Source organism: Hyla sarda, chromosome 1, assembly GCF_029499605.1.
Source record: "Hyla sarda isolate aHylSar1 chromosome 1, aHylSar1.hap1, whole genome shotgun sequence".
Taxonomy (NCBI): domain Eukaryota; kingdom Metazoa; phylum Chordata; class Amphibia; order Anura; family Hylidae; genus Hyla; species Hyla sarda.
In genome coordinates this window covers 108,985,288-109,057,376 of record NC_079189.1, presented here as the reverse complement: position 1 = coordinate 109,057,376, position 72,089 = coordinate 108,985,288, and the positions used below count along the sequence as shown (strand labels likewise).

The following is a 72,089-nucleotide window of genomic DNA, read 5'->3' as shown; positions in this document are numbered from 1 at the left end:
GAGGCTCCCTGCTTGGGAAACACTGACATAGACAGTGATTACAGCTCCCAGCAGATCTTTCTTACATTTATATGTAAGGACTTGTTTTATCTATATTAATTATCTACTTATTTTTCTTTAATCCTCACTTTTTCCTATTTTTGGATGACATTTTGGTGGCTTTAGAACCAATTACCAGGTTTCCATAGAGTTCTGGTCTCAACATACAATGGTTTCAACATACAATGGTCGTCCTCATAGGCGTGCGCACGGGGTGTGCCGGGTGTGCCCAGGCACACCCTAATCAAGCCCAGGGGGGCATCTGAGGCCACCACTGAGCAGCCCGCAGAGGACCCCCCCCCCCCGTCACATTCGGGACATCCCTGTGTCCCGAAAGATCTTTTCGGGACACAAGGATGTCCCGGTTACCTTTCTACAGCGGCCCCCGTGTTAACTTTAAAAACACAGGGGCCGCCGGGAAGTAGCGCACGCAGGGACGTCATTGACGTCCCGTGCGTGCGCCCATAGCAACGGAGGAGCGGAGATTCAAGGAAGAGGATGCACACGCCGGCCAGAATGGTAAGTGACCAACACCAGCTGGCAGCACGTCTTCTTCAGTGTTCCGACCACCGCTCCTCCAGTCCCGGGACCTACTGCTATGGTCTATAGGCCATAGCAGTAGATCGTGACCCCGGACCGGAGGACCTGTGGTCGGAACACTGAAGTGGGGCAGTACACAGACATACAGCCTCCAGCCATACACTGTATATGGCTGAAGGCTGTATGTCTGTGGGGAAACTGTACTGCACCTAATGTGGGGAACTATACTGCACCTAATGTGGGGAACTATACTGTACCTAATGTGGGGAACTATACAGCACCTAATGTGGGGAACTATACTGCACCTAATGTGGGGAACTATACTGCCTGATGTGGGGGAACTATACTGCACCTAATGTGGGGAGAACTATACTGCACCTAATGTGGGGAACTATACTCCACCTAATGTGGGGAGCTATACTGCACCTAATGTGGGGAACTATACTGCACCTAATGTGGGGAACTATACTGCCTGATGTGGGGAGAACTATACTGCACCTAATGTGGGGAACTATACTCCACCTAATGTGGGGAGCTATACTGCACCTAATGTGGGGGAACTATACTGCACCTAATGTGGGGGAACTATACTGCACCTAATGTGGGGGAACTATACTGCACCTAATGTGGGGGAAACTATACTGCACCTAATGTGGGGGAAACTATACTGCACCTAATGTGGGGGAACTATACTGCACCTAATGTGGGGAGCTATACTGCACCTAATGTGGGGGAACTATGCTGCACCTGATGTGGGGGAACTATACTGCACCTAATGTGGGGGAACTATACTGCACCTAATGTGGGGGAGCTATACTGCGCCTAATGTGGGGGAACTATACTGCACCTAATGTGGGGGAACTATACTGCACCTAATGTGGGGGAACTATACTGCACCTAATGTGGGGAACTATACTGCACCTAATGTGGGGGAAACTATACTGCACCTAATGTGGGGGAAACTATACTGCACCTAATGTGGCGGAAACTATACTGCACCTAATGTGGCGGAAACTATACTGCACCTAATGTGGGGGAAACTATACTGCACCTAATGTGGGGGAAACTATACTGCACCTAATGTTGGGGAAACTATACTGCACCTAATGTGGGGGAACTATACTGCACCTAATGTGGGGGAACTATACTGCACCTAATGTGGGGGAACTATACTGCACCTAATGTGGGGAACTATACTGCACCTAATGTGGGGGAAACTATACTGCACCTAATGTGGGGGAAACTATACTGCACCTAATGTGGCGGAAACTATACTGCACCTAATGTGGGAAACTATACTGCACCTAATGTGGGGGAAACTATACTGCACCTAATGTGGGGGAAACTATACTGCACCTAATGTGGGGGAAACTATACTGCACCTAATGTGGGGGAACTATACTGCACCTAATGTGGGGGAACTATACTGCACCTAATGTGGGGGAACTATACTGCACCTAATGTGGGGAACTATACTGCACCTAATGTGGGGGAAACTATACTGCACCTAATGTGGGGGAAACTATACTGCACCTAATGTGGGGGAAACTATACTGCACCTAATGTGGGGGAAACTATACTGCAACTCATGTGGGAAACTATACTGCACCTAATGTGGGGGAAACTATACTGCACCTAATGTGGGGGAAACTATACTGCACCTAATGTGGGGAACTATACTGCACCTAATGTGGGGAGCTATACTGCACCTAATGTGGGGGAACTATACTGCACCTAATGTGGGGGAAACTATACTGCACCTAATGTGGGGGAACTATACTGCACCTAATGTGGGGAGCTATACTGCACCTAATGTGGGGGAACTATACTGCACCAAATGTGGGGGAACTATATTGCACCAAATGTGGGGGAACTATACTGCACCTAATGTGGGGAAACTATACTGCACCTAATGTGGGGGAACTGTAGTGCACCTAATGTTGAAAGATATACTGCACCTAATGTGGTGGAACTATACTGCACCTAATGTGGGGAACTATACTGCACCTAATGTGGGGGAACTGTACTGCACCTAATGTGGGGAACTATACTGCACCTAATGTGGGGGAACTATACTGCACCTAATGTGGGGGAACTGTACTGCACCTAATGTGGAAAGATATACTGCACCTAATGTGGGGGAACTATACTGCACCTAATGTGGGGGAACTATACTTCACCTAATGTGGGGGGACTGTACTGCACCTAATGTGGGGAAACTATACTGCACCTAATGTGGGGAAACTATACTGCACCTAATGTGGGGAAACTATACTGCACCTAATGTAGGGGATCTGTACTGCACATAATGTGGGGAACTATACTACACCTAATGTGGGGGAACTGTACTGCACTTAATGTAGGGGAACTGTACTGGTGCAGTACAGTTCCCCCACATTAGGTGCAGTACAGTTCCCCCACATTAGGTGCAGTACAGTTCCCCCTCATTAGGTGCAGTACAGTTCCCCCACATTAGGTGCAGTACAGTTCCCCCACATTAGGTCCAGTACAGTTCCCCCTCATTAGGTGCAGTACAGTTCCCCCACATTAGGTGCAGTACAGTTCCCCCACATTAGGGGCAGTACAGTTCCCCCACATTAGGGGCAGTACAGTTCCCCCACATTAGGTGCAGTACAGTTCCCCCACATTAGGTGGCACCTAATGTGGGGGAACTGTACTGCCAACCTAATGTGGGGGAACTGTACTGCCAACCTAATGTGGGGGAACTGTACTGCCAACCTAATGTGGGGGAACTGTACTGCCAACCTAATGTGGGGGAACTGTACTGCCAACCTAAAGGGCGGGGACTTATACTGCACACCTAATGTGGTGGGACTTATACTGCACCTAATGTGGGGGAACTATACTGCACCTAATGTGGCGGGACTTATACTGCACCTAATGTGGGGGAACTATACTAACTGTGTGTATGTGTGCGTATATATATATACATATATATATATATATATATATGCACGCGCAAGGCGTGAGTTTGTGCTTTAGGGTGCACACCCTAATGCAATAGGCATGCGCACGCCTATGGTCGTCCCGGAACCAATTAATATTGTAACTTGAGGGACCACTGTATTTGGTGCTAATGAATAAAGATATCCATGTGCAAAAGTGACTAGAAACACTTTATATGAAACCAGAAAGTGGATAAAGAACCTAAACTTAATAGAATCTTTACTCCTAGATAACGTAAGGAATTGAGTAAAGCTTAGTGATAATATTTATATCACTGCAAATTATCAAAGAGTCCAATAAAAAAAGAAATCAATTCTAATGCAACAAAGAAGATCACAGAGAGACGTTTAAAGAGAGAAAATTCTATAAAAATGAAGAATAGATCAGGCCCCTCTTCTAGTAATCGTTCCCTTTACCTTACCCCTACGGCAAAACAGGAGGCCCCAAAATTGTGCTGGTTGACAGTGTCCATAAGTGAGGATGGGGCACCCTGAACCTCCACTCTATGGCCCCTTAGCAGCAGAGGCTGTCACTACAAAATGTCTAATGAAAATCCACATCCACTTAGTCCAATAAGGAACGGTAACTAACAACATCTTTAAAGGAGTTAAACATTTTTACCTGGTAAATCGGTGCAGGTCAGACATAAAAATTCACTGTCTTTTAGGGGGCAATGGATCACTCTATTATTAACACCATTATTTTCATTCCTTAATGTCCCTATCCTTCTTTAGATTACCCAGCATGCTATTAATATTATGGGTACATGCCGTGACAAAAAGCTGTTCACTCTGAAGCAGATAACATTAAAATGTCCTTTAAATGTCCCTATGTGAATCATGGGGGTCTCCATGAAGCAACATGTCTCCCATGCCCCTTTGTGCCCTCTGCTCTGGGCACAGCAGCCAATTACAAACATCCCCCAAAATCCCCCCCCTGGGGGAGATCCAGTGTCTTTATAAAAAGGAGTTAGCCTGTCACTGGTCCTATTTTTGCTGGCAGTGCACACAGGGAGCTGCCTGAAGAAGGATTGACATTATCGTGTAAGGCAGCAGGTGCTTGAGCTCTACTACTTTCAAGATGAGTGACCAAGCGATTAGCTTTCTGAAGGACTTTTTAGCTGGCGGGATTGCTGCAGCTATATCTAAGACTGCTGTGGCCCCAATCGAAAGAGTGAAGCTGTTGCTGCAGGTAATAACCGTAATATTATTACTAGTAGTAAAAGTAACGGTAGTAGTAGTAGTCTTAGCAGTAGCTTTAACATCAGGTCTATTTATACTCTGTAAATTATATTCACTTCAGATTCTTTACTGCTGGGGTAATAGTGCATGGATCAGTAACATTTGCTAAATATTTAAAGCTTTATTTTGAATTTTTATAAAATATGTTTTAATTGCTATACAGTATCCTATGTGGGGTCAGTAATTGTTTGCACTCTCTTAGACTCCAGCTTCCAGCAATAGTAGGGTACATGTAGCTCAGAAGGTCACAAGATGCCCAAACCACATTGTAGAGTCAGAATACACGTGAGCCAGGAGGGGCAGTGGCTTCGTTTGGGGGGAGGGCACTACGTGACATATCCCAGGCAAAGCTCGGAGTGACTAAATATGGAAAGTGTCTCCTGCTCTGCCCATTGACTGTTTTTAGAACTGGTCTGTCACATGGTTGACCTGAAACACATGCCAAGCCAGGCTCACAGATGCAGACGTCGGAGGCACGGCCATGAAATTCAGCGTTTTCTATCAATTGTTTAATACAACCAATGGCTGGATTAGTAATAGTGATGGCATATGCAATAGCCGTAGTATGTGTAACAGTATGGATTTAAAATGTCAGTGCATCATACATTATAATTATCAACACCGATTCATTTCAATAATAAAATGTGTAAACTAAGTAAATAAAACTTTAATAACACCTACAACGTTTTTTTGTTTTCTATCACATTTAAAGGGGTTATCCAGGAAAAAACTTTTTTTTATATATCAACTGGCTCCATAAAGTTAAACAGATTTGTAAATTACCTCTATTAAGAAATCTTAATCCTTTCAGTGCTTATGAGCTGCTGAAGTTGAGTTGTTCTTTTCTGTCTAAGTGCTCTTTGATGACACCTGTCTCGGGAACCGCCCAGTTTTGAAGCAAATCCCCATAGCAAACCTATTCTACTCTGTGCAGTTCCCGAGACAAGCAGAGATGTCAGCAGAGAGCACTGTTGCCAGACAGAAAACAACAACTCAACTTCAGCAGCTGATTATTATTGAAAGAATTAAGATTTTTTAATAGAAGTCATTTACAAATCTGTTTAACTTTCTGGAGCCTGTTGATATATTAAAAAAAAAAAAAAAAAGTTTTTCCCTGGATAACGCCTTTAATACACTCTATCAGTAAATCTAGACTGTAATAAACAACAGAAAGTTGTAACTATAATTTGATATCAATAGCAGTGACCCCAGACACATTCATTAGCTACCTAGATTCGTTATCTGTTGTACATGATGTTGTATACTTGCCTGCAAAATGAAAGAAGAGATCTGATTGGTTGATATGGGCAACTGGGCAACTTTTCCTCTGCACAGGTTTTGATAAATCTCCCCCTCTGTTCTTATGCTTTGCTTACCTGGGGGTACATTTATGTCATATTTTTTTTTGTACAGGGCTTATGGCTAATGGCCCTTTAGACTTGTGCCCAATGCAAGTGCCAATCTAGTTTATCTGTACTTGTTTAAAAGGTTTGTTTCATCAGAAAATGACCTATTGCTTAAATCTATTTTTGTTTAATATATTTTTTGAAAGAATATTTAGTGATATTTTACCAATTTTTTTCATTTTACTATCCATATTTTTTAAATAAGCCTTAAATCTTGCAGTTTTCCTTTTGGCCACTAGACCTAAAGAAAACAGAGATTTCCTGTTCTGTATGAAATCACTTTTCACTTTTAAAGGGGTACTCCACTGGAAAGCATTTTCAACTGGTGCCAGAAAGTTAAACAGATTTGTAAATGACTTCTATTAAAAAAAATATTAACCCATCCAGTACTAATCAGCTGCTGTATGCTCCAGAGGAAGTTCTTTTTATTTTTTATTTTTTTTTTCTGTCTGACCACAGTGCTCTCTGCTGACACCTCTTTCCATATCAGGAACTGTCCAGAGCAGGATAGGTTTGCTATGAGGATTTGCTCTTACTCTGGACAGTTCCTAAAGTGGACAGAGGTGTCAGCAGAAAGCACTGTGGTCAGGCAGAAAGGAAATTCAAAAAGAACTTCCTCTGGCTCATACAACAGCTAATAAGTACTGGAAGGATTACGATTTTTAAATAGAAGTAATTTACAAATCTGTTTAACTTTCTTGCACCAGTTAATAAAAAAAAAAAAGTTTTCCAGTGGAGTACCCCTTTAAGCTTTGCCCTCCTGTATATAGTTACAGTTAAAGGTGACACTAGTGCAGTGGTCTTCAACCTGTGGACGTCGAGATGTTGCAAAACTACAACTCCCAGCATGCCCGGACAGCCGTTGGCTGTCCGGGCATGCTGAGAGTTGTAGTTTTGCAACATCTGGAGGTCCACAGGTTGAAGACCACTGCACTAGTGTATAGACACCATTCCCAATAGATAATGCTTAGAGCTCAACCTAGCTCCCCCCCCCCCCTTATATTGACCTCTGCAAAGGTCACACAACATTCCCAGACACCTCTCACCTTCTAATGAAAAGGGTCTGGGTCAGTCTATTGCACCTATGTCCATAAGGCTTGCTGTAAAGCATTTCATCCCCAAAATAATGTACAAGAAACAAACAAGATTAGAAAGAAGATGGTTTAGTATCTAGGTCAAATCAGTAAAAAAAATGGGGCTTAATCATCCTGCAGACCGGACTGCATGAACAATTACTGGATCGCTCGTGCAGCTTTTCACTTACCTTATTGTCAGTGTCACATCCCCTATTTACACAGGGGGTGTACGGCTAACTAATTATGTTTTTTTGGCCTGCATAAATGATACTATCTATCTTTCTATCTAGATACAATCTATCTATCTATCTATCTATCTATCTATCTATCTGGATTCAATCTATATATCTAGATACTATCTATCTAAATATCTATCTGTTTGTTTGTCTATCTATCTAATATTTCTAACCACTCTTATATCTATCTATTCTTTCCAACCACCTATCTATCTACCTACCTGTCTATTTGCTTTGTACAGGGTTTGGACTTTTTTTTGGTAACAATAATACAAAACGATGACATCACTTTCTGTTGGCATGTTTCACAACTCATAGCCATACAGTGATTTACTTTTCTTTTATAAACACCTGGCCAATGACATCAGTCATCAATGGATATCATTTCTTTGGACACAGCCCATAATATTTTTATTTGTCACTTTCTGGCTCACAACATATTACTAGAATGTTTTTGATATCCGAGCGATCCATGCATATGTACAATGAAAACAAAGCGGTACTGGTGACATTTGAATCAAACATTTGGTATCGCCTCGTGTGTAAATATTTGAACTATTAAAATATCATTTTAATGATACCGTATGGTGAACAGCGTGAACGTAAAAAAAAAAAAAAAAAGTCCAAAATTGCTGCTTTTTATTATAACATTTTATTCCCCCAAAAATTAATTTAAAAAATTGCATTAAAAGTTGTTTAAAAGCAAAATATGGTATCAATAAAAAGCACAGATCTTATAAAGAAAAAGTTATAGGTCTTCAAAATAGAGGGATTTTAACCCCTTAAGGACTCAGCCCATTTGGGCCTTAAAGAGCACCTATCATCAACTAAACTTTCCCTAATCCCCCTCCCCATCTGTCCCTGACTCTAACTATCTCTATCCCTGTATTTATTTTTGTTTAAAACCCCCTGTAAATACCTTTTTCATAGCATCTTTGGTAGCTCAGTGTTGAGCAGTATACAAGGGCAGGAAGTGGGCATGGCCCGGCAGGCGCAACGTAATCCGAAGCCTGGCCGGGCCAGCATCCGTCCTTCTTCCTGTATGCTGCGCTCCCTTTCTGGAGAGCGCATACATGTGAAGCACAGGGGAGGGCCGGTGTGAGGTGGATTTTTGCACACCCGTCAATTCTTGTGTCCGCTCCTCCCCCAGCTCTCCTAAGATTTCCGAAGCTAGAGCTGGGGGAGGGCAGAGCAAGGGGAGAGAGGAGGTACACGCCCCCTCTCTTATCTCCCCGAGCTCCGGAGGATGCAGATCTCCACGGGGAGAAGTACACGCCCCCTCCCTGAGCTCCCCGAGCTGAGGCCGCAGGTCTCCATGGACAGTCAGAGCAGGGGAGAGAGGAGCTCGGCTAGAGCAGGTCTAGAAGCCAGAACTCTGTTCCTCAACTCCCCTGCCTGAGCTCTGACTGTTTACTGTACACGGGATGGGGATTCATACACTGCAGGGACTGGGAATAAATCTCTGCCTGGGGATGATTTCTATGTGAGGAGGAGGGGGGGTCCCTGTTGTGTGTATGTATGCTGGGAGTTTTAGTTCCTGTTAGATGTGTGTGTGTATGCTGGGAGTTGTAGTCCCTGTTATGTGTGTGTGTGTGTGTGTGTGTATGCTGGGAGTTTTAGTCCCTTTTAGGTGTGTGTGTATGTTGGGAGTTGTAGTCCCTGTTAGGTGTGTGTGTGTGTGTGTGTATTTGCTGGCTGTTGTAGTCCCTGTTAGGTGCCTGTCTCTATATAATAGGAGTTGTAGTCCCTGTTAGGTGTGTGTGTATGCTGGGAGTTGTAGTCCCTGTTACGTGTGTGTGTGTGTATGCTGGGAGTTGTAGTTCCTGTTAGGTGTGTGTATGTATGCTGGGAGTTGTAGTCCCTGTTAGGTGTGTGTATGCTGGGAGTTGTAGTCCCTGTTAGGTGTGTGTCTACATATGATGGGAGTTGTAGTCCCTGTTAGGTGTGTGTGTATGCTGGGAGTTGTAGTCCCTGTTAGGTGTGTGTCCATATATATGATGAGAGTTGTAGTCCCTGTTAGGTGTGTGTGTATGCTGGGAGTTGTAGTCCCTGTTAGGTGTGTGTGTATGCTGGGAGTTGTAGTCCCTGTTAGGTGTGTGTGTGTGTGTGCTGGGAGTTGTAGTCCCTGTTAGGTGTGTGTATGTGTGTGTGTGTATGTATGCTGGGAGTTGTAGTCCCTGTTAGGTGTGTGTATGCTGGGAGTTGTAGTCCCTGTTAGGTGTGTGTATGTATGCTGGGAGTTGTAGTCCCTGTTAGGTGTGTGTATGCTGTGAGTTGTAGTCCCTGTTAGGTAGGCGTGTGTATGGATGCTGGGAGTTGTAGTCCCTGTTAGGTGTGTGTGTATGCTGGGAGTTGTAGTACCTGTTATATGTGTGTATGCTGGGAGTTGTAGTCCCCGTTAGGTGTGTGTGTATGTCGGGAGTTGTAGTACCTGTTAGGTGTGTGTATGTATGCTGGGAGTTGTAGTCCCTGTTAGGTGTGTGTATGCTGGGAGTTGTAGTCCCTGTTAGGTGTGTGTATGCTGGGAGTTGTAGTCCCTGTTAGGTATGTGTGTATGCTGGGAGTTGTAGTCCCTGTTAGGTGTGTGTATGCTGGGAGTTGTAGTCCCTGATAGGTAGGTGTGTGTATGGATGCTGAGAGTTGTAGTCCCTGTTAGGTGTGTGTGTGTGTATGCTGGGAGTTGTAGTCCCTGTTATATATGTGTATGCTGGGAGTTGTAGTCCCTGTTAGATGTGTGCGTGTATGCCGGGAGTTGTAGTACCTGTTAGGTATATGTGTATGCTGGGAGTTGTAGTCCCTGTTAGGTGTGTGTGTGTGTGTATGCTGGGAGTTGTAGTCCCTGTTAGATGTGTGTGTGTATGCTGGGAGTTGTAGTCCCTGTTAGGTGTGTGTGTGTATGCTGGGTGTTGTAGTTCCTGTTAGGTGTGTGTGTATGCTGGGAGTTGTAGTCCCTGTTATGTGTGTGTATGCTGGGAGTTGTAGTCCCTGTTAGGTGTGTGTATGCTGGGAGTTGTAGTCCCTGTTAGGTGTGTGTGTGTGTGTGTGTGTGTGTATGTATGCTGGGAGTTGTAGTCCCTGTTAGGTGTGTGTATGCTGGGAGTTGTAGTCCCTGTTAGGTGTGTGTATGTATGCTGGGAGTTGTAGTCCCTGTTAGGTGTGTGTATGCTGGGAGTTGTAGTCCCTGTTAGGTGTGTGTGTATGCTGGGAGTTGTAGTCCCTGTTAGGTGTGTGTATATGCTGGGAGTTGTAGTCCCTGTTAGGTGTGTGTATGCTGGGAGTTGTAGTTCCTGATATGTAGGTGTGTGTATGGATGCTGAGAGTTGTAGTCCCTGTTAGGTGTGTGTGTGTATGCTGGGAGTTGTAGTCCCTGTTATATATGTGTATGCTGGGAGTTGTAGTCCCTGTTAGGTGTGTGCGTGTATGCCGGGAGTTGTAGTACATGTTAGGTATATGTGTATGCTGGGAGTTGTAGTCCCTGTTAGGTGTGTGTGTATGCTGGGAGTTGTAGTCCCTGTTAGATGTGTGTGTATGCTGGGAGTTGTAGTCCCTGTTAGGTGTGTGTGTATGCTGGGAGTTGTAGTCCCTGTTAGGTGTGTGTATGCTGGGAGTTGTAGTCCCTGTTATGTGTGTGTATGCTGGGAGTTGTAGTCCCTGTTAGGTGTGTGTATGCTGGGAGTTGTAGTCCCTGTTAGGTGTGTGCATGCTGGGAGTTGTAGTCCCTGTTAGGTGTGTGTATGTGTGTGTGTATGCTGGGAGTTGTAGTCCCTGTTATCTGTGTGTATGCTGGGAGTTGTAGTCCCTGTTAAGTGTGTGTGTGTGTGTGTGTGTGTATACTGAGAGTTGTAGTGCCTGTTAGGTGTGTATGCTGGGAGTTGTAGTCTCTGTTAGGTGTGTGTGTCTGTATGCTGGGAGTTGTAGTCCCTGTTAGGTGTGTATGCTAGTGTTTCCCAACCAGGGCAAGCTGGGAGTTGTAGATTTGCAACAACTGGAGGCCCCCTAGTTGGGAAACACTGGTGTATGCCTTGTATCGGTGTGGTGAACTGCAACTCTGGGGATATACCACAGACTGAAGACTCCTGAATGACACATGCTGGGAGTTGTAGTCCCTTGTGTGTGTATGCCAGTGTTTCCCAACCAGGGCTGAGTTATATTAGTGTGCTGTGTATAACGCAGGTTTCCTCGAGCTGCAAGGGGTGGGGGCGCGAACTGCTCGGGCTGGTTTCCGCTTTTTCATGGGGTGTTCATTAGCCCCATAAAGGGGACATAGAAATGCACGGGGATCATACAGGGAAGCAGAGATGCACAGGGTTCATACAGGGAAGCAGAGATGCTTCCCTGTATGGACCCCGTGCATCTCTGCTTCCCTGTAAGGACCCCGTGCATCTCTGCTTCCCTGTATGATCCCCGTGCATCTCTGCTTCCCTGTATGAACCCCGTACATTTCTACGTCCCGGTATGAACGCTGACATAGAAATGTACAGGGTTCATACAGTGATATTCATGTCCTGTACAAACCCCATACATTTCTATGTCCTTTTTATGGGGCTAATGAACACCCCATGAAAAAGCGGAAACCAGCCCGTGCAGTTCGTCCTCCCCCTTGCAGCCTGAGTAAACCTGCGTTATACACAGCACACTAATATATATATACAGCGTTATACACAGCACACATATATATATACAGCGTTATACACAGTACACTAATATAACTCAGAACTGGTTGGGATACACTGGGATACACACACAAAAGGGAATACAACTCCCAGCATGTGTCATTTAGGAGTCTTCAGTCTGTGGTATATCACCAGCAGCTGCCTCTGTAGTCTCCTGGGAGTTGTAGTTCACCACACCTCTACAGGGCATACACCAGTGTTTCCCAACCAGGGTGTCTCCAGGTGTTGCAAAACTACAATTCCCAGCATGCCCTGGTTGGGAAACACTAGCATACACACACCTAAAAGGGACTACAACTTCCAGCATACACACCTAACAGGGACTACAACTCCCAGCATACACACACACACACTAAACAGGGACTACAACTCCCAGCATATGCACACACACACCTAACAGGGACTACAACTACCAGCATACACACACACCTAACAGGGACTACAACTCCCAGCATACACACACCTAACAGGGACTACAACTCCCAGCATACACACACCTAACAGGGACTAAAACTCCCAGCATACACACACCTAACAGGGACTACAACTCCCAGCATACACACACCTAAGAGGGACTAGAACTCCCAGCATACACACACACCTAACAGGGACTACAACGCCCAGCATACACACACCTAACAGGGACTACAACGCCCAGCATACGCACACACCTAACAGGGACTACAACTCCCATCATATATAGACACACACACCTAACAGGGACTACAACTCCCAGCATACATACACACACACACCTAACAGGGACTACAACTGCCAGCACACACACACTCATCTAACAGGGACTACAACTCCCAGCATATACACACACACACCTAATAGGGACTAAAACTCCCAGCATACACACACACACACCTAAAAGGGACTAAAACTCCCAGCATACACACACACACACACATAACAGGGACTAGAACTCCCAGCACACACACACACACCTAACAGGGACTAGAACTCCCAGCATACACACACACACCTAACATGGACTAACACACCCAGCATACACACACACACACACCTAACAGGGACTACAACTCCCATCATATATAGACACACACCTAACAGGAACTACAACTCCCAGCATACACACACACACCTAACAGGGACTACAGCTCCCAGCATACACACACTCCTAACAGGGACTACAACTCCCATCATATATAGACACACACCTAACAGGGACTACAACTCCCAGCATACACACACCTAACATGGACTACAAGTCCCAGCATACACACACCTAACAGGGACTACAACTCCCATCATATATAGACACACATCTAACAGGAACTACAACTCCCAGCATACACACACACCTAACAGGGACTACAGCTCCCAGCATACACACACCCCTAACAGGGACTACAACTCCCATCATATATAGACACACACCTAACAGGGACTACAACTCCCAGCATACACACACCTAAAAGGGACTACAACTATCAGCATACACACACACACCTAACAGGGACTACAACTGCCAGCATACACACACACTCACCTAACAGGGACTACAACTCCCAGCATACACACACACCTAACAGGGACTACAACTCCCAACATACACACACACACACCTATCAAGGACTACAACTCCCATCATATATAGACACACACCTAACAGGGACTACAACTCCCAGTATACACACACTTAACATGGACTACAACTCCCAGCATACACACTCACACACACACACACCAAACAGGGACTACAACTCCCAGCATACACACACTCACCTAATAGGGACTACAACTCCCAACATACACACACCTAAAAGGGACTAAAACTCCCAGCATACACACACATAACAGGGACTACAACTCCCAGCTTACACACACACATCTAACAGTGACTACAACTCCCAGCATACATACACACCAGGGACCCCCCTCCTCACATAGAAATCATCCCCAGGCAGAGATTTATTCCAAGTCCCTGCAGTGTATGAATCCCCAGCCCGTGTACAATAAACAGTCAGAGCTCAGGCAGGGGAGATGAGGAACAGAGCTCTGGCTTCTAGACCTGCTCTACCCGAGCTCCCCTCTCCCCTGCTCTGACTGTCCATGGAAATCTGCGGCCTCAGCTCGGGGAGCTCAGGGAGGGGGCGTGTACTCCCTGTGGAGATCTGCATCCTCTGGAGCTCGGGGAGATAAGGGAGGGGGCGTGTACCTCCTCTCTCCCCTTGCTCTGCCAACCCCCAGCTCTAGCCCTGCTGCTTCTATCTTGCAGAGCCACGGGTTTGAATTTTTCACCTCACAACGGCAGAGTCAGGAGCGCGCCCTGCAGGGATGTGCGCACAGCGCTCGCTCCCTCTGTCTGATTGACAGGCGGGGAGCTGCGTGAGTATGTGATTTCGGACTCAGCTGCCAGGCCGGCGTGAGTCCGAAATCACTAAAAAAGGGACTCCTAGGGAGACCACTAGTGGACAAAAGTATAAACACAAAAAACACATAAAAGTATACATTTTTTTTAATAGAACTCAATTAGAAAATCAATCTATACATATTAAACTATAAAATAAAAAACAATTTTTTTGATGAGAGGTACTCTTTAAGGACTTTTTCGTTTTTTCCTCCTCCCCTTCAAAAAATCATAACTCTTTTATATTTTCATCCACAGACTAGTATGAGGGTTTGTTTTTTGCGCGACCAGTTGTCCGTTGTAATGCCATCACTCACTTTACCATAAAATGTATGGCGCAACCAAAAAAATGCTATTTGTGTGGGGAAATTAAAAAGAAAACCGCAATTTTGCTAATTTTGGAAGGTTTTGTTTGCACGCCGTAAAATTTATGGTAAAAATGACATGTGTTTTTTATTTTCTGGGTCAATACAATTAAAATGCTATCCATGATTATACACTTTTCTATTACTGTTGCGCTTAAAAAAAATCGCAAACCTTTTAACCAAATGAGTACGTTTAAAATCCCCCTATTTTGAAGACCTATAACTTTTAAATTTTTCCGTATAAGCGGCGGTATGAGGGCTAATTTTTTGCGCCGGGATCTTTACTTTTTATTAATACCATATTTGCTTATACAAAACCTTTATTACATTTTTTTTTTTACGTTCATGCCGTTCACCGTACGGGATCATTTACATTTTATTTTAATAGTTCGGACATTTACACATGCGGCAATACCAAATATGTATATAAAATAATTTTTTTTACACTTTTTGGGGGTAAAATAGGGAGAATGGGACAATTTACGTTTTTATTGGGGGAGGGGGTTTTTCACATTTTTTTAACTTTTTTTTACTTTAATTTTTACACTCTTATAGTCCCCATAGGGGACTATTTATAGCAACCATTCGATTGCTAATCCTGTTCAGTGCTATGTATAGGACACAGCACTGATCAGCATTATCGGTCATCTTCTGTTCTGGTCTGCGGGAAGGCAGATCAGAGCAGAAGTCTCCCGGAAGGCAGCGGAGCCAGGTGAGGGGACCTCCGTCTGCTGTGCAGGATGATCGGATCGCCGCGGCAGCGCTGCGGGTGATCCGATCATCCTGTTAAGTGACCGCGATGCTGCAGATGCCGTGATCTGTATTGATCGCGGGTGTCCGCCATTATCCTGGCTGCGATCCACAGCTGGGACCTGCCCACATGATGCCGGCATCGCTCCGATGCCCGCGGTTATGCTCAGGACGTAAATGTACGTCCTGGTGCGTTAAGTACCACATCACCAGGACGTACATTTATGTCCTGCGTCGTTAAGGGGTTAAAAGTACTAATTTGGTTAAAAAGTTTGCGATTTTGTTTAAGTGCAACATTAATGGAAAAGTATGCTATCATGGGTATCATTTTAATTGTATTGACCCAAATAATAAAGAACACGTCATTTTTACCATAAATTTTACGGCGTGAAAATGAAACCTTCCAAAATTTGTAAAAATTGTGTTTTTCTTTTTAATTTCCCCACACAAATAGCATTTTTTTGTTGTGCCATACATTTTATGGTAACGTGAGTGATGGCATTAAAATGGACAACTGGTTGCACAAAAAACAAGCCCTCATACTAGTCTGTTAATGAAAATATAAAATAGTTGTGATTTTTTGAAGGCGAGGAGGAAAAACCAAAATGTCCTTAAAGGTGTACTCCGGTGGATAACTTTTTTTTTTTTTTTAAATGAACTGGTGCCAGAAAGTTAAACAGATTTGTAAACTACTTCTATTAAAAAATCTTAATCCTATTAGTACATTTTAGCAGCTGTATACTACAGAGGAAATTCTTTACTTTTTGAATTTCTTTTTTGTGTTGTCCACAGTTCTCTCTGCTGACACCTCTGCCCGTGGCAGGAACTGTCCAGAACAGCATAGGTTTGCTTTGGGGATTTTCTCCTGCTCTGGACAGTTCCTGATACGGGCATCAGGTGTCAGCAGAGAGCACTGTGGACAACACAAAAAAGAAATTAAAAAAATATAGATTTTCCTCTGTAGCAAACAGCTGCTAAAAAGTACTGAAAGGATAAAGATTTTTTTAATAGAAGTAATTTACAAATCTATTTAACTTTCTGGCACCAGTTCATTTAAAAAAAAATGAAAAAAATTCCACCGGAGTACCCCTTTAAGGCCCAAATGGGCTGAGTCCTTAATGGGTTAAAAGGGTACTCTTCTGCTCAGTGTTTGAAACAAACTGTTCTGAACGCTGGAGCCGGCGCTGGGAGCTCGTGATATCATAACCCGTCTCCTCATGACATCACGTCCCGCCCCCTCAATGCAAGTCTATGGGAGGGGGGCGTGTCAGCCGTCACGCCCCCTCCCATAGACTTGCATTGAGGGGGCGTGGCTATGACATCACTAGCTCCCGGCGCCGGCTCTAGTATGTTCCCAACGCTGAGCAGCGGAGTACCCCTTTAACTCTGAACATTCGGAAAACAAAAACCTTTCATATGCTGAGATTATTGCAACACCATTCACTGTACCCAATCCATAAGCACCTGGAATATCTGAACAATTTATGATGTACATTAGTATGTTGAGGCACTATATTTACTATGACTATATTTACTTTATAATATAACGATATCTTTTAAATGTAAAAGGGAAGACCTGAAGAAGTGCAGGTATATGCTATTGTACAGCAATGTGCAATAAAGATGATAAAAAACTAAATATATCAGGGTATGAAAAGCTGAATCCTAAAGGCAAAGATGCATGTAGATGTAAATCGCTCATGTTGTAAATAAGATTAGCATGCAATGTACTGACATCTTTCAGTTAGACTACTGGTAGCATAGCACAGATGATTTGCTCGCTAGTCTACATGAATATTTACCTTCTTTTACGTCTCTCTTTAGGTCCAGCATGCCAGCAAGCAGATTTCAGTTGACATGCAATACAAGGGAATTATGGACTGCGTGGTCCGAATTCCCAAAGAACAAGGCTTCATTTCCTTCTGGAGAGGCAATCTTGCTAATGTCATCCGTTATTTCCCAACCCAAGCTCTTAATTTTGCCTTTAAGGACAAGTACAAGCAGATCTTTCTGGGGGGTGTAGACAGGCACACTCAGTTCTGGAGGTTTTTCGTTGGTAACCTGGCATCTGGAGGAGCTGCTGGTGCCACTTCCCTGTGCTTTGTGTACCCTCTGGATTTCGCCAGAACCCGTCTAGCTGCTGATGTCGGTAAAGGCCCAGCCCAGAGAGAGTTTGGTGGCCTTGCAGATTGCATTGCCAAAATCTGGAAGTCAGACGGTGCTAAAGGTCTCTACCAGGGATTCAATGTTTCTGTCCAGGGTATCATCATTTACAGAGCTGCCTACTTTGGTGTCTATGATACCGCTAAGGGTAAGAGAAATCCAATGATGGTGTTAAATCCAGATACTTTACTAACAAATGTCATGCAATTGATCTATTATTTTATAATTACGCAAACCCAATTTAAACCAACTCTCCCCAAACATTTGCTTTGATGTTACACAAAACAATTATTATCATTTTTATTATTGTTTCACAATCCACCATTCCGGTAAATTGCAGGTTAAGTAAGAGCTTTACCTCTAACACGGATAACACGTTGCTTAACTGTTACTGCCATAACTCGCTCAATTACATATGGCCCCGACCAAAGTTCCTCCTGCCTATCAGGATTTACATGGCATAGTTTTCCTTGAAATGTTTTGGGTATAGATCATATAATAAATCAGTTAGATCTGGCAAAAAAAAGGTGTTTTATTCTAAAAAATAATCCCAAAAAATTTCCATGGGTGGTATAGTTTGAATGCAAGCAATTGCCATTATTTTATGCTAAACTACTTTGTGATTTCCCAACAGGCATGATGCCAGATCCCAAGAATGTGCACATTTTCGTAAGCTGGATGATTGCTCAGAGTGTCACTGCCGTAGCTGGTCTTGTCTCCTATCCCTTCGACACTGTCCGACGTCGTATGATGATGCAGTCTGGTAGGAAAGGAGGTAAGAGATGAAAAGGTCAAAATAAGAATTGTTTCATCTTGGAATATATTTCCCAAAATTGGGACCTTGATGCTTTAAGACTGGAGGCAATTTTTACATTTCTCCTGTTTGCATGGTCTAGTTGGGCTGGTTTAAGGGGTTTTGCCACCATGAACACTTATCCGCTATCTAAAAAATAGGGGACATGTGTATGATCATGGTGGGGGTAATCCCCCCTTTCTCCTGGATTTTGAGAATGGGACTCCAAAAGCTCCTGTTGGAATCAAGTGGCAGTCCAGTATGTGCATGGCAGCTACATTCGCTGTCTATGGGACTGCTGAAGAAAGAGGACTACAGTGCTTGGCTATATTTGACGATGAATAGAGTAGCAGTGTGCATACTTGATCACGGCTGTTCCAAAGTCCCGTTATCGATATCATTGAGGGTCCTTGTTGTCAGACCGCCCACAATCGTGCACATCTCTTATATGTTCATGGTGGAAAAGAATGCAATAATCAGCACTAACATTCATATTGAATCATTTGGCCTAGCTGCTGGTTTGTTAAAAACCTGATGCACAGTTTAAATCTATATATAATGTCAAAAAAACACTCTGCTTGGCCTTGGACACCGACTGTGGTTTACCCTACGTGCCTTTGTCAGACATGTTCTTTAGAAACTTAGAGCTTAATAAGTTGTCACTGGTTTGGATGTGGTCAGAGAAGGAAATATAAAAGCAAAGAAAAGACAAATGCACTCACCACTTCGTATGCTTCTTCTTTATTTTAGTGTTTCATATGGAATAACATAGACATGGGTGCAGGGGGACAACAGCGACGAGATGTTCAATGGGTTACTGAACCGTTTCGCACAAACTTGTGCTTCTTTAGGCCCCTAAGGGGCCTAAAGAAGCACAAGTTTGTGCGAAACGGTTCCGTAGCCCATTGAACACTGAAAGGGTTCCGTAGCCCATTAAACATTGAACACTGAAACGGCTCCGTAGCCCATTGAACATGGCGTCGCTATCGTCCCCCTGCACCCATGTCTATGTTATTCCATATGGAACGCTAAAATAAAGAAGAGGCATACACAGTGGTGAGTGCACTTGTCTTTTCTTTGCTACCGATTATACAATGACCTGTACCTGATACAAGTCGAGCACCACCGATATCGATGCACAGACAGGCTGCATGATTGTGTCTAACGGGATCGGTGTCATTAGTGAGTGAAGCAGCAGTGCCAGGTCATTTGTTTCTTTTTAGACATTGAAATATAAACGCGGTTATCTCATATTAGAAAGAAAGACTCGCCTTCCTACATGAGAAACAATAGTACTCTAAAAGCCCATGGCAGAGTTTGGTACACCAACTTAGCCACATTTAAGTAAATGGGCTAAGCTGCAATGGCAGTATCCAAACCATCAGCAAGAATGGCGCTGTTTCTCAAAAAAAAAAAAAAAAAAATTACTACTTACAGAATTGTACAACGTAGAAATTGACTTCCTGTGCATTATACTCATAACCTACTGGACTCTTTCCAAGTTTGCTCTTTTTCTAATATTTTTTATGTTTTAATTCCCAAACAGCTGATATCATGTACAAGGGAACAATTGACTGCTGGAAGAAGATTTCCAAAGATGAAGGACCTAAAGCCTTCTTCAAGGGTGCCTGGTCCAACGTTCTGAGAGGCATGGGTGGTGCATTTGTCCTCGTATTGTATGACGAAATCAAGAAATATGCATAACCTAATAAATATGACATGTTAATCCTTTCTATATAGTTCATAAAGACTCATAATGCATCTGATTTCAGGGGACAAAAATCCTATTTCCTAGGGAAATTAACAGAGCGTAAAGGGCAGGTATGCAACAAGAACACATAGCGTATTCTTAGCCTGTGCACTTTAGGATGCATATTGTGTACACGTTAAGAATTGGTACAATCTCATCTCTTGTAAGTTGTTGCATTTCGTATGCTTGTAGTTGGATCCATGGAAACCTATGAAACACATGTAAAGGAATGAAGTTATGTAATTTATAAATAAAATATGTCTTACACAGTGTGTTATAGTTCTTATTTATAAGGACAATAATAGCATCTCATTGGTTAATGACAAAAAACATAACTGTGCTATTTATCGGCATCGCCCATGGCCCAGGTCTGTACAAAGTGCCATCAACATCTAATATAATGAAGAGAATGCTTCATGAGATATAGTGTGCCATCTGTTTTACAATAGATTTTTGCATATATTATGTGGGTGAGGAGACAGAAACCTCTAACTGTTTGCTACATGCGGCAACCAAAAGAAGAACAACATATACCACCTCTGTGACGCCAGGAGAGGATGACATACAGGATTTTACTATAACATGGATGCTTTAGTTGCATAGAGATTGTATCATGACATCACGACTCCGCCCCCGTGTGACATCACAACCCCCCCCCCCCCCCGCCCCCGCTATGCAAGTCTATGGGAGGGGGCGTGATGGCCGTCACGCTCCCTCCCATAGACTTGCACAGCGGGGGGTGACATCACACGGGGGCAGAATTGTTATGTAACGATACTCCGGCCCTGTGGTTGCCACCCGGTAGTTTGTGAGCTGGCACCGCGGCGTGCACCTCAAACAGGTGGGTGGCGAATACAAGATTGCGGGGGTCCCCAGTGGTGTGACCCCCGCGGTGAGACATCTTATCCCCTATCCTTTGGATAGGGGGATAAGATGTCTCAGGGCCGGAGTACCCCTTTGAGGTTAAGACTGAAAGATCAGAAAGTCTCCTAATCCAGAGTTTTTAAAATTTTCGTTCGAGAACATCATGTGTATGTTCGTAAATGCCTCATGGGGTATAACTTCTTAAAGAGGACCTTTGGCCTTTTCAAAAAAGGTAGCTGTCATGATCCCTGTGGATCCAAAGCTTTTAAGCTTAGGGTGTTTACTTTTTACCTCCAACACACACCTAATTCTCTAACTATGAATACAGTCATTTTCAGCCAATTTAGGGTCTAGATTGTGAACTAGGCAGTCACTATGACTCAGTTGTTAACGGGAAGATTGCTTAGGTTCAAACCCCATTGTCTACTTATTGGTTATGACTGCCCCTTAACAGTCTATGGATTGTCAAGGGGGTGGCCATACATTCATACATTCTAAAGAATGTATGAACAAGAATCGTGAAAAGAAAATATTTTTGTAGAGGCCACAGGCCCTCGTATAGCAGTTTTAGAAAGCTGAACAATCCTAGTTGGAACTATGTAATTATTTTGAGTAATTTAAAGCACAATTTAACAGTAATCTTAAAGTGGGGCTCCTTGAGGTGGCCTGGTACATACATATGTAATTTCAAATATATTGAAAACCCAGCTGTTTCTGTTATGTCATTAGGCTCTGTAGTTCAGTATAATACCTATTTGTACTAGAGCATTTGCATCCATGTACAATACTGTGCAAAGAGATTACCCTTCATTTATATCTTTTCTAGAAAAACTGCATTTGAGTATATGAATTCTTCAACTTTAGGGAAAAAAAGCAGAAAATCCATAAAAAAAATTTTTTTTCCACTTACAGTATTTATTGTACGGAATAAATAATATTAACTTGTATTAAGCCATTTCCATACACCGCAGTTCCAAATATATTTATTGTGGTTTTGCTTATCTCTATTTATTTAAAAAATGGGAAAAGGGATGGTTTAAATTTTTATTGAGGGGATTTAAAAAAAATTTTGTTTCCATTGATTTGTGATGGCTTGATTGTTTGTTGATATAGTACACTGCATTATTACTGTATTGCAATGTACGGTCATATCTTCGATCTAGTTCAGCCCAACTATGACATATGCCACATAACCTAAATGACTGGCATGCATCAGAGGTAACTCAGCTCAGCTCCTATGTCTGCTCTATATCAATCCGAATGCCAATCTGCCATTCTTTTTAGGAAACTGAAAAATTGGACATAAATTTGTAAGAGAATTCCCAGCAGATATCAGAGGTAAAATATGCCTTAATAAGTGCCTCATGTCCTTTGATTAAAATTGGTGCAAATATCCCCATTATCCTTCTCACTATCCTTCTCTAAATCCAATACACTGGGTTATGGTGCATGTGAACAGCATTAAAACGGGGGGTCACTTACAGTGGGGATCAAAAGTTTGGGCACCCCAGGTAAAAATTTGTATTAATGTGCATAAAGAAGCAAGATCAGACATTTTATCTCCTATCCTTTGGACAGGGGATAAGATGTCTGTGGATGGAGTACCCCTTTAAGCTTATATCACAGAGAACAAAAAGGTCCAGGCCATGCAGATCCAACATGCCTTATCCTTTTCTCCCCCAAAATATTTGTCAGGGGAGAGTTGGGAGGCACTCATACACATAAGACAGTTGGATAGTAGTCCCCCGGAATTAATCGGGTTCATCTGGCTTTGTATGGGGGTCTATAGTGTAGCTTCTCTCTTCCCCAGGTACATGGACAGATCCCTATTATGGTGCGCCAGATGCCTCCTCTCTGCGTGAGGTGGACACAGTAAACCACAGGTGGTGCTATACTAACATTATTTCTGGAATATCTGGTGAAGTTGCCATATTTTTAAATAAGTGTAAAAACAAATAAATATTTAGAGCTTAGATTTAGCCATAAACAACAATCTTTCTGGGATAATTCTTTAATATGATACTTAGTCATGGAGGGATTTGACTAAACAGCAGCCTGATTCGAATAAATCAGGAATGAAACAGGAAATGTTTTTTTTTGCCCACCATAGGATTTAATGGACACTATATGTAAGCTGGAGTTATGGGCTGTAGCTTTGATCTCATAGAGGGACATTTATCAATGTTTGCTTATGTATCTTTTTTTTAGTAATTTTTTCCTTACTTTTTTTTTGCTTATGTCTGACTTATTTATCAACTGGTTTCAGCCTGTTGATAATTTTCTTTCACATAAGCAATTTTTCCTTTTTTACTTTGGTAGTAGCTTTTTCTGCTCCATGTTTGAGCTGGAGTAAATTTAGTCAATTTTTAACCCTGTTGCCCATTTTAAAATTATTACTACGTAGTAAATTTTGGGAAAACTTGCTTTTCTCGCTTTCGCGTCAAAATGTCGCACGAAAAATCGCATAGTCGCAGTTGCGACAATTATAGTAAAGAAAACCTGACTAAACCCGTTGATAAATGTCCATAATAGAGCACAGTGAAAAAAAAATTCTTAAAACATTAGTTATATAACCCCTTAGGGACATCAGTTTATTTTTTTCATTTTTGCTTTTTTTTCGCCTCCCCTTCTAAAAATCAGTAAAATCTGTAAAAATGGCACATTATCTTTATTCTATAGGTCCATATGTGATTACAATGATACCCAAATTATATAGGTTTTGTTTTACTTTACTTTATATATCTATACCGGGAAGGGTGAGGGCTCATTTTTGCGACGTGATATCTATTTTTTATTGGTACCATTCTTGTTTTGATGGGACTTTTTGACAGCTTTTTATAATAAAAACATTTTAGGGTTTACAGAGTGACCAAAAATAGGCAATTCAGAATTTTTTTTTTACATATACGCCATTGAACGTGCGGTTAGAGTTACATTATATTTTTATACACTGCTCAAAAAAAAAAAAAAAAAAAAAAAAAAAAGGGGAACACAACACAATGTAACTCCAAGTCAATGACACTTCTGTGAAATCACACTGTCCACTCAGGAAGTAACACTGATTGACAATCAATTTCACATGCTGTTGTGCAAATGGAACAGACAACAGGTGAAAATTATAGGCAATTAGCAAGACACCCCCAATAAAGGAGTGGTTCTGCAGGTGGTGACCACAGACCACTTCTCAGTCCCTATGCTTCCTGGCTGATGTTTGGTCACTTTTGAATGCTGGCGGTGCTTTCACTCTAGTGGTAGCATCAGACGGAGTCTACAACCCACACAAGTGGCTCAGGCAGTGCAGCTCATCCAAGATGGCACATCAATGCGAGCTGTGGTAAGGTTTGCTGTGTCTGTCAGCGTAGTGTCCAGAGCATTGAGGTGCTACCAGGAGACAGGCTAGTACAAGAGGAGATGTGGAGTAGGTCGTAGGAGCAACAACCCAGCAGCAGGACTGCTACCTCCGCCTTTGTGCAAGGAGGAAAAGTAGGAGCACTGCCAGAACCCTGCAAAATGACCTCCAGCAGGCCACAAATGTGCATGTGTCCACTCAAATGGTCAGAAACAGACTCCTTGAGGGTGGTATGAGGGCCCGACATCCACAGGTGGGGGTTGTGCTTACAACCCAACACCATGCAGGACGTTTGACATTTGCCAGAGAACATTAAGATTGGCAAATTCTCCACTGGTGCCCTGTGCTCTTCACAGATGAAAGCAGGTTCACACTGAGCACATGTGACAGAGTCTGGAGATGCCTTGGAGAACATTCTGCTGCCTGCAACATCCTCCAGCATGACCGGTTTGGCGGTGGGTCAGTAATGATGTGGGGTGGCATTTCTTTGGGGGGCTGCATAGCCCTCCATGTGCTTGCCAGAGGTAGCCTGACTGCCATTAGGTACTGAGATCCTCAGACATCTTGTGAGACCATATGCTGGTGCCGTTGGCTGTTCCTCCTAATGCAAGACAATGCTAGACCTCATGTGGCTGGAGTGTGTCCGCAGTTCCTGCAAGAGAAAGGCATTGATGTTATATACTGGCCCGCCCGTTCCCCAGACCTGAATCTGATTGAGCACATCTGGGACATCATGTCTCGCTTCATCCACCAACGCCACGTTGCACCACAGACTGTCCAGGAGTTGGCGGATGCTTCAGTCCAGGTCTGGGAGGACATCCCTCAGGAGACCATCCGCCACCTCATCAGGAGCATGCCCAGGTGTTGTAGGGAGGTCATCCGGGCATGTGGAGGCCACATACACTACTGAGCCTTATTTTGATTTGTTTTAAGGACATTACATCAATGTTGGATCAGCCTGTAGTGCGGTTTACCACTTTGATTTTGAGTGTGACTCCATATCCAGACCTCCATGGGTTGATAAATTTGATTTCCATTGATAATTTTTGTGTGATTTTGTTGTCAGCACATTCAACTGTGTAAAGATGACAGTATTTCATACAATTAGTTCATTCATTCAGATCTAGGATGTGTTATCTTAGTGTTCCCTTTTTTTTTTTTGAGCAGTGTAGTTCAGACATACCACATGTTTATTTTGTTAACATTTATTTTGCATATACTGTTCAATGCTATGCCATAGTATAGCATTGATCAGTGTCATCATTGCTTCATTGCTCCAGCCTGACTGACTGGAGCTTTGGATTACCCGCCATCCTCTCAGCTGATCGGGACACCACTGTTTCACGACTAAGTAGCTGGGAAGTGTTTTAACATTTTAGATGCCGCAATCAACTTTGATTGCGGTGTCTAAGGGGTTAATGCTGGGCATCACCGGGAAAGGGGAAGTTCGGCATTAGCCACAGGTCCCACCCCGCTATGACCCACACTCAGCTCCTGAGCATGCGTCATAGAAGGGAAGTGGGACAAGAGTGTACAGGTATGCTTTTCATCCTTAAAAAAAAATTTAAATGTTTCGATTAGTTGGGGCTTCAGTGATGAGAGCCCACCAAACATTAGATATAGCCAGGAGAAGCATGCAGCTACATGCTTATCCCCCCCGAAACTGCCACACTATTGAGATCCTGAACAACGAAATCTTTTGATGTGTCTGTGTGAAAAAATTTTTTAATGACTGTTACACATAAAATAACTCTCTCAAGGGCATATAATTTAACCACACTTTCCTAACATTAGTAATATTGTAATGATACCATTTTATAAATTATTCTCCTGTTATGCTTCTCAGTAAATGACAGTTTTAAACATTATTTTAATGGTTCTGAAATCTATTAAATTCACGTCAAAGGGCTTTGATTTAAAACCTTTTTAAAAGTAACTTTTAGGATTGTCATTTCAGAACACAACATATCTGTAACACCACAATGGTGGACACACTGTGCCACTTGTCGGTTTGGATTTGCGCCAAAGTTCCCCTGGTTTTCATCCCTTTTCCTCTTCAGAATACGGAAGTTGGACTTCTGTAAGAGTGGTCCCAGCTTTGTGGTGCTGCCAGATAACAAGCATCAATCCCTAGATCACCTATATGGCTTGCTATGGGGAAGAGGGGCTGCACAAACAATTAATGGATCATTTGTGCTGCACTTTATGTAATTAGCCATCAGCCGCACATAGTGTTTGCTATTCGTCAGCTGATTGCCGGCCCCATGACACAGGGTGGTATCAGCCTATTCAGCCAATAATTGCACTGTGTAATAGGGTCCCATGGGTGGCCAAAGCATTCAGAAAGCATTACTATTGCACAAAAGTATATAATATTATATAATTTTACAGATCTTCATGTAATGATATACAATTTTCAAACACCAGAATACCCCTTTAACTAAATCATTATACATGAAACTGACAGCAACCCACATACCCTGATTACAAAGATATTTACCGTTTTCTATTATGTTGCACCGTTTCTAATTATTTAACTATGACTTTGGTGCACTAGGGGCGTCCACTAGCCCCTTGGTGCAATGCTACATGGCCTCAAATACATTTTCATAACATTCACAAGCCCCAGATGAATCCTTAGTGCACGAAATGTTGGGTGGTCCTGTGCTTGGCTGCATAAGTCTTTATTACAACACTTGTATTGTTGTATAGGCTCTATAACCAGCATTTACCCCACCACTTTACTTTATCACGCTTATGATATTAACTTACAGCAAAATGTATGCAGTTATGCACTTTATCTACCATATATATATAAGCCCACACTATTTTATCTGTTCTGTTGTGGAGTAATCTCTTCTGACTATATTAAATTGCTCTTATTTTTACAAGTTTTTAAATGTAATTTTAAATTAATTTTTTTTGCATTTATGTACTGTTGGATCTACATGCTGTTTTTCTGTTGCTTAATGATGTATTATGCAAAGGATTATTTATGTTTGGGATTTGGTGTATGCTGATATTCCTAATATTCCTCTGTGGCACGAGCAGTTTCTCAGGAACCACTCACAGAAGAGAAAAAAGGTAAAGACATTTGTGTTCAGCGTCACCTACACTGTTAGGCAGTATCAACAGGTAAGAGCGGGTGACGATGGTGTTTCCCTTTAAAGGGGTACTCCGGTGGAAAACTTTCTTTTTTTTTAAATCAACTGGTGCCAGAAAGTTAAAGAGATTTGTAAATTACTTCAATTTAAAAAAATCTTAATCCTTCCAGTACTTATTAGCTGTTGAATACTACAGAGGAAATTCTTTTCTTTTTGGAACACAGTGCTCTCTGCTGACAACTCTGTCCATTTTAGAAACATAGCAAACATATGCTGCTCTGGACAGTTCCTAAAATGGACAGAGATGTCAGCAGAGAGCACTGTGCTCGTGATGTCAGCAGAGAGGACTGTGTTCCAAAAAGAAAAGAATTTCCTCTGTAGTATTCAGCGGCTAATAAGTAATGGAAGGTTTAAGATTTCTTAATAGAAGTAATTTACAAGTCTGTTTAACTTTCTGGCACCAGTTGATAAAAAAAACATTTAAAAAAATAAAGTACCGGGGTGCCGGAGTGCCCCTTTTTCGGAGTACTATGTTCTATGAGTATTCATCAGTTATTAAACATCAGTTTTCTGTGTAAAACAGATGTATAATAACGGTTGAAATAACGGTGCTAACGGCTGAATAAATATTCATTCGTTAAGCCCCATTATAACATCCCTCATGTATGGCCGAACACCTCTGCCTACAGACTCCCACAGCCGGGACTACTACTACTCCAATCATGGAACAGACTTCTATCCATGATGGGAGTAGTAGTTCCCTGGCTGCGTGAGTCTGCCGGTGGCTGGGGAGGCGAGTCTGTCCCATGTTGGGGGTTGTAGTACAGAGGCTGAGGAATTGATCGCACCGGGTCTCACTTCTGAGACCCAATGCGATTAGAAGTTATTAAACAGGGGAGTGGGTGGCATGCTGTGCTCCCCTGCAATGTATTTACTTTCATTTTTAAATTCCCCGCCAGGAGCCCTGAATGGCTGGTACTGAGGAGCCATTCAGGGATCCCAGCGGGGTTTTCAAATAGAAGCGCTGCAGTGGGGAAAGATATATAGAATCACTGGGGGGGCACATTTATATATGTTCCCCCCACAGCGCTATCATAAGCCCCTGGCAGCGCTATGAATAAAAAGTATTGTACAGCAGCGCATCTGCCCGTCTGATGTGCTGCTGAAAGAATACTTGTCATTCATAGCGCTGCAGTGGCATCTGTATATAGATGCGCTGCAGGGGTCAGACATTTCTATATCGTCTGGCCCCCACAGCGCTTCTATTATCAAATGCCTTGGCAGCGCTATGTATGAAAAGTATTCTACAGCCAGCAGTGCATCTGGCCAGATGCGCTGCTGTAGAATACTTTTCATACTGTTTTTCTGCTAAGGGACCAGGACAGCTGAATCGTGTAATGGAAAGAATGAATGGGGCCATGTATCGTGAGATTGTGAGTGAAAACCTCCTTCCATCAGCAAGGGCATTGAAGATGAAACATGGCTAGGTCCTTTAGGCAATGATCCCAAACACACCACCCAGGCAATGAAGTAGTGGCTTCGTAAGAAGCATTTCAAGGTCCTGGAGTGGCCAAGGCAGTCTGCATATCTCAATCCCATAGAAAACCTTTGGAGGGAGTTGAAAGTCTGTGTTGCCCAGCGACAGCCGCAAATCCTCACTGCTCTAGAGGAGATCTGCATGGAGGAATGGGCCAAAATACCAGCAAGTGTGTGAAAACCTTGTGAAGACTTACAGAAAATGTTTGACCTCTGTCATTGCCAACAAAGGGTATATAACGAAGTATTGTTATTGACCAAATACTTATTTTCCACCATAATTTGCAAATAAATTCCTTAGAAATCAGACAGTGATTTTATGGATTTTTTTTCTCATTCTGTCTGTCATAGTTGAGGTATACCTATAATGAAAATTACAGACGTCTCATGTTTTTAAGTGAGAGAACTTGCACAATTGGTGGCTGACTAAATACTTTTTGCCCCACTGTATGTAAAAGTATCATTCCTGTAGGTGCAGGATAAATTTTGTTATGTACCTCCAGTTTGGGAAATGTAGCATATTTTTATTAGTGAACTGCACAAAGGGCAAAATGGAGAATTACCCTCAAAAAATGATCAGCTATACAAAAATACTTTCATTACACTCATAAAACAGTTTACCAAGTCATTAATGGAGTCTTCAATTTGAACACATTTATACAAATATAAAAATTGGGTAGAAACCAACACAAAAGCAAAAAAACAATTGTTACTAAAAACCGTTCCACGACTGCAGCCATGTAACAAAAGCATATCAATACAGCCAATCGGGTAGACAAGAAGCGATGATAGCAACAGTTCTATAGATGCACAATATACATAAATTATACAGCAACAAATTATATAATAGGAGGTCAATATATCACTCGAACTTTATCAGCACTACATCTTCCTAGACCCTATGACTATACATTTATATCCATGTGGGTTGATTTAAACACAGGACAAATTATTACAGGGGTACTTCATTATACATAGCTTTCACAAGTACTGTATACTATTGACTTGTTATCTGTATATTAACGGAATTTCTCCCAATAAAAGCAACACTAAGCAGTGATAATGCAGGGAAGCCTGGCTGCAGCCTATCGTAGTATCCAGGGTGCTGCCAATTGCGTTGCTTGAATAGATGGACAGGGTGAAGTAAAACATGTAAAAGGCTCAGAGACCACCAGAACCATCTTTACTGACAAACGATCTGTCTTTAATTTTCAACTATCGCTACCACCATCCACAGGGATCACTAAGACTGGGTTTATGAACATGAAATCTATGTAGTTTTTCAACAGCTGGAAGCACACTGATTGGGATAGACTGGTATAGGCTAAGTGCAGGCCACCTATTAGCAGTATGATTTTTAACCAGAGCCAAAACTTTGGCTCATTAAGCCATTCAGGTTTAACTAAAGCCACATCTCCTTTACCAAGGCTACTTCGCTTCCGTTGGATACCCAACCAAACTTCTGGAGGTACGTAAACAGCATAGCTTGTGGGGCTGTGCCATTTGGTAACTCCATTAAAATGAATGGGAAATATGCAAATTGTGTAACTCAACAACATCCAGCAGCCACAAACAGGCTGGATGGGGCTGGGGAGCCCTCAATTTTTTTTTATATCCTGAGGATACCATAAATGTCCCAGGGGGAATACACCTTTATCATTTTATGAACCGGTTCAAATATTTAACCTGATGTTTTATGGTAATGTTTTGTTATAGGGTCAGACATCAGCAGTTACATTAACGGCATAGCTTGCAGGGCTACGCTGTTTGTGTAACTCCCATTAAAGTCAATAGAAGTTGCACTAAAGTAAATGCATACAGTATCTCAACTTCTCCGACTGCTATCGGCCACAAACAGGCCGGAGGGGACCAGGGAGCTCTCAGTTTCATGATAAGTGTGGGTTTCAGAGGGAGCCATCTCTAGGGGACATTTATGACATATCCTGTGGCTATACCATAAATGGCCCAGACAGAGCTACACCTTTAACATTTCATCAAGTTTACATTTGACCTGATGTTTTATTTATTTTTTATAGTGTTGGCCCTGGATTTTCCAAATACAGAGCTCTGAATTACTTGAGTTAAAAATAAGTACTTCAGTTACTAAGTTTAATAAAGGGCAAAGCAAATCAACATCAAAGTATTCTGGCAGCATAGATTCATAGGAGGATAAAACACTGGCAAAGTCTGATCTCTGAATTTTTTGAATGAAAAGGCTCTAAAAGGATCAGACCACTTTGGCAAAGTTTAACGATTTCTCTTACTGGATCAGTCGGTAATTCTAAATAATGTTGTGAAATACAATGTGCATTTTTATTTATCAATATATAACATTAAGCATTTTGGGGGAATTTATCAAGTCCACCATTTCACACATTGCTTTTAAGAAAAGTGCCTTGGTGCACTCAATGAATCTGGAATCATCTATCATAGCTTGATAAAGGTCCCACTTTATGTTCAAAAACATAGCTGCCTGTCATATAGTGAAGGATTGCCAAATGATATAGACTCAATTAAAAAGCTTAAAACACATATAAAGGATACTCTGGACACAACATACTTCAAGATGTTTAAGGGTGAAAGCAATGTACCTGCAAACTATTGTTATTATGCATGCGGCTCTAATAAGTCACGTACGCTTTCCTATCTGCTGGACATATATATCATGGAGGAGGAGATGCCCAGCTCAGGGATACACAGCGTTTTATCAAGTCATTAAATGCTTTAATGCAAAAAGCTGTTTAGAGGGGCCGTGGCATGTATTTAATATTAGTTTCCTAGTTTAGGCTTTGTATATAGAGGATAAATTATGCTTTTCGGTTTGTTTTTTTATTCATTAAAGGGGTACTCCGCTGCTCAGTGTTTGGAACAAACTGTTCTGAACGCTGGAGCCAGCATCGGGAGCTTGTGACGTCATAGCACCGCCCATAATGCAAGTCTATGGGAGGGGGTATGAAATCAGTCACGCCCCCTCCCATAGACTTGCATTGAGGGGGTGACATCATGAAGGGCGGGGCTATGACGCCACAAGCTCCTGGTGTCGGCTCAAGCTTTCGGAACAGTTTGTTCCAAATGCTAAGCAGCGGAGTACCCCTTTAAAGGGGTATACCAGGCAAAAAAAAATTTTTATATATCAACTGGCTCCGGAAAGTTAAACACATTTGTAAATTACTTCTGTTAAAAAATCTTAATCCTTCCAATAGTTATTAGCTTCTGAAGTTTTCTGTCTAACTTCTCAATGATGATGTCACGTCCCGGGAGCTGTGCATGATGGGAAAATATCCCCATAGGAACTGCACAGCTCCTGGGACGTGAGTCACCAGAAAGCAGTTAGATAGAAAACAGCAACTCAACTTCAGAAGCTAAAAACTATTGGAAGGATTAAGATTTTTTAATATAAATAATTTACAAATCTGTTTAACTTTCCGGAGCCAGTTGATATATAAAAAAAAAGTTTTGGCCTGGAATACCCCTTCAAGGCTACATTCACACGTGCATATTTTTGCTGCAGGTCTACTGCCATTTTTCTTCCTATAGCAACCAATCAGATTGCTTCTTTCCTTTTTCACAGGCCTCTTTAAAAATGAAAGAAGCGATCTGATTGGTTGCTATGGGCAACTTAGCAACTTTTCCTCTGGACAGGGTTTTGATAAATCTCCCCCATTGACTTTAATGGGCAGCAAAATCTACTGAAGCATTTCTGCAACAGAAAATATGCACGTGTGAACACACCCTAAAAGGTGTTGTCCAAAGCCAAAAGATAATGGCAGACAAATAAAAAATAAAAAGGATATTCACCTGTCCAAAGCTACCAATGCAGTCCTGATGGTCCTAGGTACAGGCTGAACTGCAATTCCTGCTTTCATTTCGAAGTACAGGAAGTCCCTGTCGATCACTGATCATAGCAAATATCAGCCATGGCCAGGGCCCAAGTCCTGCAGGAAAGCATAGGAACTGAGTTCCTGCACTTTTTCCACAGCAGGAACACTGTTCCCATTAGCAGGAGTCCTGCAGGACCAACCCTTGGGTGGAAATCTTCGGTGAGTTCCCTCACTTTTTTCCCCTGGACTTGACCCTTGGCCAGTGATTGGCTGAGAGAAAGCAGGAAGTGCTGCTTTATTCGGACTGGGGACCATTGGGATAGTTGTGGGCAGATGAGGACTGGTGAGTAATAATTATTTTATATGTTAATCCAAAGGCCAAACATCACAATTGTGTGGCATCAGACAACCTTTATAAACACTTCCCTTCTTAGAGACACACATTTCCTTTCTGTATAGATAGCACAGCAAGGTGTGTGCTTTATACCAGCTGTAATAAATAGGAGTTTACTGCCAGAGAAATTTGTGTGTATAGTGTATTTTACCTTATTTAGGCTTCCAGCAGTACAATACAACTGTCAGTAACTCATTCACCCTCTAATAACAATAAGATGATGCTCCTCCTCCTCCTGTATATACATCAACAGTGAAATAACAGTTTATGGTGACTTCTTTAGTGGCCAGCGTGGAAACTCCAGATATCAACACCATTTATTTTTTGTAAATATATACAGTATATAATAAAAACCTGAAATAGTATGTCATTTTCTGTCAAATTATTCCCTTTGAATGCTGCCAGTTGTGCTCCTCCTGCTCATGTTGCCAATCACTGGGTGTGAGCGGGGGAGTAGGACTCAAAGGCTCTCCGTGTACAGGCAGAAATAAGTTCGATTTTTATATGAAATTATAAAATTAAATCAGATGTATAAAATGATGTCCAAGAGTTTAGCATCTCCCCCTCTACACAGGACTTAAAAGGGTTTTACATTTATAGTGTTACAAAGTGAACAAATCCTCCATTTTAGCTGTGGGTTTCTTCCTGTAAGCTGTGACACCAGGTCACAGAAAGCAAAAACTGTTACTCCCTCCCAACCCCCCCTCAGCATGGGACAAAACCAATGAAGTAAGGAGGGGAGCTGGTATTCCTGCACATTAGATTTACGATTACTGTGACTGAGAACAACTTCCTGATGCCTTATCTGAAGAGTCATAAATGTAATAAGCAGTAATACTTATGCCCCTTTTCACATTGCCGGTCTTGACCGGTGCTGACAGAAGGGTAAGGGGTCTCTGCTCTCTGTGACGTGACAGCTTACAGGAAGAACAGCTGAAATGGATGATCTGTTCTCTTTGGATAATAACACTATGAAATGTGGCACAATCATATTTCAGAAGTGATACATTCAACCTTACATACTGCATGTCAAAATATTTAAGATTTTCTAGGCAAACAAGTCATGTTTTAAAAGAAGCAATGAAGAAGCATGTACAAATAGGTCATAATACAATATAAAATAGTTAAAATCAGGGAACTTTACAATATCAAGAATAATATAAAACAGCTTGAATGTAGCAGATGTATGGCCAATAGAGCAATGTAATCTTCAATACAACAGGCAAACACCACACCACCTGCCCTCTCCTAAGTGCATTCTTGAATAATATACTCATTTTATCAAAATATATGTATAAAAACAATATAAATAAAACTTACATTAGGGATGTCCCGATACAGATACTAGTATCGGTACCGACACTAGCCATTTGCATTTGAATGCCCCGATACCAAATTGTATACCTGCTGCCGCTCCACTGCCCCGTCCTCCCATGGCGTTCCATGGAGAAGCATGTGACACACACACACGTCACTCCACCTCCTCCACTGCGCCCAGCGTAATGCTACGGGGGAAGCAGAGTGACATATATGTCACATGCTCCTCCATAGGACGCCATGATGCGGACGGGAGAACGGGGCTTCAGAGCAGCAGCACCCTGCTGTCTACAGGGGGGGCCTGAGGTCTACAGGGGGGGCTGCTACTAATATCTACAGGGGTCAAATTCCTTGTATTGCGCAATGGAGAAGAGAGAAATCTTGGCTCATACTACAGCAGCTGCCTCCATTGCACACAACAAGGAGCCCACATATCAGTACGGTAAGCAGCGCCAGAAAATAGGGGCACCCTGGTGTCATATTTCCTTTAAAATAAAAAAGTACTCATAATTGGTGTCGGCGAGTACTAGAATTAAAGTATCTGTACTTGTACTTGGTCTTAAAAAAATGGTATCGGGACATCCCTACCTTACATCACATCATATTGGTCACTCAAAGACAAGGAATGTCACCATAGCAGCAGGAAACTTGCAATACAAAATAATTTAATTGATGTAACATATTAAACAAAATTCCTGGTAAAGTCGTCACATCCAAGCTGCTCGGACATTGCTCGGCTTCGTGGGTCTAAGTAGAGCAGCACTGCTTCCCATGCGACTGCTTCTACTGCTGGCGCTAGACACCCGAGAGACACCACCTGAAAGAAAAGATACAAATATTGTGGTAAAAATAAAAGTAAATAGAAGGTTAAGGTGGCCATACGCATTAAACGAATGTTGGGTGAACCTAGTGAATTTGGAAAGACCAGCCAACCATCACTGGGCATATTAGATTTTAACATTGCCTGATCCTTTTCACATATGGGAGATAAAACAATCCCAAAAGGAGTCTTGTGATGCCTTATTCCCTGCACCCTATTAAGACATGCCAGTGTACATGTGAATTTGGGGGGGTGTTTGGACAACTGTTAGGACAACTGTTACCTAAGGAGTATGACTACCTATAGACAACATCCCAATAAAAAGCTGATCACAATGTTCCCCTGGCTGTTATGACTATCAGCATTCAGCTATAATCTTTGAGGGATACTGGCAACAAGTGCTCAGTATCCCAGCAGTGTCATAACAGGCGAAAATGACACAAAGACTCAAGGAAGTACTTGCCAGATGAAGCATGGCTGAGGCGGCTGACAGAAGCTTTTCCAGGTCTTGGAGAGGTTGCTGTCGAGCTCAGGTATCCTGCTTGACGTTGGTAGTCCATCATCTGCTCAGAACGTGTCATACCAACTGTGGGCTTTACCGACTCTAATCTCTTCAGCAGGGCCTGCAAGCCAAAAACCTCTGTGTTACTAAACATCACAAATAAGTATACATTTTCTGAAATAGAAAACCACAAGTGCTTTGAATTATGAAATATACTAGAACTTGGATGTAATAAGCAGATAAGATTTCCAATCCATTCTACATGATTACGACCACTGCTGAACCTCCATGTTACATGTCAATCAACTCGGAATGACTTATAACTTATTAGTTTCTATTTTCTGGTAGTAATTTTTTTATACATTGTTAAAAGTGCTGCCATCTTGCCTGAGCATTTTTTAACAGCATTTAGGGGTAGCTTTACAGCAGGACCCATGGACAAAGGACAGCAATAAACAAGACCTGTCCCATTCAGGTGAATTGGAGACCCTACTGGGCATTCTTTGTGACCTTTTCAGAGGTCATTCTACATGGAAGGGGAGGCCGAGTTTCAGCTACTGTGAATTGTGTCTTATCTATCTTCTGGTGTTACCCTTCAATGTACTCCTGTCTGTGCTGAGAAGAAAATATGGTTAACAAAATGCCCTGATTTGAACAATAGATCATTTTCTGATTTACTGTAATGCACTTTCCCTTAGGTTACTAACATGAGAGTAATGAAGATCTATAATATTATACAGTTATGCAGGATCTATAGTTCATACTCTACTACACGGGAGAACAGCAAAGAGAAAGGTTGCAAGAAGACATTATTCCACTGCTCAGCAAGAAGATAAATAGGAAGCAGAAGGGAAAAAAAAAACAACAACAATATACGCAGTATTCATTGAATTACACCTTTTTTCACATCCAGCAGCCGAAAATATGTGCAACCAGCGCACACAGGTAATGGGCTCCATTTGGTACAGAAGATGGGGGGAGTGTGGGAGAAAGAGGGACTGAATAACTAGGGGAACCAGCCAGATTTGACTCAATGAGCAGCAGAGAGTGGAGATAGGATAACGGAGCTGATTTACATTCAGCCTGCTGGCATGGACCTGAGCCAGGTTCAAGTAGGACAAGGTTTTGGAGAGGAGATCAGATGTGCCCTCCACAGTGTGATCAGTGGCAGAGTTCACCGACATCCATATGCCTGTATGAACACCCCAGGTATCCATTAGAAACTTGTATGGACAAACCTTGTGTAAATGTCAAAAATTAGATGAATTTCTTGTTTTTGCTCATTTATTAAGAAATTATTTATGAAAACTGTATATGTAGCAGAAGTTGGGAGCAGTGTGCGGCACAGGGATAAAGTCCTAAGACCTCCATCCACCTCCTGTTCTAATTTGGTGTCAGAAGGAGACAGCATCAGAGACACAGAGAGCCTAAGTCCAGTCCAGTCTAGCAAGAGCAGGATTAGGCTGAACAGCAGGACTTGGGAGATGGGTAGCCACAGCACCACCAAATACTGCTGTCATCATGGACTACTCAGGAACAGGTAACAGTGGCAGCACACCAGTACTGTACAAGCCTCCGGAGCAAGTCAGGCCGGCGGAGCCATGTCTCTCCTCCTCTGCCTCCATATTTTATTTGACAACTGAAGGAGGACAGGTCATGACAGCTGTTGTAGACAAACCCATAGGGCACATAAAATATGGCTTTTGTAAGAAAACCAGGTGTATGGCCAACAGGATCTATTCACTCCCAACACAGCTATTCTGGATACAGAGGGTGAACCTTTTTATCCTCTGATTTGTATGAGAAGCAATGGAAAACATGCTTAAAAAGAGCCCCTGTGCTCCATTTGGTACAGAAGATGGGGGGAGTGTGGGAGAAAGAGGGACTGAATAACTAGGGGAACCAGCCAGATTTGACTCAATGAGCAGCAGAGAGTGGAGATAGGATAACGGAGCTGATTTACATTCAGCCTGCTGGCATGGACCTGAGCCAGGTTCAAGTAAGACAAGGTTTTGGAGAGGAGATCAGATGTGCCCTCCACAGTGTGATCAGTGGCAGAGTTCACCGACATCCATATGCCTGTGTGAACACCCCAGGTATCCATTAGAAACTTGTATGGACAAATCTTGTGTAAATGTCAAAAATCTGGACAAAAACCACATGTTTAAGTGCAACTCACAACATACTATCTTCCAACAGAGGCGGAAGTTAACCATTATGGCACCAATACCCTATGTGCCCCAAATAACAGAAAAAGGCTACAACAAAAGCACAACAAACCAAACTTTCAAACCCAAGTGTGAGGGAAGTCAGCTTGTTATACATTGTTATATACTGTTTTATATACTCCATCTTGTATATCAACAGCCATGTGGTCTGTAATCCGACATCTTGTCTGTATTCTTTCATTATGAACTGATCATGAACTTTTTAGTCATTATAACTAGGAACTTGCAGGACGTTTTCAAGCTTGTCTAGTTATTAAAAACTTTGAATAGGCCCACACATCCTGCTTCTTCCTGAGATCAGATATCTGGTAAGACTATGTAATTTGGCAGTGTGCCATCTTTTTTGTATACAAATTACACTCCTTGTAGTAAACGTCAGAAGAGTCTATATACAGCTTTGGAGTCTGTGTCATTCATTCTTCTCCTAGGCCTAGTCATTTATAACTAATGATTCGGAATCAAACAACATTTTATGAAGGAATCCATTGAATTCCCTATCACCAAGTAAACAAAAACAAAATTCCCAGGGAATTCTAGGACAAATTACTAGAAAATAAATCAATCACTTTGGGGTAAACCCCCACAGGGATCAACCAAACTGAGAACCCCCCTTATTAAAACCTAATCTTTATTGATACTTTTAAATTACTTGGTCAAAACGTGCAATGTTTCACCAGGTGACTGTGTAAATAACCCCTTCCCGCTACAGGAAGTATGCATATGTCCTAGCACCCGACACGCTCGCGCGATGGGACGTATGCATATGTCCTAGTGGTGATCTCGCCGTTGGTTGCTATGGCAGGAGGTCAGATGATGACCTCCTGTCTGCCTGCTACGGAAGCCTGTGAGATCCAGCCACAGGCTGTACTGTATGCAGCTGATTGTGTCATACTGTGCTGCAGTACAAATGTATTGCAGCATGGTATAACCTGTAAAAAATTAAATTAAAAGTTCATCAATTAGTACCCCGGAAATTTTTCAAGGAAATTAAGTATTTCTCACAGAAAAGGATTGCAGAAACACATGTTTTTCTATACACGTTTATTCCATTTGTGTGTATTAGAACTAAACCAAAAAGCTAATTGGTCATAATGTCACACCAAACTCCAAAAATGGGCTGGACAAAATTATTGGCACCCTTAACTTAATATTTGTTTGCACACCCTTTGGAAAAAATAACTGAAATCAGTCGCTTTCTATAACAATCAATAAGCTTCTTACACCTCTCAGCCGGAATGTTGGACCACTCTTCCTTTGCAAACTGCTCCAGGTCTCTCTTATTGGAAGGTGCCTTTTCACAACAACAATTTTAAGATCTCTCCCCAGGTGTTCAATGGGATTTAGATCTGGACTCATTGCTGGCCACTTCAGAACTCTCCAGTGCTTTGTTGCCATCCATTTCTGGGGGCTTTTTGACATATGTTTGGGGTCATTGTCCTGCTGGAAGACCCAAGATCTCGGACGCAAACCCAGCTTTCTGACACTGGGCTGTACAGTGCGACCCAAAATCCGTTGGTAATCCCCAGATTTCATGATGCCTTGTACACATTCAAGGCACCCAGTGCCAGAGGCAGCAAAACAACCCCAAAACATCATTGGACCTCCACCATATTTCGCTGTAGGTACTGTGTTCTTTTCTTTGTAGGCCTCATTCTGTTTTAGATAAACAGTAGAATGATGTGCTTTACCAAAAAGTTCTAACTGTGGACCATCTGTCCACAAGATGTTTTCCCAGAAGGATTTTGGCTTAATAAAGTTCATTTTGGCAAAATGTAGTTTTGTGTGGCAGCAGTGGGGTCCTCCTGGGTCTCCTGCCTTAGTGTTTTATTTAATTTAACCTCCTGAGCGGTTATCCGAGCGTGACTCTGGGTTAATTTTCCCTGCCAGGATCGGTAACCCAGAGTCACGCTCGGGGTAGAATTGCAAAGTTGCCAGCCGGGCTGCACGATATATCGCAAAAGCAGTGCGATATAGCGATGCGGCCCCCGGGAAAACATGCGATTATCTGCTCGGGTCAGCTCCCGTGGCGGGGGCCGGCCAGAGCAGGTAAAGAAAAATACTAAAAGTCAGTGTTTCCCTACCAGGGGGCCTTCAGCTGTTGCAAAACTACAACTCTCAGCATGCCTGAACAGCCAAAGGCTGTCCGGGTATGCTGGGTGTAGTAGTTTCACAACAGCTGGAGGCACCCTGGTAGAAAAACACAAAAAAACCTTCTGCTCACCTAGTCCCGGTCCCTGCTGATGCTGTTCCCCTCCGTGCGGTCCGGGGTGTCCTCTCTTCATTATTCACCTTCTAGTTCCTTTCCCTTTTCAGCCAATCACCGGATGCAGTGGCGTCACGTGTCAAGCCAGTGATTGGCTGAAGGGGAAAGGACTTGTTCTGCAGCAAATACACTAGGTTTGAAATCCGCCCGGCAAACCCAGTGTATGCTGCTGCAGGACAAGACAAAGTGACAAGGTGAGAAGGGGGGGATGAATGTGACAGAGGGGGGGAATGTGACAGAGGGGGAGGGGAATATGACATGAAGGGGGAGGAAGAATGTGACAGGGGGGGAGGGGAATGTAACATGGAGGGGGGAGAATGTAACAAGGGGGGGGAGAATGTGACAAGGAGGGGGGTAGAATGTGACAAGGAGGGGGGTAGAATGTGACAAGGAGGGGGGTAGAATGTGACAAGGAGGGGGGTAGAATGTAACAAGGAGGGGGGTAGAATGTGACAAGGGGGGGGGTAGAAAGTGACAAGGGGGGGGGGTAGAAAGTGACAAGGGGGGGGAGATGTGAAATGGGCGGGGGGAGATGTGAAAGTCAATGCAAAAATATTGTACTGCTTTTGGTACAAATTTCCAGACAGAATCATACCGCCAGGGAGGTTAAATGTCGATGGATAGTTTGCGCTGACACTGATGCTCCCTGAGCCTGCAAGACAGCTTGAATAACTTTGGAACTTGTTTGGGGCTGCTTATCCACCATTCGGACTATCCTGCATTGACACCTTTACAATTTTTCTCTTCTGTCCACGCCCAGGGAGATTAGCTACAGTGCCATGGCTTGCAAACTTCTTGATAATGTTGCGCACTGTGGACAAAGGCAAATCTAGATATCTGGAGATGGACTTATGACCTTAAGATTGTTGATATTTTTCCACAATTTTGGCTCTCAAGTCCTATTCTGCTCTTTTTGTTGTCCATGCTTAGTGTGGCAAACACAGACACATAATGCAAAGACTAAGTGAACTTCTCTCCTTTTTATCTGCTTTCAGGTGTGATTTTTACATTGCTCACACCTGTTACTTGCCCCAGGTGAGTTTAAAGGCGCATCACATGCTTGAAACAATCTTTTTCCACAATTCTGAAAGGGTGCCAACAATTTTGTCCAGCCCATTTTTGGAGTTTGGTGTGACATTATATCCAATTAGCTTTTTTTGTTTACTCCCTTTTTTGGTTTAGTTCCAATACACACAAAGGGAATAAACATGTGTAAAGCAAAACATGTGTTACTGCAATCCTTTTCTGTGAGAAATACCGTATTTATCGGCGTATAACACGTAAAATTTTTAGCCTAAAGTCTATGTGCGTGTTATACGCCGATACACCCCCAGGAAAGGCAGGGGTAGAGAGGCCGTCGCTGCCCGCTTCTCTCCCCCTGGCTATCGGCCCTGCTGCCCGTTCTGTCCCCCGACTATCGGTGCCCGCGCCCCATTGCCGGCGCCGATAGCCAGGGGGAGAGAAGCGGCGCCGACAGCCAGGGGGACAGAAGGGGCAGCGGCACCCATTGCCGGCGCCGCTGCCCCGTTGCCTCCCCCCATCCCCGGTTGCATAATTACCTGTTGCCGGGGTCGGGTCCGCGCTGCTTCAGGCCTCCGGTGTGCGTCCCCTGCGTCGTTGCTATGCGCTGCATGGCGCGGCGCATGACGTCACCGATAGTCAGGGGGACAGAACGGGCAGCGGTGCCGATAGCCAGGGGGAGAGAAGGGCCGGCAGCAGGGCTCTAGACCCCAGGAAAGGCAGGGGGAGAGAAGCCGGTAGCGACGGCCTCTCTCCCCCTGCCTTTCCTGGGGGTGTATCGGGGTATACACGCGCACACACGCATCTATAATGTAAATTATCCCGCACTGTGAATGCCCTAAAAAAAAGAAGGCCAATTTTGGTACATATAGCGGAATAAAAAAAAGATCAAAAGGTAGCACATATCGAAAAAATGATACCGATAAAGAGTACAGCTCATCCCGCAAAAAATAAGCCCTTACTCAATGGAGTCAGACAAAAAATAAAAAAAAGTTATGGCTGTTGGAAAATGAATTGCAAAAGAACATAGGAAGCTACCGTATTTATGGGGGTATACCACGCACCGGCCTATAACACGCACCCTCATTTTACCAAGGATATTTGGGTAAAAAAAGTTTTTTACCCAAATATCCATGAAAAAATGAGGGTGCATGTGTGCGCGTGTATACCCCGATACACCCCCAGGAAAGGCAGGGGGAGAGAGGCCGTCGCTGCCCGCTTCTCTCCCCCTGCCTTTCCTGGGGTCTAGAGCCAGGGGGAGAGAAGGGGCAGCGGCACCCATTGCTGGCGCCGCTGCCCCATTGCCTCCCCCCATCCCCGGTTGCATAATTACCTGTTGCCGGGGTCGGGTCCGCGCTGCTTCAGGCATCCGGTGTGCGTCCCCTGCGTCGTTGCTATGCGCTGCATGGCACGGCGCATGACGTCATGGGGACGCACGCCGGAGGCCTGAAGCAGCGCGGACCCGACCCCATCAACAGGTAATTATGCCACCGGGGATGGGGGGAGGCAACGGGGCAGCGGCGCCGGCAATGGGTGCCGCTGCCCCTTCTCTCCCCCTGGCTGTCGGCGCCGCTTCTCTCCCCCTGGCTATCGGTGCCGGCAATGGGGTGCCGGCACCGATAGTCAGGGGGACAGAAAGGGCAGCGGCGCCGATAGCCAGGGGTAGAGAAGGGCCGGCAGCAGGGCTCTAGACCCCAGGAAAGGCAGGGGGAGAGAAGCGGGCAGCGACGGCGACAGCGACGGCCTCTCTCCCCCTGCCTTTCCTGGGGGTGTATCGGCGTATAACACGCACACAAAATTTTTGCCTAAAAAGTGCGTGTTATACGCCGATAAATACGGTATATAAAATGGGTATCGCCATAATCGTACTGACCCACAGGAGTTAAACTGATTCTGCCTAAAGCAACCAATCACAGCTCAGCTTTCACTTTACTAGAGCTCGTTAAGATAGCTTACCTATCTGAACGAGCTCTATAAAAGGAAAGCTGAGCTGTGATTGGTTGCTGTGGGCAGAATCTCTTCAGCTTCTCTCTCACACATTTCAATAAATCTGGCTCAAGTATACAAACTACATGGGGAAAACAGCAGTGAATCAGCATGGTTTTCACAAGTGGTTTTCACAAGTACAGGTGTTTTTTGGAAGCTTTTTTTCAACCCCTCTGAAAAACTGACATGTCACTTCTTTTGCTGATTTTTTTTCAGGGCTGTTTTTGTGCTGTGTCGAGCATTCCCTATTGAAGTCACAAGGGAGCTGGAAACTGCACATATTTCAGGTATTTATGATGCTTGTCTGGGGCTTTTTTGCTCATGTGAATGTACACTTACTGGTTTTTTTTTTCCATAACACAACATGCTATAGGTATTCCTTATAGTGTAACTGTCGCCAACTAAAACATTTTATATAATGTAGATAATACCATTATATGTATATTTGTAATATACATTGATTAAAAAATGTGTATATTTTTGGGTGAACAAATGCTGTCCCTGCAGCTATTGCCTGTGTGTCTATGAGGAGTCCAAATACAGGAAGTGTGGGCAGGACAAGCAGGGCTCTGTGCAGGTTCCTGGTTTGTCATTCATCCTGCTGTGTGAGCTGGGGGCATGTAATAGAGCTTCGGGTGCACAGAGCCCTGCTTGCCCTCAGTGTACAGAGCCCTGCTTGCCCTCAGTGTACAGAGCCCTGATTGCCCTCAGTGTACAGAGCCCTGCTTGCCCTCAGTGTACAGAGCCCCGCTTGCCCTCAGTGTACAGAGCCCCGCTTGCCCTCAGTGTACAGAGCCCCGCTTGCCCTCAGTGTACAGAGCCCCGCTTGCCCTCAGTGTACAGAGCCCCGCTTGTCGTCAGTGTACAGAGCCCCGCTTGTCGTCAGTGTACAGAGCCCCGCTTGCCGTCAGTGTACAGAGCCCCGCTTGCCATCAGTGTACAGAGCCCCGCTTGCCATCAGTGTACAGAGCCCCGCTTGCCATCAGTGTACAGAGCCCCGCTTGCCATCAGTGTACAGAGCCCCGCTTGCCCTCAGTGTACAGAGCCCCGCTTGCCCTCAGTGTACAGAGCCCCGCTTGCCCTCAGTGTACAGAGCCCCGCTTGCCCTCAGTGTACAGAGCCCCGCTTGCCCTCAGTGTACAGAGCCCCGCTTGCCCTCAGTGTACAGAGCCCCGCTTGTCCTCAGTGTACAGAGCCCCGCTTGTCCTCAGTGTACAGAGCCCCGCTTGACATCAGTGTACAGAGCCCCGCTTGACATCAGTGTACAGAGCCCCGCTTGACATCAGTGTACAGAGCCCCGCTTGTCCTCAGTGTACAAAGCCCCGCTTGTCCTCAGTGTACAAAGCCCCGCTTGTCCTCAGTGTACAAAGCCCCGCTTGTCCTCAGTGTACAGAGCCCTGCTTGTCCACCCTCACTTCCTGTATTTGGACTCCTCAAACAGACACACATGCAATAGCTGCAGGGACAAAAATATACACATTTTTTAACCAATGTATATTACAAATATACATATGGTATTATCTACATTATATAAAAAGTTTTTGTTGATGGCAGGTACACTTTAATAAAACTGTTTTGCCGATTTGCTCATAGCGAACAGTCATATCTCTATTAAGGCCTTATTCACACTGCCGCAGGATTCCAACTAGGCTCTATCCCATTCAGGCTTCCTTGTTGCTGAATCCCATCCCACCGGGTCCCATTGACTTGACTGGGGTGTGTTTGGTGTCCGGTATTATAGAGAAATTGAGCTGAGAACAAAAATAGGACATGCAGTATTTTTTTCTTTGCTCAACTCCCATCTTGAAACAGGTTCAGCGATGAAGCTGCCTTTAGTGGAGCTCAGCATCAGTGTGAACCTAGCCTAAAATGCAAGCTGACCTGTGATTGTTTTCTAAGGGCAAATCAGACCAGTTTGTCTTAGATTGATAATCTGGGCCATAGTGTGTAGGAATCCACAGGAATGATCAATAATCAATATCATAAATGGCTTCAGACTGAAAACTAGCTCTGCTACACCATCTCATCCAACATGCCAGGTTCCCAGAATAGTGACAGCATATAATCTACAATGCTTCTCGTGCCCCACTTTTTATTGATTTCCCTTATTGGATCCGCCTACAAATAGTTATGGATATATCCAGTTATTAAGCTGTCAGCCCAAGTCCCATTGAGCTCAGGCTGTGTATCAGGAGCTGCGGACGCACATTCATTGCATCACTGTGGGCTCAGATGGAACACCAGACAGCTGAATGTCCCACCTGTTCCAACTTATTTATATGACAGACCGCCTTCTTAAATGTCACTTTCAAAGAACTGCTGTGCCTCTGACGTCCCCGTGTCCATCCACATTATAAGGAGAAGTCAAGAAATAGTGTCAGTATGATAGAGAGGAACGCGCCGGCACATGACTGGCAGAAATATTAAAGCTATTGACCTTTCAACTTCCAGGAAGGGCAGAACGAAATGACATGGACTGTCTGTGCCCAAACCTTTCCTATGCCAATAAAATACACATTGTCTATTGAGAGGAATTATACAGAAAGAAAAGCCATCAAAACTGTGAAGGCTGGACCGGGCAGACATATGAATGGGTCACAGATGCCTTGTACCATGAATAAAACAATCAGGATTTCATTTTTTTCCATACATAATGCTCAAAGCTCAAGTGTCAATAAGGCTATGCTGAGCTACAGCATGTATATCTCCTTCATCTTCAATCCCACTCACCCCCCACCCCTTTCTTCTCTTGGCATACAGCAATCAGTGCTATACATTAATAGGGATGTGTCAGAAAATAAGTTTAAATCAGGTTTTTATGTTCCCACATTTATTTTTTTTTAAAGAATTTGGTGATTTTTTTTTCAACTTACTATTCATATTTTATAATAATCCTTGAATCTTGCAGTTTCCATTCTGGCCACTAGGGCAAATGCTAAGTTAAAGGGGTACTCCACTGCTCAGCGTTTGGAACAAACTGTTCAGAACACTGAAGCCGGGGCCTTGTGACATCATAGCCCCGCCCCCTCATGACGTCACGCCCCACCCCCTCAATGCAAGTCTTTGGGAGAGGGCAGGGCTATGACGTCACGAGCTCCCGGCTCCAGTGTTCGGAACAGTTTGTTCGAAACGCTGAGCAGCAGTTTACCCCTTTAAGCCTTCCTGATCTGTACAGATCATTTCCTAGAAATTCCTTTCTTCTCTGCACAGACAAGAGTACAGAGAAAGGCCACACCTGTAAATAGATAACACTGGATCCACCACCATTCACAGCAGAGATCAGCATCACCCCTCCATGTAGAATGACCTCTAAAAAGGTCCCAGAGAACGTGCAGTGCTATTTTCAATTTATTTAAATGGGACAGGGCCTGTCTATTGCTGTCTATGGCTCATGTGTCCTGATGTAATACATCACTCAATGCTGTTAAAAGCAGTCAGGCAAGATGGCAGCCCCCATAATAATGTACAAAAAAAAGGAAATTAAAACAATTGCAATTTAGAAATTAGAAACAGATTAAGAAAAGAAATTAAGAACAGTATCTGTAAGAAGAAATCTAAGTGACACATTCTCTTTAATCAGTCAATGTGGGGGAGCGAAGAGGCATGCAGGGTGTAGCTTTGCACCACCTCCTTGACACTTGAGCATGATGAAGTGACAGATTCACTTTAAGGGTAAGGTCACAAGCAGTGCTGTGGAGTCGGAGTCGAGGAGTCGGAAGAAATTTTGTCGCAGTCGGCAAACAATGCACCGACTCAGACTAAATTTAGATTGGAATAAAAAAAAAAAGCAAGTTTAAATGTCCCAATTAACAAAAATTTATAATTAATGACTTCTCTACTGTAAGAGTAAAGACCAATACATGCAGTGCCGCAAAACGAACACGTTAAGTGACCGTGAAGAAGCATTCTTTTCATGTGCTTCACTATATGGCACGCAACGCACAATTAGGAGCAGCAATACTTATACTTTCCATAGTGTTGTGTTCTGCTGTTACAGGGAACCCATGGGTAACCTAGCCTCTCACTGATGAGGGATTAAGGAAATATGTTTTTTGCAGGACTAGAGACACTTCTATAAGTGAAGGGAAGTGGAGGGTCAATAGTTAAAGACTGAAGCTGTAAACCATTGTAAAAACTGCTGCCATTCAGCTAAAGCTATAAAAACTTTAGATTGTTAGCTTAAACTTTAAACATGACTATGGGATTCTACTAGGGAAATCATGTTTTCTCATAAATGCCCCTTCCTGGATCCTTCCACTGCCCTATCTTCAGCAGCACACAAAAAGGAAAAGGCAGCAGCTTCTGCCCAACTACCTCTCTCTGCTAAAAAAGCTAAGAAGAACTTGGTGGAACAGCTTCTTGGATTCAACTGTGTTTATAAATACATTTGTATATTAATACAGAGGAGTAGGAGTCGGAAGTACAAAAAACTGCGGAGTCGGAACATTTATCTACCGACTTCATAGCCCTGGTAACAAGTGCCATATTTTGAGACACATTTTCCTATCCCTTGAGGTCAATGGATAAGCAAAACAAGCAGCTGTTTTAACTACCTATTGACTTCAATGGGTAGGAAAATACGCAGTAGCAAAATATGGTACATGTGACCCTACCCTGATCCATGAGGTTTCAAAGGTGTGAGATAATGCCAATTATCTCAACTACAGAAATGCTACAGTATGGATAAATGTGGTTTACCTCCAAAAACAAAGCAACGACTATTTTGGTAAATGCTGAATTAGCCACCTTATCACCGCCCTATTGTTTTATTTTTATGCCTTATTTCCACGGTAAAATTCTTAGTTAAATAAGCGCCAATTCTGGGGTGACGCTAATTCCACGAGTGTGTAAGCAGAATTCCACTCAGAATAACAGGATTTCCATAGCGTGCATGAACCCTAAGCTTTCCTTCTGTATGATGCAGCATAGGACTATACAGATACAAGTGGAAATTTTTTTTACTGATGTTTTTTTTGGACATTCCCCAATTATCTGTGGCAAAGACACGATGGGGCACCTTGATGAAGAAAACCCTGGATTCTCCTACAAGACACATGCAGAGAACTGGGGTAACTGTATTAAATCAAAATAGCACCATGGATTACACAGACATGCCTGACACAAATGGTACTAGGAGCAGCTATGGTAATGATTGCTCCTATACTCTGGTGCCCCCTTCTGTTCATTCTACTTATTACATTTAAAATTTTCCTAGCACAAATTTTTACATTTCTTATAGGACAACACAGTATATATTCACAATTCACATGACATTACATTAGAAGTATACTAATCTCACATCCACAGGTTATAGCACAAATGTTGTTTCTCCCATATCAGGAGAATGAGGGACCTCAGAAGGGGAAAAATAAGGAGGCCAGCAACAGCCGTATCCATTCAGACACTGAACAAACAGCATGTTTGCAGCGCCCTCCAATCAAGTCTATGGGAGATATGGAAACAGCCAAATAAGTTTACTTTGTTCTTGGTTCTCCCACAGATCTTTGCATTTGTTTAGTCCTCATGGAATTCACAACTAACATTCAAGTTCACTGGGTGCTCTAGAGTGGACTGTTATGGTAAAGGAGATATGTCATGCCAAAAAAACTTATCTGCAGGATAGGGCATACCTTTTAGATTGTAAGGGGGGGGGGTCTGATAGGGCTGGGCGGTATACTGGTTCATACCGGATACCGTTTTTTTTTCATCGCACGATATCAATTTTTGCCCATACCGGCATACCGGTCGGGCCCCACCCCTGAAAGAATTACTTGTGACGGAGCCGCGGGATGTGCAGGAGCGGAGCCGCTGAGCTCACGTGCGGTGCACATCCCCGCTCCCCCTGCAGCTGCCGCTTGTTCTCAGTGATCAGAGCCAGGGGAAAGCGCAAAAACTTCATCCCCTGGCTCTGATGTTTCCCTCAGTCCCGAGCCTGCTCGCTGCTCAGCCCCCTCTCCCTTTCCCACAGGCTATTTGTTTATCATACCAGTCCCCAGGCGCGGACTCTGCAGGACCTCCTTCCCCCTGCAAGCACTAAATGTGACAGGCAGGTACAGGACATCTTATCTTCATCCCCACTCTGTTCTCCGATCCCCGAGCAGGGACTGGGATCAGAAGCTCTGCTGCACCCGTACATTCAGCGCTTGCAGGAGGAGAAGGCTCTGCTGATTCTTACATTCCCATCCCTGCTCGGGGATCAGAGAACAGAGCGGGGATGAAGATAAGATGTCCTGTGCCTGCCTGTCACAGGGGGAGAAGGCTCTGCAGCGGCTGGGAACGGGGATTATAAACTGCAGCGGCGGACAATGTATGTAAATAGCTGACAGTGCGCCCGTGGGGGGAATCACGATAGCGCTGCGGCTGACCATAACCCCTTCCCCGCTATAGGGTCGGTGCGCACGGTCCCCATGGCGGGGAAGGGGTTAACTGTCAGCCGCTGCACTTCTACACTGTTTCCCACATGGTACCACGATAATGCCGTGATACCGCCATAGCCTGAATAAAATACCGTGATATAAGTTTTAGGTTATTCACCCAGCACTAGGGTCTGACTGCTGGGACCCCCTGTGATCTCCTGTATGGGGCCATGGCTCTCCCTGGGAATGCAGTGGCACGACTCCCGCCCCTTCCATATACCTTTATAAAAAGAGTTTATCCTGCAGATAGGGGATACGTTTTTCGGCATGAAACTTTTCCTTCAACTTACCCTAAATCAACACATGGTAGCTGCAGACATTATCATGAAGAACTGATGAACAAGCAAACACTTGTTTATTAACTGATCGCATCATTTTTGAAAGTCTAAATATACTTGTGCATCAGCTGTACATCACCCTGTGTAAATGGGGGATGTGCAGCCAGCAACAATGATAGTGTTGGCCCTGTCTGCACAATAGTTTAAAGGGGTACTCCGCCCCTAGACATCTTATCCCCTATCCAAAAGGATAGGGGATAAGATGTCAGATCGCCGGGGTCCCGCCGCTGGGGACCCCCGCAATATAGCAAGCAGCACCCACCTGTAACTGCTTCCAGAAGTGCTGGAGGTTCTCTGGCTAATTCCGCCCAAGCACGGGGATGGAAGACCGTGACATCACAACTCCGCCCCCGTGTGACATCATGCCCCGCCCACTCAATATAAGTCTATGGGAGGGGCCGTCACACGGGGGCGGAGTCGTGACATCATGATCTTCCATCCCCGTGGTCGGGAGGAATTAGCCAGAGAACCTCCAGCACTTCCGGAAGCAGTTACAGGTGGGTGCAGCTTGCTATATTGCGGGGGTCCCCAGCAGCAGGACCCCGGCCATCTGACATCTTATCCCCTATCCTTTGGATAGGGGATAAGATGTCTAGGGGCGGAGTACCCCTTTAATAGGTCAGATGCAAACGGCAATGTGAACCTAGCCTTAGCTATCCACCTAAAATGCAGAGTAGTGTGAGGGTGTGGACAAGGCCACAATACCATACTGCCTGCACATACATTTTTGTCTTCTTTTACCTAACCATGGTGTTTTTAGAACATGCAGTAAGAAAGCAAACTGTGCAAAGCTCTTACCATGTTTTCCCTTTCAATGCGCTGCTGTTCCTTTTGTCGATTCAGTGTGCTGTGGTACAGTCGGGTAGGTGTTGTGTTCAGTTTCTTAGGAGTTAGGCTCTTGCCTTTAGTCTTTGTGGCATGTCTGGATAGCTCTTTGAGCAGCCTCTGGTTCTCACGGTCAATCTGTCGCACTTCTTCACTTGTAAAAGAGTAGTTTTTCTTCAGTCCAACTGACGGATGATCCAGAGAAAACCTTTCCTGGTCCTTTTTGTCAAGATGCATAAATGCTGCAAAATACGTAAACAAATATACACATCAGAAAACCCAGTCTGGGTACTGATCTCTGTCCCACCGTAAACAACAATGAAAAAAATGCAAATACTGGCATCAGTCTTTGTCAGATTAGTAAGCAAAAAATACTAAAACTTAGGCTTTATTGAGCCAATTTAGAATAAAGTAGCAAAAACATTTACGCCCATGACTGTAATAGCAAAATAACATGTGCACAAGGACTGACATAGTAACAAAAGTGCTTAATGCACAGCAGGAACTGTATTGGGTATGATAAAGCCAATGCCAGTAGATATTAATAGTAGGCAAGACAACTGGGAATGGCCAGTGAAAGTTAGGGTGTATAGTACCAGTCAGTACTGACCCTTAGGAGGTTCAGGATGTGGGCCCCCAATGACTGGCCCGACTTCTTATCTTCCCCTAGCTGTTTGATATGTCACTGGGGCACTCGCCCTAAAAAGGGTGACCCCCGTATCTCTGGTACCTGGCCCCTACTCTGTCAAGCAAGACTATGGATATAGATGAATAATTCATCAACACATAGTGTGCAAATAAAACACGGAGTGAAAATCAATAGACTGGCATACCCTTTGTAGAGTTAGTAAGGTGCTGACAAAAGTGCATAAACAGTAGTTTAAAACATATTATTGAGTACAAGACCATGTCTCGTGTCTTTGGAGACACGGTCTTGTACTAAATATGTTTTAGACTACTGTTTATGCACTTTTGTCAGCACCTTACTAACTCTACAAAGGGTATGCCAGTCTATTGATTTTCACTCTTTTATTTGCACACGGTGCGTTTATGAATTATGCATCTATATCCATAGACAGAGTAAAGGCCAGGTACCAGAGAAACAGGGGTCACCCTTTTTAGGGCGAGTGCCCCAGTGGCGTATCAAACAGCTAGGGGAAGATAAGAAGTAGGGCCAGTCATTGGAGGCCCACATCCTAAACCCCCTAAGGGTCGGCTTACTGGTACTATACACCCTAACTTTCACTGGCCATTGCCAGTTGGCTTACCTACTATTAGGTAGAAATAGATGGCAAAGCGCTGGAGAGTTCTGAAGTGGCCAGCAAGGAGTCCAGATCTAAATCCCATTGAACACCTGTGGAGAGATCTTAAAATTGCTGTTGGGATAAGATGCCCTTCCAATAAGAGACCTGGAGCAGTTTGCAAAGGAAGAGTGGTCCAACATTCCGGCTGAGAGGTGTAAGAAGCTTATTAATGGTTATAGGAAGCGACTGATTTCAGTTATTTTTTCCAAAGGGTGTGCAAACAAATATTAAGTTAAGGGTGCCAATAATTTTGTCCAGCCCATTTTTGGAGTTTGGTGACATTATGTCCAATTTGCTTTTTTTCCTCCCTTTTTTTGTTTAGTTCCAATGCACACAAAGGGAATAAACATATGTATAGCAAAACATGTGTTACTGCAATCCTTTTCTGTGAGAAATACTTCACTTTCTTGAAAAATTTCAGGTGCTAACATTTACGGCCATGACTGTATATTTTAAATTGGCCCAATAAAAGGCTAAGTATTTTAGTATTTTATGCTTTCTAATCGGACAAAGATGGACCCCAGTATTTGGAGTTTATTCAAAAAACTTGAATACCAACGTAAACCACCATGACAAAATATATTTAATGTCTAAGAGATCACTTACAAACAATGGATGTCCATCACATGAAAGGTGTGAGCCAAAAGTGGATATCCTTCATACAAGATAGGGAGTAGAATATTCAGAGTATTGGGGAGACTAGATGTGCTGAATGGTTCTTATCTGCCCACACATTCCGTGTTTCATGAGAGTTCACTGTATATATTTAATAAAAACTGCCATCCAGGACTGTGCTGTGATATAGGTGTATTCTGCCCAATATCACTACAAGCACTTCATTTACTCTTTCCGAAGCACCAGATCATCATTCTGGCTCTTCAGCTGTTGCAAAACTACAACTCCCATCATACCCTGACAGCTAAAGGCTGAGCATAACTGATCAGCTGTAAACTCCATTCTCTGTATCAGACATACATCATAAGTGTGCACACCTTAGGCTGGGTTCACACCACATTTTTGCCATACTGTTTTCAATCAGTTTTTCTAAAGAAAGCCGTATGGCAAAAAAACTGATGGAACCACTGGGAAAAAGTAAACCGTATGCATTTTTAAACTGTATACTGTTATTAAAAGTGCATACAGTTCCGACCGTTTTTATTTATTTATATATATATATATATATATATATATATATATATATATATATATACACACACGTTTTTGAAAATTTACATTTTTTATGGGAAAGGTCTTTAGGATGCAAATGCGCATGTGCCGAGTAAAAAAACCATATATGATTTTCCGTAAGGAAACGTATACATGTGCATTTCCCATTGACGTCCATGTTAAAAAAAAATAAAATAAAAACATATGCGGTTGCAGTACAGTTTTTAAACCAGAGTTAAAACCATGGTTGACCACGGTTTTGTCTTCGGTTTAAAAACCGTACTGCAACATGGACGTCAATGGGAAACGCACATGTATACAGTTCCATACGGGAAACCATACACAGATTTTACTTTGCACATGCGCATTTGAATCCTAAAGTCCCCAACCAACACCCCTCCCATTAAAAATGGACAACATTTTCAAAAACGTATGTTTATTTATTTTGATTTTTTTATGAAAACGGACGGAACCGTGTGCACTTTTAAAAACAGTCTACGGTTTAAAAACGCATACGGTTTACTTTTTCCCCATACTGTTCCATCCGTTTTTTAGCCATACGGTTTTCTTTAGAAAAACTGATTGAAAACAGTATGGCAAAAACGTAGTGTGAACCCAGCCTGAGCTAAATTAATGGCAGCCCTATACAGTAACCCCCCGACCTACGATGGCCCCGACATATGATAAAATCGACATACGATGCTTTTATATGTCGGGCCATCGCATTAACTGCTATCCGACAGCGCAAAATGCTTAAGCTGCTGTCGTATAGCAGTTTAAGCATCCCTGGCAGGTTCACTTACCAATTCTCGCTGCTCCGGGTCCACTTCGCGATCCTCCGGTGTCTTGCGCATCTTCTCCAGGGTCCGGGCCTCGCTTTCCGGCGTCGTTATTACGTCACTACGCACGCTGCGCAGCAGCGTAATAACGGCACCAGAAAGCGAGGCCCGGACCCTGCAGAAGATGCGCAAGACACCGGAGGATCGCGAAGAAGACACCGGAGCAGCGGGACAGCATCGGGAGCCCCTGGGACAGGATCGGGAGCAGTGAGGACCTGGTCCGGAGCGGCGGGGACAGGTGAGTACAGCTTTCTATACTTTACATTGCACAGATCCCTCAACATACGATGGATTCGACAAACGATGGGTCGTTTGGAACGAATTACCATCGTATGTTGAGGGACCACTGTATACTAAGCCAATATGCTATAATTGTTAAAGGGAACCAATCATCAGATTTTACCCTATATAACGCTTGGCAAAGCGTTATATAGGGTAAAATCTTTATTTTCACCATCCCCGGGGGATGCTCCTGCCCCCAGGGATGGTGAAGATATGAAGTTATAAACTAGTCACCGCTGCCGCCGTAAGTAGTCACCTGGGCGGGGAGCTCTTCTCACCGATATCCCGTTCTTCGGCCGGGAGCAACGCCCCCTCCGCTCCGTCTGTTCAGTGAGCAGAACAATGATGCGGCCCATCAATCAAGCGGAGGGGGCGTCGCTCCCGGCCGAAGAACGGGAGTAGATGAGAAGAGCTCCCCGCCCAGGTGACTACTTACGGCGGCGGCGGTGACTAGTTTATAACTTCACATCTTCACCATCCCTGAGGGCAGGAGCATCCCCCGGGGATGGTGAAAATAAAGATTTTACCCTATATAACGCTTTGCCAAGCGTTATATAGGGTAAAATCTGATGATTTGTTCCCTTTAACCCAAAAAGCGCCAAGAGCAAAAAAAAGCCACTGGTTGCCTAGATATGATGCGAGTGCTAAGAGATGCAATGGTGTCTATGACAACAAACACATGATTATACTGAAATAATCACATTTCTGACTCACCCCATAAACACTGACAGCACTAGTAGCAGATGAACATGCCTCAAATATAGGAAAACAAAACACTTCTACTAAACAATACAGGCTGGGACAAATAATGGAAAGCTAATGTGCAATTTTTAATGGCAGTAATCTAGTGTTTTCCAACCAGGGTGCCTCCAGCTGTTGCAAAACTACAACTCCCAGCATGCCCGGACAGCCTTTGGCTGTCCGGGCATGCTGGGAGTTGTAGTTTGCAACAGCTGGAGGCATCCTGGTTGGGAAACACTACTGTAAAACACACATTTTATGAGCCACAGTCAGGAGGGAGTTCAAAGGTTAACAAGAAATATAAAAAGAAGAATAAAGGATCAATGTCTGTCTGTGGCTCAGAAAAACTGCAACCGATACTACGTGTGTGTTCACCGTATAAAATAAAAATAGACTCATGTATGTTCGGGTGCGTTCACTCTTATGTAGTCATCTAAGCTATTCTGTATGCCAAGAAAACGAATACGTTACAGGCCTTATTTTTATTGTAATGTAAAAGAAATCCCGTTTTAGCGTCCGCCAAGGTATGTTGTTTTTTCCCTACGAAGCACAAATGTTACACAAAAACGCTGCGTGAACACACCCTTCGCTGTACGACTAAATTCTATTCATCTAGATTTTTTATGCTAGTGGCCATCCAGTCAAAGAATGATGAAAGTCACTCATCAAAAAGGGACAAATGACGAAGTCCAGGGAAATGGCTGTACCATGACAACTACATTCCCTTCAGATGTACACCAATGATAGTCGCCAGTCTTTTATACCGCTGAGGTTTTAATAGATTGCAGGCTCCAGGTTTAGTTGCCTTTTAAGTCATGTATATGATCAGGCACAAAGATCCCGCCCAAGTCTCTGGTCTCCCCACCGGGATATATATTTAATTGTAGGCCAGCATAAAAGGCGTTCAATATAATGTTCAATAAGGCGAGGAGCTTTCAGTAAGATTACAGTGTGCCAACAAGAAGCCTTTTAGTAATGTAGCAACGCTGTGTTCAGTCCAGAGTAATGAATCTTATTTAGATGCCAACAGCTCCTCACCGAGCGCTCCATTACAGCGCCAGGAAAAAAGGACTCTAATAGTGGGATTATGTAAGAGAGAGACGAGTCCTAGACAACGTAGGAGCATGTGAATTACGGTATCTGTAATGGCTCACAGGACACTGCATCTAAAGTCAAGGCAAAAATCACATTGCCTACGCAATATGGAGCTCCGTCTGCAATTCCGTCAAAACAACGGAAGTTTAGCAGGATAAAAAAAAATAGTGCATACACCATTTTCTTTTCCAGAAAGCTAATGGATTCCCAACGAACCCCATTCAAGTCAATGGGATCTGACAGTGCTTTAACCCAAGTGGGGGCCATTCGGCACAAAAAAAAAAAAAGCTGAAAGGATGGAGCACAATGGCAATGTGAACGTAGACTAAAAAGTTTAATTTCCCACCAGTAGATAGAGAAAATGTGACCTTGATGTCCATAGAACACAAAAGCCAGATAAAACTCTAAATTCCCCTAGGGGAAATACATCTCCACCCTAAATGAAAACAGCCCTCTCTCTCCCGGTCAATCTATCAAGGTGTCTAAATCCTTAGAGATGGACGCAATGTTCACAATGTTGGATTTTTTCAGCCACGGTCAGCTGAGAAAACAAGTGCATGGCATAACTGGTGAATCGGGCTGATTATTTGCCGCTTTGCAGCTCTACAGGCAGTTCTTTCTCCTCATGGTTTGGTTTTTGCTCTGATATATATTGTTAGCTGTGAGACTATATAGACAGGGCTGTGTCTTCCCAAATCCTTTCCAATCAGCTGAAATTTACCAGAGGTGACTCTAGCAAAAGGTGTAGAAATATTCTAGAGCTGATCGAGAGAAGTAGGAGTCCCCAGAGCTAAATTTCAAGTGCCAAAGCAAAGAGTCTGAATACTTCTGTCCATGTGAAAGTTTTTTTTATTTTTTTTTTACTTTTTAAAGGGGTACTCCGCTGATCAGTGTTTGGAACAAACTGTTCCGAACTCTGGAGCCAGCGCCGGGAGCTCGTGACAGCCATCACGCCCCCCTCCAATAGACTTGCATTGAGGGGGTGTGGCGTGATGTCATGCGGGGGCTGGGCTATGAAGTCACAAGCTCCCGGCTCCAGCGTTCAGAACAGTTTGTTGAAAATGCTGAGCAGTGGAGTACCCCTTATTTTTTTATTTTATTTTATTTTAAGCACAAGCTTGCAACTTAATAAAAGGTGAAGAAACTGAAAAAGGTCTGAAAACTTTCTGAATGCACTGTAAGTTGTTAACCAGAATCTCAGCGTGGGTGTCATGTCACCAGCCCACTATAAAACACAGGAGTGCAGATTACTAGGTATACCCAGCAGTGAGGAGGAGGAAGATCTACACCACTTACTCGGAAAACCTGTAATTTCCTAGAAGATATCACGGCAGTATATATTCAACACGACCAATCTACAAAGTCATTCTCCAAGCAGAGAACTAATGTACTGAAATATGCAGAGAAAACAGCACTTCATAGTACGGCTAAACAATGCACATTTACACCGGGAACGGGAAAGCCACTGGAAACTGCTATAATTAATAGTAAAATATAATAACTGTATAGACACCACAGCAAGTAGATCTGATCATTTCATATGGAACTGGATTTCATATGTAGATTTGTATTAATGGTTGAATTGTTAATGTACACTCATTGCTGATAAGAAAGCAAGTCTCTGCTTGAATGAAAAAAGAAGCAGGGTTCCATACTACGACTCCAACACCAACTTTAAAGGGGTACTCCGGCACTTAGATATTCAAAGGATAGGGGATAAGATGCCTGATGGCGGGGGTTCCACCACTGGGGACCCCCGTGATCTTGCACGCAGCACCCCAGTTAAAAATCAGTCCCCGGAGCATGTTCCCTCCGGGTCTGATTACCGGCGACCACGGGGCAGGCGGCGTGTGACGTCACGTTTCGCCCCTCAATGCAAGCCTATGGGAGGGGGCGTAATCAGACCCGGAGCGAACATGCTCCGGGAACTGATTTTAACTGGGGTGCTGCATACAAGATCCCGGGGGTCCCCAGCGGTGGGACCCCCGCAATCAGGCATCTTATCCCCTATCCTTTGGATAGGGGATAAAAGATGTCTAAGCGCCAGAGTACCCCTTTAAAAATTTATGTCGTAAAATGTACCTGGCTTTTTTTTATCTCCTATGGAAGTTAATATACAACAAGCTAGGAATTTATTAATTGTACAATATTAAATGGGTACGGTCAGATGTAAAAACGGTTTATATATGTGTTGAACATCTAGGCAAAACATTAACCTTTTTAATATACTTCATAAAAAGTTTTCTCTCTATACCATCCAGAACACAAGCCTGTCTGGCTGCAGCATCTTCTTTGTCCTAACTGAAGCACAGGTAGGGACAAAAGTCCAGTAAGTGATAGCAGAACTAGTACTTCTCTGTGCTCACTCCTGTCCTATCAGACAGCAGCATGCAAAAAAAATTATATATATATATATATATATATATATATATATATATATATATACACACATGAGGCCTGCAATGATCGGATGAAGAGACCCAACACTCATGGAGGAAGAGGAATAATGCAGAATGAGGACAAACCCCTCCAAAGCAAAGAATGACAAAGCAAGTGAGCAAGAGATTTGTGAAAAATATAGGTGCACATACATACATACACACATACACAGGGGTGTGGAAATTTAAAGGGGTATTCCAGGAATTTTTTTTATTTGACTATGCTACAGGGGCTGTAAAGTTAGTGTAGTTTATAATATAGTGTCTGTACCTGTGTGTGACAGTTTTCTCACAATTCTTATGTGATTTTCACCCCACTATTTATTTTTACCAGCATACAAAATGACTGTTGTTTCGGATTTTTCCCAGCTTGCAATGCGGCCGAGACCTGACTCCCTAGTCTGCTTCAATGGGTGGAGGGATCAATCTGCAACTAATGCAACAGCTGGAGGCACCCTGGTTGAAAACCATAGGTCTTTTGTTTCAGTGGGTGGGGTGGCTGATGTGGGAAGGAGGAAAATAGAATTGTGGGATTTGTAGTAAAAAAAAAAAGAAAAATCTAAACAGGAAATACCAGTTCACAAAAAGCTAGCCACAGTGTTATGGTATCTCATGACATAGCCATTTAGCCCCAAGACAAGTGCAGATCCTTCCTAAGCATGTCCATTACTGCCTGCCAGGTACGTACTAAAATCACCTTATGGTGGATAACCCCTTTAATAAAAAACGGCTTGTCCATGGGACTAAAACGGAGCAAGATCTACAAGATCCCTCATGACGATCCACTTGTCCGGGTCAATTTTCGCTTTTACACTCTCGTTTTTTCCTCCTCGCCCTATAATAGCCATAACTACCTACTATGATGATACCTTTTAATTTTTCAATAACAGATTCTCCAAACCAAAAAAATTAAAAATAATAATGTATATATATATATATATATATATATATATATATATATATATATATACACATACATACATATACATACACACACACACACACACGCAAAAAGAAAGAAAAATAGCCAGCACAAAAACCTAATACACGGGTGCACACTGCTGTGGAAGATACAGAGTATACAAAAAAAGGATTGCAGCAGCACACATTGGTCAAAAAATTGAGGCTCTTTTGATAAAAAAAAAAAAAAAAAAATCCTCTTTTTTTGTATACTCTGTATCTGCCACAGCAGTGTGCACCCGTGTATTAGGTTGTTGTGCTGGCTATTTTTCTTTTTGCTTGTTTGTACAACTCAGGGGGTAAATGGCACCCTCTTTAGCTGTGCACCCCTTTTTTACAGGTGGAGTTTTAAATTGTTTATGGATCCAGCATGTCACCCAGTCAGAGGCTATATGCCCAGCAGAGGTGAGTGGATAAAGTGCGCTAAGAGCCTCAATTTTTTTGACCAATGTGTGCTGCTGCAATCCTCTTTTTATATATATATATATATATATATATATATATATATATATATATATATATATATACACACATACATACACACACACACACACACGTATTTATTGGCGTATAACACGCACTTTTAAAACTTAAATTTAAGGCAAAAAGCCTGCCTGCGTGTTATACGCCGATAAATCTTCTGGTCACTGATTTAAAGTGGCTGCTTGTTAAGTATTAGCGGCACGGCCACTTTAAATCAGTGACCAGTGGCGTATCCTCCCCGCTCTGCTTTAAACTTTTCTTACCTTCCCCTCTCTCACCATTCCCCCCTTTTCCCTGCTTTTCATAGTTTTATTTTTTTTTCCCTTACTTGGCTGCGCTTCGGCAGGCCAGGTCATGTGGGGGGTCTTGCGGGCTGTGGTCAGTGAAGCAGATGAATGACGTCCTCTCCCGGCTTCTCTGCGCGGCATCAGTGACGTCACTTTTCATTTCTTTTAGTCGCCGCACTCCGAACTCTGACTAGCGGCGGTTACAGGAAATGAAAAGTGACGTCCCTGATGGCGTGCAGAGAAGCTGGGAGAGGACGTCATTCATCTGCTTCACTGATCGCAGCCCACAAGACAGCCGCCTGCTGAAGCGCAGCCAGGTAAGGAAAATAAAAAAAAAAACTATGAAAAGCATTGGGAAAGGGGGGAATGATGAGGGAGGGGAAGAATAGCATAGGAGGAACATGATGGGGGGGGGATGATGAGACAGGGAAATGATGAGACATGGGGAAATTATGGTGGGGGGAGGCACTAAATGCTTAATGTCTGTATGGCTAGTGGTGGTCTATGACAGGGGGAAATGATGAGACATGGGGGGGGGGATAATGAGACATGGGGGGTGGCGATGAGAGGGGGAAATGTGGCACAGGCACATGTAACCCAGGTTGGCATTTATTCCATGTCTGGTTTTCACTATGACCTTGAGCAATTCTAATTAGTTGAAGATGTGCCTATATATATTTGGTAGCTAGTCTCCCTCCCCCTTTTTTCATTATTATAGCTGCTGAAGAAAGTATCTATAGCGATCCTGAAACTAGTCCAGCCTGAATATTAATCGTATTTCATCATTGCCCAGTGAGATCTGCTGCTGCCCAGCATACCGCTACAGGTGCCTTGGACAGATAGTGCCCTGTCAATCAAGCACCCCTCGCACTCAAAGACAAGAGGGCGCCGGGGCTACTTATACCTGCCGCAGAGCAGAGGTCCACACGTCTCCGAGGATCATGCAGCTGACAGTACCTGCACGCTGCTGCAGAAGATCAGTGCCGGCAAGAAACATCTTACACAGCCTGTGACATCGGAGTTGTGCTGTCAACTCCAGGAGCTGCAGGATCGCACCGCATCGATCCACACTCTCGTCTCCCGTGATCGGTGGGATAGGCGAGAGGTGCACAGCACTGCCGCACTATATACTGTGACATCATTTCTAACTTGCTGAATATTACTATCAATTGCCGGAGCAAAGTGCATTACCAAATGCCTTCCTTGCTGGAATTAGCGCTATTCATCTTGCGAGGACATTAGAATGTATAATCACCTGAAAGTGTAAAACATTTATGTGCACGGACTACAAGGGGCACAATGCCCTACTAACTTTAATATTGGATTTTTATATTTTTTTACACTTTATTTCAGCAGCAGTGCCCACGGCACTATATCTTTTACCTATTTCCCATTATTAGCATCATTATTTCATGTTTTAATCGTTTATTTTTATATAGCTAGAGGTCAGCTACAAGGGAACTGTGGCTTTTTATATTGTTATTTTTAATAAACACATACATGAGATATTATATCCATGTAACTTTGAGCACCATCATTCTTTTCCTAAATTTCTAAATTTACATTATTTAACACCTAGGTGAGCGCCTTCCTCTTTTTTTTTTTTTTGCGCATATTTTATCAAACTTCTTGTTTCAGAATGTACAGACGCGGACAATTCCGTTAAAGACAGAAAATTTCATAATGCTCCCTGTAATAAATTGAAACAGACAATAGTAATATTGAATACGATAATTGTTTTTGTTAATTTGAAGTTATATCAGGGACAATTGGGGGATTTTCTGTCTTCAACTGAATGGTTCCAACAATATTGCCCGTGTGTATATTTACCATCCTACTAGATCAGGGGTCTCAAACTCAAATTATCTGGGGGCCACTGGAGGTAGCGGCTGGGTTAGGATGGGCCGCATGCGCCCCTCACATACAATGCCCCCATCATGTGCACAGAGGTCCCATCGGTTGAAACTCCTCCTCCCCACGAGCAGACATTTATCTCCTAACCTGTTCCATAGAATTCACTGGTACAATGGCTCTCTGTGAACAAACATATACTAATGTTATGGCCGTAATTGTTTCGGCCTTCTTTTAAGCCGTGGATATATTTTAAAGTGGTCACATGTACAGTTTACCGGTTTTGATTTTCATGTTCTGACTGGTCTGTAAAATCCAAAACAGACAAAATAGAAGTCTAAAGATATCATGCTGTATTCCATTAGTTTCACAGGTTCTCTACTTAGCTGACTAAAATATGCATGTGAGGTACCTATGGCAGATCACACTGCAAAAATTACCTAAACTAATAATCAAACAAAACATTAATAATATTTCATATATATTTACCAGTAATCCATGAATAATCATTACTGCCAAAACTGAACTATTGCCAGCAACAGAACCAAGCTTAATACAAACAGCATCAGTATGAATTTCATTAAGGGTATGTTCACACATACAGGATCTGCTGCATATTTTCTGCAGTTGATTTTGCTACCCATTAAAGTTGTGCTGTCTCATACAATGCATTTTCTCATGGATGCCGGAAATTCTGCCTTTTGAACAGTGGCAAAGAATTCCATTAAAATCAATGGGACTCAAAGTCCAGTAAGTGAGGGTGGTCTAGCACTCCTCTGTGCTCTCCCCTGCATGACAGGACTCCTCTGTGCTCTCCCCTGCATGACAGGACTCCTCTGTGCTCTCCCCTGCATGACAGGACTCCTCTGTGCTCTCCCCTGCATGACAGGACTCCTCTGTGCTCTCCCCTGCATGACAGGACTCCTCTGTGCTCTCCCCTGCATGACAGGACTCCTCTGTGCTCTCCCCTGCATGACAGGACTCCTCTGTGCTCTCCCCTGCATGACAGGACTCCTCTGTGCTCTCCCCTGCATGACAGGACTCCTCTGTGCTCTCCCCTGCCTGAAAGGACTCCTGTGTGCTCTCTCCTGCCTGCGCCTCTAAGATGTTTTTTTTTTTTCTATAACCCACGTCCTGTCTGATAGGACTCCTCTGCGCTCTCTCCTGCTTGACAGGACTCCTCTGTGCTCTCTTCTGTCCTATAAGACAGTACAGAGAAGTGCTAGCCGACCCTCACTTACTGGACTCTGTCCATGCATGTGCTTCAGTTTGGACAGAGCCATGATTTTATAAACCAAGATTTCAATAAAAAGGAAACAACAATTTCTTATGGAGTATATTAGAAAGGTTAATGTTTTGCCAAGATTCACAACATATAAAAAGTTTTTGTATCCGACAGTGCCCATTTAAGGGTTACATTTGCCCAGAAAACAGCGTCAATGACAGAAATAATCTCATAAGATAAATACAGCACTATAACAAAGTTCAATATAGAAAAAACTAAAACAAATTGCATGAGATTTTACCATCTTAAATGACAGTTCCCAGTGTGACCTGAACAATAGCTCTAGTATGCTGGAAGTGTCTTTATATAAACTGGAATGATACCACCCATCATCTCCCCAGTACTGATGCAGAAATGTCATAAGCAGAACAATAGTGACTCACAGGTGACATCTTCTACGTGCTTTTCCTCCATCTGGCCCAGTCCTCCAAGATGACTTTCCCCAACTACAATTTGTTTATGCAGTATCCTCACTTTCTCACATCCACAGATTGTACCCTTGTATACTAATACTATGACAGAAAACATGTATAAAAGGAAGAACAATGATATTGCTGCTTTTTGTTGTTGGTCCAAGTTTAATATACCATAGGCGCTTTCCCCAAACTACCATCCAATACTGTGTATATTGAGACAGAAGGTGCAGACTTACCTTTGAGAAGTTGGTTCAGGTCCATGGCGTCCTGTAAAGCCTTTGGGTTGGGCTTACCATCAATCTCGGGTTCTGTATAAAAATAAATTATATAATGTGAGCAAGGTAGAGCCGCTCACCACTCCCCCGTCTACTGCGCCTCCTTGTTCTACGGACACCGGTACCACCCCCGGTTCAACAAAGATTAGAAGAAAGAAATGTCCAGCACTCAGGCATTTGCAGGTAAAAACTTGGTATGGCTTTATTTGCAATGACCAACACAGGACAGGAGCTGACGCGTTTCGCACTGAAGAGTGCTTAATCGTATATATATATATATATATATATATATATATATATATGAAGTGTAGTGAAATCACAAAAAAATTAAAAATTGGTCCAGTAGATGTCCAACCCTAATACTGTTACTTATTAACCCACCATGTATTAATTCTATTTACAGGACAATTCTGCAGCCATTAGCGGCATGCATGATAATATGCTATATATTACAGAAATGGATAAAAGGACTATAATTACCATAGGATTCCTGTCTGATGTTCTCCTGACGCTTTACTTTAGCTTTAAGTGCTTCGCTAGTGGCTGCTATGTCAAATGACTGTATAGGGCTGATATCAGGGGTGGAAAGTGGGGTGACATCCGTGACTGTGTCCTCTGACTCGTCCACATAGTCCCTGAGGTCCCTCACGGATGGTCTACATAACCTGCGCTCAGGAGAACGCACATTGGAGGGAGCTCTATCTTTTGATGACTGATAAGATTTTGAGGTGTGGTCATCCGATGTGGCGTCTGAGAAATCTGTGTCAGAGCTGGAGATGGAAGAAGGAAAGTCTCTGCTGTATTTTCCTGAGCTCTTCTTCCCAATGTTGGTTTGTTTTGCAGGTCTTGGTCTGGAGCTCCGATTCTCCTCCTCACTACTGTCATCTTCATCTGGGTAGTAGTTATCTTCAAAATCTCGTCTTATCTGGGGGATTCCTGTAGGAATAGTAGCTTCTATTCTCAAGCTCGCTGCAGAACTCCTACCAGACTTCACAGCACTGCTGGGTCTTGGGGCATCCACAGACATCACAGGCTCTGGGATCTTTGGTTTGGTCTCCTTTGAGAGCTCTTGAGTCTTGTTGCTGCTCGGCCCTTGCTGTGGTTCATCTGCTCTTTCACTGTCTCCTGAATCAGAATCCTCTTTATTTTGCTTGTGTCCATAGGTGCTGGGACCTGATGTACTGACACCTGGTTGTTTTGTTTCCTCATCACCACTATCAAAAAAGGAGTGGTCCACCTCACCCTCATCAGAAAGATTTCCATACCGATCCATGGTGCCGTACAAGCTTACAATCTGGAGGTAGAAGAAAAAATAAACATAAGAGAATTGGAGCCTCAATCCTGTGTGTGCATTAGTGGGATTCTGTATTCCATGAGATCTCTCATGGAATAAAACGTATCCCCTATCTGTATGATACACCCCCTTCACATAGAATTCATTAATAGGATTGGCGTGGCTTGATGTCACGACCACGGACACCCAAACCAAGCATTCTGAACAAAAGTGTTCAGAACGCCAGGGTGCCAGCATTTGGATAAGGGATATGTCGTCAGGGGAGGAGTACTCCTTTAAGTGCCAATGCTTCCCTTGCAGCCTTGCTCCCCCACCCATCCCCTTCAGCTGTTGACACTGACTCTACTTTAACAGGAAAAACTGCTGACAGAATCCCTTTAAAAGGCCTAATTGTCAACATTTTCAGTCCATGTCTCATATATATATATATATATATAAATACTGGGAAAGCAGCACAACCCAAAAGCAAAATTGGAGAAAAATGAGAGGGTGCAAGCGACTAGTTGGGTCCGGTGTGAGACCCCAGTTTATTTGGGCGTAAAAGCGAAAGCTATAGCTCAAAAATTAGTTGTTTAAATTTAGCCCATTTGGGGCCATACAATAAATTTTAGAGTTTTCAAAAATGATGTCCATAAAATGGTCCATTTTACTATATAGTTCAATAGTATAGGGACCCCCACAGTACAGTATAGGGACCCTCTTCTTCATAGCTGCTAGACCCTTACAATACAGGGACCATCTTCTTTCCAGCTACCAGTCCCATATAGTACAATACTGGGACCCTCTTCCTTACAGCTGCTGGACCCCCACAGTACAGTACAGGGACCATTCTGATCACAGCTTACAGACCCCCACAGTACAGTACAGGGGCCCTTCTGATCACAGCTTACAGACCCCCACAGTATAGTACAGGGACCCTTCTGATCACAGCTTACAGACCCCCACAGTACAGTACAGGGACCCTTCTGATCACAGCTTACAGACCCCCCACAGTACAGTACAGGGACCCTTCGGATCACAGCTTACGGACCCCCACAGTACAGTACAGGGGCCCTTCTGATCACAGCATATGGACCCCCACAGTACAGTACAGGGGCCCTTCTGATCACAGCTTACGGACCCCCACAGTATAGTACAGGGAGCCTTCTGATCACAGCTTACAGACCCCCACAGTATAGTACAGGGAGCCTTCTGATCACAGCTTACAGACCCCCACAGTATAGTACAGGGGCCCTTCTGATCACAGCTTACGAACCCCCACAGTACAGTACAGGGGCCCTTCTGATCACAGCTTACGGACCCCCACAGTACAGTACAGGGACCCTTCTGATCACAGCTTACGGACCCCCACAGTACAGTACAGGGACCCTTCTGATCACAGCTTACAGACCCCCACAGTATAGTACAGGGAGCCTTCTGATCACAGCTTACAGACCCCCACAGTACAGGGCCCCTTCTGATCACAGCTTACAGACCCCCCACAGTATAGTACAGGGGCCCTTCTGATCACAGCTTACGGACCCCCACAGTACAGTACAGGGGCCCTTCTGATCACAGCTTACGGACCCCCACAGTACAGTACAGGGACCCTTCTGATCACAGCTTACAGACCCCCACAGTATAGTACAGGGAGCCTTCTGATCACAGCTTACAGACCCCCACAGTACAGGGCCCCTTCTGATCACAGCTTACAGACCCCCCACAGTATAGTACAGGGGCCCTTCTGATCACAGCTTACGGACCCCCACAGTACAGTACAGGGGCCCTTCTGATCACAGCTTACGGACCCCCACAGTACAGTACAGGGACCCTTCTGATCACAGCTTACGAACCCCCACAGTACAGTACAGGGAGCCTTCTGATCACAGCTTACAGACCCCCACAGTATAGTACAGGGACCATTCTGATCACAGCTTACAGACCCCCCACAGTATAGTACAGGGAGCCTTCTGATCACAGGTTACAGACCCCCACAGTACAGGGCCCCTTCTGATCACAGCTTACGGACCCCCACAGTACAGTACAGGGGCCCTTCTGATCACAGCTTACGAACCCCCACAGTACAGTACAGGGACCCTTCTGATCACAGCTTACAGACCCCCACAGTACAGTACTGGGACCCTTCTGATCACAGCTTACAGACCCCCACAGTATAGTACAGGGGCCCTTCTGATCACAGCTTACGGACCCCCACAGTACAGTACAGGGACCCTTCTGATCACAGCTTACGGACCCCCACAGTACAGGGACCCTTCTGATCACAGCTTACGAACCCCCACAGTACAGTACAGGGACCCTTCTGATCACAGCTTACAGACCCCCACAGTATAGTACAGGGACCATTCTGATCACAGCTTACAGACCCCCACAGTATAGTACAGGGAGCCTTCTGATCACAGGTTACAGACCCCCACAGTACAGGGCCCCTTCTGATCACAGCTTACGGACCCCCACAGTACAGTACAGGGACCCTTCTGATCACAGCTTACAGACCCCCACAGTATAGTACAGGGAGCCTTCTGATCACAGCTTACAGACCCCCACAGTACAGTACAGGGGCCCTCTTCTATTCCTGGGAAGCCATCTTTCTGAAGCAGTATATCTTAATAAATCGCCTATTCTGAGATAAATCCCTGCACATAGCAGTGTCCCACAAGCAGGAAACAAGCATCCATAGGTGTCACCATAATCCATAGATCTGATCCAGGGATAGGCGGCCATGTGCTGTGCCCCCACGTACCCCCGCTGTGATACGTCGGTGGGTCACCCTAAGATCCGGGTTACTGGAGGTAGGCGACGCTGAACATGTGATGCGCTGACAGCTGTCACTCAGCGCTGTAGATGAGGACGCATCAGGTCTCCATGGAGACGGAGGGGCGGAGCTCCGGTCAGCGCTCGGTCCGGGCACACAGTACAGCGCTATACACATACACATAGAGTTATATACCGTATCATACATAAGCGCTGTACACAGCAGAACACATACTGACATAACGGGCCTGGGCGGCGGGCACACCGAGCACACATTACTTTCACCTTTTCGTTCAGCCGCCCGGGCTCTCCTCAGATGCCGCACAGCAATACTCAGCGCTGTACACACTGCTCCTCTACTGTACGCCCCACTCCTGTCTCCAGCTTTAGCACAACATATCATTGGTATACCGTGAAAGCCACGCCCCCGGTAACTAAGACGTCACTTCCGCCCTAAAGTTAGGCATGAGCGACACGTTTGTTGAGGGAACTGGAGGAAGTGTTGTCGATAAATGTGTTAGTATTTTTAATGGCTGCGCAGTGCTGAGCCTCATAGCCAGGAATAGAGCTGTATTATTATTATTATTATTACTGGAACGTATAGCTCAGTCACCAAAGTCAGTGGATAGACTTCAGTCTATCCTGCGCATGCGTCCATATCTAAACGCGTGACATTAAGTGGGCGGTGCTTATTACAAATGGGTTGAGCTATAAAAAATAAATAAATAAGAGTTCAGCGGATGGCTGCACGTGCGACCTCTATCACACCAGTGTTTCCCAACCAGGCGCCTCCAGCTATTACAGAACTACAACTCCCAGCATGCCTGGAGAGCCTTTGGCTGCCCGGGCACACTGGAAGTTGTAGTTTTGCAGGGTTCATAACAGCTGACACGACGGCAGGAGGTTCCTTACCCTGCTCCATGTTGTCAGATCGCTGTTCCAATGGGCTCTATGGCACCGGATTCTTCAGTGTTTGCAACTGAAAGATTACATGTAGTAGAGACCTCTAAGGCAGGGCTTGACAAATCACAGGTTGCCATGGTGACATGTCATGGTAATGCCAAGGTTTTTGTCAACTCTTTCCAATAGCGGTTGTCCATTAGAAAAAAAAAAAAACGATGTACTTACCTCTGCCCCTGCGCTGATCCACTACTCAGCATCAGGTGACCGCCACAGCCAACTGACTTTTGACAGTCACACTCAGTACTTAGGCATATGGAGGCTGCTGATTGGCTGTGGCGGTCACATGACTTAGACTGCCCATGTAGCTCCGGAGCGAATACATCCACTCCTGAACATCGAAGGCAAAATGGGTATCATTGTGGAAATGGTGGTGGAGTTTAGGCAAAGTTCACACTGCTGTCATGCTCTATCCCATTCTGGGTTCGTTCAGCTCTTTTTTTTTTTTTTTTGTCGAATGGCCCAGAATGCAAAAAATGAGCCCTCATACATCCCCGTATGCGGAGGGAAAGAAAAAAAAAAAAGCTACAGGGGTCAGAAAATGGCAATTAATTTTTTTTAAAAAAAGTTCAGAATATTTTTTTTCATTAGTAAAACATGACAGAAACTATACAAATCTGGTATTGCTGTAATCAGCACGACCTAAAGTATACATGTTAGCTCAACCACAAGGTAAATGGCGTAAAAAAGAAAATCATCAAATTTGCTAAATTATCTTTTTCTATTTCAATTTCACTTCACCAATATTTTTTTGTTTTTGGTTCGGAGCATATGTTGCGGAACAATTAAAAGGTATCATTATAGTAGGTAGTTATGGCTATTATAGGGCGAGGAGGAAAAAACTAGAGTGTAAAAGCAAAAATTGGCCGGACAAGTGGATCGTCATGAGGGACAAGTAGATTTTGGTCCGTTTTAGTCCAATGGACAAGTAGTTTTTTACAAAATTTCCACACCCCGGTATGTGCATTATTAGAAGAAAGAAGGTTGTCCAGCACTCGGGATATGCAGGTAAAAATCAATGCTTGCTTTATTGATAATCTTCGGACAGGGATCAAAAACAGAGATAACATCTGATGCGTTTCGCACCTAGGTACTTAATTGTAGACTATAATAGAATGTACAATTAAGCACCTAGGTGCTAAACGCGTCAGACGTTATCTTTGTTTTTGATCCCTGTCCGAAGATTATCAATAAAGCAAGCATTGATTTTTACCTGCATATCCCGAGTGCTGGACAACCTTCTTTCTTCCAAAAAATAAAGAAAATATATATCATTTGTACATAAATTGCACTGCATTGCTAAAAAATGTTTTGGCTTCGCCATATATTTTGTGGAAAAATGAGTGATGTCATTAAAGTACAATTTGTCCCACATAAAACAAGCCCTAATATGGGTTTGGGGTAGAAAATTAACCCCTTAAGGACCCAGTTTTTTTTCCGTTTTTGCACTTTCATTTTTTCCTCCTCCCTCATAACACTTTCAATTTTGCACCTACAGACCCATATAAGGTCCTTATTTTTTGTTCCAGTAATTGTACTTTGTAATAACATCAATCATTTCACCACAAAATCTATGGTGAAACAAAAAAAAAATAATTCTTAGTGGGGCAAAATTGCAAAAAAAAATGCAATTTTGTAATTTTAGGGGCTACCGATTCTACACAGTGCACTTTTCAGTAAAAATGACACCTTATCCTAAAGGCCTTATCCACCATAAGGTGATTTTAGTACGTACCTGGCAGGCAGTAATGGACATGCTTAGGAAGGATCTGCACTTGTCTTGGGGCTAAATGGATATGTCATGAGATTACCATAACACTGTGGCTAGCTTTTTGTGAACTTGTATTTCCTGTTTGACTTTTCTTTTTTTGACTACAAATCCCACAATGCCCTTTTCCTCCCTCCCACACATCAGCCACCCCACCCATTGAAACAAAAGACCTGTGGTTTTCAATCATGGTGCCTACAGCTGTTGCATTAGTTGCAGATTGATCCCTCCACCCATTGAAGCAGACAGGCTCCCTGTCATCAGCTGACTAGTGATGTCAGGTCTCGGCCGCATTGCAAGTTGGGAAAAATCTGAGACAACAGTCATTTTGTATGCTGTTAAAAATAAATAGTGGGGTGAAAATCACAGAAGAATTGTGAGAAAACCATCACACACAGGTACATACACTATGTTATGAACTACACTAACTTTACAGCCCCTGTAGCATAGTCAAATTTTAAAAAAAATCCTGGAATACCCCTTTAATTCTGTAGGTCCATACAGTTAAAATGATACCCAACTTATATAGGTTTGATTTTGTTTTACTTCCGTTAAAAAATTATAACATTTTGCACAAAAATATTATATGTTTCAAAATGTCCTCTTCTGACCCCTATAACTTTTTTATTTTTCCACATACGGTGCTATATAAGAGTTTTTTGCGCCATTAAGTTTTTATCGGTACCATCTTTGTTTTGATGGGACTTTTTAAATCACTTTTTATGAAAACA

General features: G+C 43.5%; 2 protein-coding genes across 6 annotated transcripts; one reads left to right on the top strand and one right to left on the bottom strand.

The window, feature by feature from the left end:
* The first annotated feature begins 4,576 nt into the window (after positions 1 to 4,576).
* On the top strand, positions 4,577 to 20,568 carry SLC25A4 (solute carrier family 25 member 4). Its single transcript, XM_056551689.1, has 4 exons — positions 4,577 to 4,737; positions 17,498 to 17,984; positions 18,471 to 18,611; positions 20,176 to 20,568. Exons 1-4 carry the CDS (start codon positions 4,627 to 4,629, stop codon positions 20,331 to 20,333), a joined length of 897 nt encoding a protein of 298 aa, XP_056407664.1. The 5' UTR covers positions 4,577 to 4,626; the 3' UTR covers positions 20,334 to 20,568.
* An 11,825-nt stretch (positions 20,569 to 32,393) lies between these two features.
* CFAP97 (cilia and flagella associated protein 97) lies at positions 32,394 to 69,898 on the bottom strand. Of its 5 annotated transcripts, none has more exons than XM_056559966.1 (6): positions 69,543 to 69,721; positions 65,066 to 65,879; positions 64,547 to 64,618; positions 51,136 to 51,404; positions 36,048 to 36,207; positions 32,394 to 35,581 (listed from the first exon to the last, which is right to left on the bottom strand). In XM_056559966.1, the coding sequence occupies exons 2-6, from the start codon at positions 65,856 to 65,858 to the stop codon at positions 35,472 to 35,474; spliced, it is 1,404 nt and encodes a 467-aa protein (XP_056415941.1). In that variant the 5' UTR covers positions 65,859 to 65,879; positions 69,543 to 69,721; the 3' UTR covers positions 32,394 to 35,471. The 5 variants fall into 5 exon arrangements, with proteins under 5 accessions (XP_056415941.1, XP_056415948.1, XP_056415916.1 ...); XM_056559973.1 differs by lacking the exon at positions 69,543 to 69,721 and adding an exon at positions 68,634 to 68,780; XM_056559941.1 differs by lacking the exon at positions 69,543 to 69,721 and adding an exon at positions 68,620 to 68,744.
* Between the last annotated feature and the right edge of the window lie 2,191 nt (positions 69,899 to 72,089).

Bases quoted from the DNA above. Each gene is read 5' to 3' on its own strand.
- SLC25A4 (XM_056551689.1), top strand. From the start codon at position 4,627: ATGAGTGACCAAGCGATTAGCTTTCTGAAGGACTTTTTAGCTGGCGGG. The intron at 4,738-17,497 runs GTAATAACCGTA...GTCTCTCTTTAG, and splicing joins GAGTGAAGCTGTTGCTGCAG to GTCCAGCATGCCAGCAAGCA. The intron at 18,612-20,175 runs GTAAGAGATGAA...ATTCCCAAACAG, and splicing joins GCAGTCTGGTAGGAAAGGAG to CTGATATCATGTACAAGGGA.
- CFAP97 (XM_056559958.1), bottom strand. From the start codon at position 65,858: ATGGATCGGTATGGAAATCTTTCTGATGAGGGTGAGGTGGACCACTCC. The intron at 64,619-65,065 runs GTAATTATAGTC...ATTTTTATACAG, and splicing joins CATCAGACAGGAATCCTATG to AACCCGAGATTGATGGTAAG. The intron at 51,405-64,546 runs GTAAGTCTGCAC...CGTATTTTGCAG, and splicing joins CCTGAACCAACTTCTCAAAG to CATTTATGCATCTTGACAAA.